Source organism: Nelumbo lutea, chromosome 3, assembly GCF_056320005.1.
Source record: "Nelumbo lutea isolate HS-2025 chromosome 3, American lotus-T2T, whole genome shotgun sequence".
Classification (NCBI taxonomy): Eukaryota; Viridiplantae; Streptophyta; class Magnoliopsida; order Proteales; family Nelumbonaceae; genus Nelumbo; species Nelumbo lutea.
This window is the reverse complement of record NC_142686.1, coordinates 59,227,317-59,299,405: the sequence shown is the minus strand read 5'-3', so window position 1 is coordinate 59,299,405 and position 72,089 is coordinate 59,227,317. Positions and strand designations below refer to the sequence as shown.

The 72,089-nt window shown below is 34.3% G+C and overlaps 2 protein-coding genes across 2 annotated transcripts; one reads left to right on the top strand and one right to left on the bottom strand.

The window, feature by feature from the left end:
• The first annotated feature begins 21,648 nt into the window (after positions 1 to 21,648).
• Positions 21,649 to 27,364, top strand: LOC148865193 (putative pectate lyase 8). Its single transcript, XM_088979677.1, has 7 exons — positions 21,649 to 21,964; positions 22,452 to 22,505; positions 23,615 to 23,674; positions 25,706 to 26,348; positions 26,447 to 26,550; positions 26,643 to 26,781; positions 26,911 to 27,364. The coding sequence occupies exons 1-7, from the start codon at positions 21,864 to 21,866 to the stop codon at positions 27,130 to 27,132; spliced, it is 1,323 nt and encodes a 440-aa protein (XP_088835803.1). The 5' UTR covers positions 21,649 to 21,863; the 3' UTR covers positions 27,133 to 27,364.
• Positions 27,365 to 61,557: 34,193 nt separating this feature from the next.
• Positions 61,558 to 64,037, bottom strand: LOC148865192 (putative kinase-like protein TMKL1). Its single transcript, XM_088975875.1, has 2 exons — positions 62,582 to 64,037; positions 61,558 to 62,353 (listed from the first exon to the last, which is right to left on the bottom strand). Exons 1-2 carry the CDS (start codon positions 63,945 to 63,947, stop codon positions 61,713 to 61,715), a joined length of 2,007 nt encoding a protein of 668 aa, XP_088832001.1. The 5' UTR covers positions 63,948 to 64,037; the 3' UTR covers positions 61,558 to 61,712.
• Positions 64,038 to 72,089: the final 8,052 nt, after the last annotated feature.

Below are 72,089 nucleotides of genomic sequence, written 5' to 3'. Positions count from 1 at the left end.
AGACAGACATGACTCAATTTCATAGTGATGAATCAATTGCCAAATCTAAGGAGAAGATTACTGAAGGGAAGGTCGACGATGGTGATTCTTGCAAAGATTGTGACTTTGCAGTTGTCTCAATCCAGCCATTTATGCTTGAGAAGGAGGAATCACGGGTCCCAAAATCAGATCTGCTTATATTTGCTACTTAAAAATTAGATCCGCCCATATCTGAAGTCACCACAAATTTCTGCTACCTCTCGCCTAAGTTCCATGTTGGTTTTTCTCTTCAATGGAGCTTTCCCCCGGATTTCCACGAGTGTGATGCCAAAGGAGCCCGTTGTCGATGGGATTCATTAAATAAAACTTTCATGTGTACAAATGCAAGCAATATTATCGAATAGGAGTTTAAACATAATGGTATGTTAATGAAGACAACTTTCTCAATTCTATTTGTCTTTTTTTTTTTCAAATAATGTCTTTATTGTTTAGATCATATTTGTTCAATGGGCTTTTTTATTGTTTACACATGATGACGATGACGATGATGATGATGATCGTCAGAGTAGCGATCTGCTTCATTTTCCTCAAAGTTTTCATTGGTTGAGTTTTATTTTGAAAATTTGAAGAATGGTGTTGGGAAAATTCAACATTTCACTTTTTCCATCAGTGCTTAATGATGATGTCAGTTGTTAGAAAACTTGGGGTACTTTAAAACAATATGTAAATAGTAAGGGTAGAGTTACACAATTTCCTAAACCTTTAAATTTTCATAAATCCTCATTGCTCTTTAGTAGGACTACGCATAAACACTTTAGAATGTTCATGGCAAAATTATTGGGTGTTAAACTGATGAAAGGTGCTAAATTCTATGTTGACCACCCACCTCCTTTGTATTTATCTTTGGGGAGGTGATCTTATTTTGTTGTTGATAAATTCAAAGTCAAAACTTAAAAATTTCAATGTGTTATCACATGCAAGGACATATATGGTGCTTGTGAAATCAACTCTCACCTCTATTTTCCTATATTTTATGTCTACGCACCTATTGCTATTTCCTTTGTTAGGAGTTGAACAAGGTGTCTACGGACCATTGGTGGAGTTTCTACAAAGATAGTAAACCTCACATTTATTTGAAGGCATAGGGTGGGTTTTCCTTTTTGCTAAGGATACTAAGGAGTTGGGTATTTGAAAGGCTAATTGATTGATGCAATTTTTCTCTCTCTCTCTTTTTTTTTTTTTTGTGTTAGTCTAGCATTTTTTATTTATGCCCAATGCTTCATGTGTAAAAGATTCTTTGAGGCAAATACTTTTACAATTGACAATTTTCGTCTATTAGGGTGCTAGGTCAAGGGATATTCACTCAGCTTGTGTGAGGGAGAAGAAACCATTGATTATCTGTTACTCAATTGCCCTTTAGTAATGGTCGTATTTTGGCTCACTAATAACCATCTGGGTTGAGTTCGCTTGTTATAAATTGCTGGATTGATGAATCGATAATTAGATGAAGGCTAAGGCTCAAGGGCAATTACTAACTAGTCATCTCTTTACCCAAGCTCACATGAAGGCTCTACTGAGATATTGTCAAGATGAATGTAGTGGTGCAAATGATGTTGAAAGCCTTGCTCTTCAATTTGCATGGTGGAAATATCCATCTGTCTCCACTTTTAAACTCAATGTGGATTACTTCTATTCATCTATTTATGCCTCTATTGGCTTGGTGCTTTGTGACCATTGTGGAATGTGCTTATGACACACTCTAGAGTGTTTCTTGAGTGTTTTCTATTAGATGTTGAACCTTAAGATTTCCTATCTAGTAATGAATGGGTGGTGGGTAGGGGTGCTCATGGTTTGGTTAAACAAACCATGGGTCTATTTTTCAAATCGAATCAGTACTATTGTGTTTTATGGAAAATCGTGAACTGAAGTCATTCAGTTAACCAGTTGATCACGCTTTTCTACCTGTTCAGTTCGTCAATTTTTTAGTTTTTTGATATTTATAATATATATTATAAATAAATATATAAATATATAATAAAAATACTAGAAATATATTATACTATAAATAATATATAATATATTATATACTATAAATGTATATATTTATGTATAGTGCATATATATTCATTTATAATATATAAATAATATAAAATGTATATGAAAAACATACACACACACTATTTTGTTTGGTTAACTGTTGGTTTTTTGTATTGATTAACTGAAACTAAACCAGTACCTTCGGTTTTTCAAAAATGTCAAAACGACTGATTTAGTTAATTAGAATTTTTTATTCAATTTCATCGGATCAATTCACTTTTTCGGTGTTTGATGAACACCCCTGGTAGTGGAGTACAATTTTACTCGATTGTTGAACTTGGTACAACTCAAGTGGATAAGTTGTTAATTGTAGTGTTTTAGAAAACAATGTAAAGGTTGATTTGTTTTTCCTCTTGTTCATGGATCAATGGTTCAACCTTTCAGATTAAACAAGTTGACCCTTTACATCATATGTATGTATGTAGTATTCTGCATATATACATGTAATATATATATGTGTGTGTGTTTTATTTTAGTCCAATTCTTAAGGTCAAACAAGGTTTTTTTGGAAAAATAAGTGGACCACGGCTCCTACAGCTCCTCGCATTGCATAAATTGCAAAATGTTACTCAAAATCCAAAAAAAAAGAAATTGTCAAAAACTTACCATGAGTTTTTACCATTTCTCTTAAACTCACCACAACTTTTCAAAATGTCTGAAACTCACCATAAGTTGTTAATTGTAGTGTTTTAGAAAACAATGTAAAGGTTGATTTGTTTTTCCTCTTGTTCATGGATCAATGGTTCAACCTTTCAGATTAAACAAGTTGACCCTTTACATCATATGTATGTATGTAGTATTCTGCATATATACATGTAATATATATATGTGTGTGTGTTTTATTTTAGTCCAATTCTTAAGGTCAAACAAGGTTTTTTTGGAAAAATAAGTGGACCACGGCTCCTACAGCTCCTCGCATTGCATAAATTGCAAAATGTTACTCAAAATCCAAAAAAAAAAGAAATTGTCAAAAACTCACCATGAGTTTTTACCATTTCTCTTAAACTCACCACAACTTTTCAAAATGTCTGAAACTCACCATGTTAGTAAATTTTTACTTTTCAAAACTCACCTTCCGTTAGTGCACCGTTAATGTTTCTTAACAGAGGTGTCATGTCAGCATAAATAACAATTTTTATGACCAAATCACCCTTGAATGTGAGTTAGAGGAAAAAAGGGTCTTTTTTATTTTTCAATTTTCTTTTTTTTTTTTTACATTTTTAGTGTTTTGTTATAATTTCTGTTTTTTTACATTTTTCTATTTTCTAGCATTTATAAAATTTCCTGTATTTTTTTGTTACTTATTTGCAATTTTTGTATTTTTCTATAATTTTTGGTGTTTTTTCTACAACTTTTATTTCTGATTTTTTTTTTTCAATTTCTCTAGTTTCTATAATTTAAAAATAATTTTTTATTTTGTGTGAAATTTTTAAATTTTTTTTTGTAATTTCTGTGTTTTTATGTATTTTATATTTGAAAATATTTTTTGAACTTTTTCCTTATTCTCATGTCTAAATATTAAAATATATGTATATATTTTATATTTTTCTATGAAGGTTAAAATGGTAATATATTAACAGCCATTAGTCTCTTTAAAGTCAAGTTAATGACATGGTGAGTTTTAGACATTTTGAAAAGTTGTGGTGAGTTTAAGAGGAATGCTGAAAACTCATGGTGAGTTTTTGACAATTTCCCAACAAAAAAAAAGATCACTCCAATATGGTCACTAAGTGCAAAGTTTTAGGTTCCATAAGTTTTCTTGTAATTTATACTAGTCAAGACCCATGTGATGCACAAGCTTTATTTATAAGCAAGATTGAAGAAGGTGCTCTATGACATTTCTAATTAAGTGGTGCCCATCTAAGTTCAATTCAAGTATTATTTTTTAGGCCACATCTAGTTTGTTAAATCACTATCTAAGTTGCACTTTAGTTAGATTGGCCAATTTCATATTCTCTAGATAAATTTATATTATTTTTTTGAAAAAAGATTTATTAATTTTTATTGGTTTATTATTATTTTTGTATTAATTTTAGGTAAAATTATAAAAAAAAATCATCCACTTATAACAATTTTATAAACCACATTTGTATTTTGATCCTAACAAAGGCCTTCCATATAGTTTTGAAGAAATATGCAAATACCTCCTTTCTCTTTACTTTTTCGTAACAAAGACATTAAAGTTACCAAAATAGCCTTATCATTGTTAATGCATTATCATACACAATTTAGAGTTTCAACTTTACTCTCCACTAATTTATTTTGCTAGCCAACTTTTAAAGAGTAATCCTCCTTACTCTTCTTGGACAAAGTAAAGTAAAAAGGCTAAATCAAAGTAAAATTAATGCATTACATCAATATTTTTTATTTGGAATGCTGATGAAAAGAAGATATTTGCACCTTTTTTCCAAAACAATAGGGGAAGTTTTTGTTAAGGCCAAAATATTTTGGAGTTTAATAGAATAGTTAGAAAAACCCAAATAGGTTTTTATAATTTTCCTTATTTTTAAATGGAATTTAAATTGATTTTAAAATAAATTAAACTATATTTAAAATTAATAATGTTTTATTAATTTTTTAAAATATAAAAATTAGATTTAATTAAGCATATCAAGTTTTTATTAAATTTAATAACCATATTAAGTTTTTACTTTTCAGAGAAACTTAAATTGATTTAAAATTATTAAAAAATAATTATAAAACTAATAATTTTTAGATAATTTTGTATTAGTTGTATATTAATTTTAAATTGACATTAGTTTTTTATTTATTTTATTCCTTCTATTAATTAAATTCTTTTTATTATATTAATAAAAATATTTTTATCAATAACTGTAATTAATAATTATTATTTTTTATTTAAGTAACTTACTAAACTAATTTTATTATGGTTAATTAATTTTTATTATTCTCAAATGGAATATAAATGGTTTATAATTGTAAATGGAGAAGATTATTTACTGTAATAATATATTAATTAATACCTCCATTTTAATTTAATTAATCTCTTTTAAAATTACAGTTTAGTGTAAATATATCTAATACATATAAAAATATAGTTAAATTAAAATGGATATAGATCTAAATAAAGTTAATGAATTTTATGCAATTTAATGAAGTAATGGAGATGAGAGAATTAGTGGCATGAATTATTGAAGGAGAGAGTTAATGACATAATTAATGAGGAAAGATTATTAAAAGAGTGAATGGGAAAGAGGATATATATATATATATATATATATATAGAGAGAGAGAGAGAGAGAGAGAGAGAGAGAGAGAGAGAGAGAGAGAGTTGTGGTGAGTTAATGAGGAGTGTAAGAAAATTAAAAAAAAAAAGAAAAAAGAAAATAGATAAGTGCCTTTGTGAATAAACCAGAGAAAAGATAAATATCTTTGAGAAGAAACATGAAAGTAGGAATTGGCCAGCTTGGCATATTCAGTTTTAATATATAGATATAGATCCTACGACCCAGGTCAAGTGGATCAAAGATTTTGTAGTTCAACCACTTGGGTTAGTGGTTCATTAATGAAGTCTAAGTCAATAGTTCAAAATAATCTTATAATTTGCTAAAACAATCTTATAATTTTCAACCTATTTACTTAATTGGTCTTTCACTAAGAAGTATTTATTTTGCCATTTGAAAACAATAATATGATCACTGAAACTGAGGGAAAAATGTTAAAGGGCATGGCCCATGATTATTTATTCCAAAAATATCCTTAACACTTCTTTGCATGGAAAACTAAAATGATGAAAGAGCCCAATAGAGTGGTTGCCCGTGTCTTACTAGGCACAAAAATAGTATTCTTATTTTTATTTTCTTTTGATTAAATTTATTCAAATAGACATTAGGGTCAACATTGTCATTTTGCATTGTTATCTAATGGAAGGTTGATTAAATAAATCGAATGCAAACTATAGGTAGGGCTGTTCATAAGAAGACCCAACCCGACCAAACCAACCAACCCGGGCTGATCCAACCCGAGTCGGCCGGATTTTCTTCTGCACCGGTCGGTTTCAGGTTGTAAAAAATCATAAACCGATGGTTAGGGTCAGTTTCGGTTTTCACATATGAAAACCGAAACCGACCCAAACCGAACTGACTTAGTAGTTAGTAGTTAGTAGTTAGTTCCTAGTTAGTAGTTACAACCTACTTAGTTCCTATTTAACTAAGTTGTCTCTATCCTACTTATAACCTAACTTAATATCTAGTCTTTTAGTTAGGAATGACATTAATAGTAAGTATTGTAAGACAACTAGACAAGGAATTTTTTTTAGAAAAGTTTAGAGAAAAGAATCAAAGGATCCTAGTTTTTATGGTCCTTTACACCAAATAGGCAACTAATTACAATTAGAATTAGGTGTCCTTTTTTACTTAGATTATAAGGTTTCTTGAAATATACAAATTTTAGTCTTATCTCTCTAATACAGTTTGACTTTCTATTTTCTTGATAACTTCTATTCTAACTTGGTCAGCCCCCTACCAATTTCAGTTTTCTTTCTCTAATAGAATTAGGTGTCCTTTTCTACATCAAATTTCAGTCTTCTTTCTCCAATCTACCAATTTATTACCATGGTTGAACTTGGAGCCGAAACTGACCCAAACCGACCCAACCCGACTCAAATCGACCAGGTCGGTTTTGATTTCAATTTCAGATAACCCGACCAGGTCGAGTCGGTTGGAAAAATCTCAATAAACCGATCCAACCCGACCCATGAACAGCCCTAACTATAGAGAGTGTTTTAGTAAATGACCCCCCCCCCCCCAAAAAAAAAGAAAAAAAAAAAAAACCAATTGTGTTAATGTAAGCAAAAAAATAAACTTGTGGTTTGAACTAATGGGAACCATATCTCAAACAAACTGAACAAGGAGTGGAGGGGAAGTTTGACCAGGTTGATTGAACCTGCCAGTGGATTATCCTAGATCAACTGGTCCACCAATGAATCAGTTCAATTAGAAGCAAAGATCAATGGAAAGTAATTCCAAGTGGTACAACTACAACAACAAAACTATTAACAAAATCATGTTTTAATGCACCACTTATTGTAACCCTCTTATACTAGTAAAGCTAACTGCTCTGATATGGGTTTTGGGTAATATTATGATTATGATAATTACATTTGCTTACCATGCCAAGCTAAGTGCAAATATAATAATAGCAAATTTATTAGGCAATGAATTTGAGGAAGACTTGATCAGTAATGGACCCAAAGCTCTTCATGTGTTTGACAAGTCACCTTATCTTCATGTGGAAATTTCAAACTAATCAAACTAGAGCCCCACTTGAGGTCTTATTTTAATTATGACTGGAAATTAAAATGTGGCATTGAAAGGAATAGAGTATTATAAGCATTATAGCATTCAAAATTGCGTGAACTAAGGTACCAAACACATGGCGAATCTGAAGACTCACCTACCGGATTAATGAGTAATGACCCAAATACAATAGACAGCATCAACTACCTACGTGGCTGAGAGAGAGGAACTCTTGAAGGGAATAAGCATATATACTCTGTTAAGGATAAGCTAGAGAAATAGTTTCTTAGGAGTTATTTTCTCAATGATTTTAGTTTAATTTATAAAGGATCAGTTTCTTTTTATTTCTGCTAGTATACATTGAGAGAGAGAGAGATATGAACTCTTGAAAAGAATATATATATAAACATATTCTGTTAAGGATAAGCTAGAAAAATAATAGAATAAGTAGTTCATTTTTTTTCAGTGGTTTTAGTGTAATTTATATAAAGGATCAGGACCATCAGGTTTCTTTTTATTTCTTCTAGTATACATCGAGTGTTTAAGTCTATCTAGGCGAGATTTTGCCTATCTAATTGGCCTCTAAAAGTAAGTAAATCACACAAACTATTGTTTATTATCCAACCAACATGTGTAAATGATTGGGGTTCTTAGTAACTACTTAGGGGATAGATTCCTTCTCCTTCAAGATATGAGAATTTGGGTTTTATGAGATTACAAAATAAATAATTATTCTGATATCATATGGGGAACAGGATAGATAGATAGGTCCCTCCAAGTAAACTCATTCTGAAATTCATTTTTTGGGTGTAATAATTAACAATAATTAATAAAAGAAAAATGGTTAAAGCTTGAGCCCCTTAGACACAATTAGGGATGTAAATGGATCAGATCATATTCAAATTAGAGTATATTCGAATCCGATCTGACATTGTTAAGAGCTGATCTCATCCAAAGATTTGATCGGATCTCATAAGTGGATTTGAATTTGAATGCAATGAAGAAGTAGGATTTTCATATCTGATTTAATATGATTTATTTTTTTAATTAATAAATTATTAAAAGAAAAATAAAATATAATAATTAAAAAAACAAAAACAAAAAATGCAAGCATCTTTTCAACTATTTTCATCATTTATATACATATTTTCCATAAAAAATTAATTAATATAACAAATTTACAAAAAATGCAATATAAATAATATATTTATAAACAAATAGATAAATAACATACATGCGTTATATACACACACACATATATATGTATATATATATATATATATATATATATATATATCGAATTAGATATGGGTGATTTGAATCCGATCCAATTTCTGATCGGATCCTATTTCTTGATCAGACCCGATCCGAATTCAACAAAATAGGATCGGATCTTGGATCAGATCGCATCAGAATCCGATCCATTTGCACTCCTAGCCACAGTTTGGTTGCAGTGCATATGGGATCGTAAATAAGTGGAGTGCAAAATCTGGTTTATTTTGCAGATTTGACTATGTCTTATTTATTTGTAAGAATTAAAATGATGTCCCCACTTTATATTAGAGAGAACTGAGGTAGGTGGAAGGTGGGAGATGAAAAACTTGCAATGCCATTGAGTAAAAATGAGACAAATACCAATTTTGCATTAGGTAAGAGTGCAATCACAATTACAAACAAACAAATGCAAAATTGAACCTGGTGCAAAATATTTTAAGCAATGAAAGAAGGAAGAAATAGAGAGAGACTTATCAATGGTTGATAACTACAATGATGACAATGGTAGCAGCAGCAGCAGTAGGTACCCTTTCGCTCTCTGTTATTTTTCCCACCATTATATCTCACTCATAATACAGACACACACACCCCATTATTTTTCCCACCATTAATCTCTACTAAAATTACAGTTTAGTGAAATTGAACTGAGCCAAGCTGAATTTTGGCATATCATGGCTCAATTTGGCTAAAATACTCTTATATTTGAGTCCAGGTTAAATTTAAAAATCAATTAGCATAAACTAAATTGAATCTAATCGGATTCGAATCTAAACTATTCGATTAAAGCTCAATTCGATTGCACCCCTATTTGATGAGTCAGATGATATTATTATTTTTCCTCATCTAACCCATTCAACCCAAACAGTCAAACCGAAATATAGAACACAGCAGCTTTCCAATTTGATTTTTAAAAACCAACCAAACGTGATTTTCATTGGTGGTCTAAGGCAGTAAAGAGTAAAATGGCTTCTTTATTTAATTTTTGTTTTATGACTAAGAGAATGAACTGATTAATAATGGTTACTTCCACGTATGCTTGAATTGCCGCCAAAGAAAACCCTAATCATGGTAGATCAGCACCAATAGGATGTGTTTCGGGGTCTTATTCAAAAAGGTCTTATCTAAAAACTAGTAAATATGGCAATTTCAGATAATAGTAATGCACATACGGTCGTCTTTGATGATGATCTACCATGATTAGGGTTCTCCGTTCTCTTTTGCGGCTATACAACCGCATGTCGAAAGAACTATTAGTTATTAACCAGTTAGTCGGAAAACAAAACTAAAATAAAGAAGGCATTTTACTCATAACTGTCTTAGGCTTATCAACATTACTTTTAGCTAGTTTTGATCATCAAAAATAATAATACTATCTGAGCCATCGATTAGGATCAATTCAACTTCATTCAGTGCTGATAGAGTTCAAATCAAACTTGAACTTGAATATAGGAGCATTTTAGTAGAAAATTTATGGTAGATCAAGCCTTATGATATTCGATTTTTAGCCTTTTACCTTTATTTATTCCTAATTTTCTAACCCTTTTCAACACTACAATCTTTACCAATTAGAAGTGATCCTAAGAAGAATGAAGTAGCAAAAAGTAAAATGACATGTTTATTTCATTATTTAATTTTTCTTACTAAGAGAATGAGCAAAGTAAAATGCCAGGAAGCCCCACCAAAAGGAACCCTAATCATTATAGTACTATCACCATTAGGATTGTGTGTCTTTGAAAGCATTATTTTTAAAATGGTCTCTTTTGAATACTAGTAACTGTGTATGTGCTTTTACATTCGGCAGGCAATTTCAAGTAATAATAATTTCACTGTCCCTGTCAAAATTGTATAGCTTGATCTAAAGATTAGCATTGCATGACTTACCCATATGAATTTTTATTATTAAGCTATAGAAGATAAGATTCTAATCAATGTGATTTTGAAAAGTATGTGATAGTATAGAGTAGAATTCCTATTCCTTCTTTATTTCATTTTTTCTTACCAGGAGGATGAATTGACTTAATCTTACTAGGAGAACGAATTGAGTTAATAATGGTTCCTCCCATTGATGCCTGAAAGACCCACTAAAGATAAACCTAATCATGGCAGCAGCATTTCAAACAGGACTACATATGTTTGGAGGTCTTACTCAAAAAGGTCATTTGCTTTCTAATTGCTAATTCCATATAATAATAGTAATAATAAGGTCTTTTTCTTTATCAAAAATGCATAGCTTGATCTAAAGATTAATATTGTCTGGCTTACCGACTCATATGATATATTTTTTTTAGCATTTTAGCTGTATTTATCATAATCTTTTCTAGCCTTTTCCAATACTTACAAGCTTTACTGGTTAAAAGTGGTTTTAAGAAGTGTAAGGTACTGTAGAGTAAAATGCTTGCTTTATTTCTTTTTCTTTTTAATTTTTTTCGCATTTTTTTCAATATTTACAAACTTTACTGGTTAAAAGTGGTTTTAAGAAGTGTGAGGTAGTGTAGACTAAGAGTTCAAATCAGCCCCCCACAAGACTGCACCCCAAAACGTCCCACAGCACATTCCCGCCATGTATTGAGAACATCACCCAATGATGACATCATCATTTCTAGTACTATCATCAAGAGATATTCGCAATACATGGTGGGGATGCGTGTGGGATGTTGTGGGGTGCAGTCTTGTGGGGGGCTGATTTGATCTGGTAGAGTGGAATGTTGTTTTTATTTTTATTTTTATTTTAGTTTTTTCCATGCTAAGAGAATGAACTGAGTACAACACCTGGAAAGATCCAACAAAGAGAACCCTGATCATGCCAGCAACACTATTGCCAACAAGATTTCATTTTTTCTTATAGACTCTAACAGGATTGCATCTGTTAATTTAAAGGCCTTATTTTTAAAATGATCTCTAGATACTCATAAATGTGCATGTGCTTTAATAATAATTGCAAATAATAATAATGATAATTTCATTGCTTGTTCTAAAGATTAATGTTTTTTGGCTTACTTGTATGAATTTTTATAATTGATCTATAAAAAAAAAAAGATTTTAGTGATCAATCAAATTTATAATTTAATGAAAAAACATGAGCCAAATTTCTATATATAATTTCGTTTTTAGTACTTCAGGGGCTTTCTTTTTCTGGATTTTGAGAGGGGGGGAGGGGGGGGGAGTTGGTTAATGGGATTTTGATTCCCATTGACCAAAAATCCCATGTTCTTTTTTCAAATTTACGTGGGGACCAGGGAAAGTGATACCCATCTCCTAGTGGGTAAATAACTTTCCCACCTTGAGGGAATGTTGACAACACTTGAATGGGACAAAAATGCCCCTTGTAATAATGGATTTCTATGACTGGTCATTGTCTTGTTTGCATGGGAAATAAAAGAACATGGATAAATGCACTTACCCGGATAAGTGTTTCCCAAGAAAGACATTACCCGGGTAAGTAACTTACCAAAAAGCGAACAAGGCCTTCATCTTAATATATTCTTAATTTTCCACACTTTAATGGTTGCAAACTTTACCAACTAAATGCAATTTCCAAAAGTACAAACTTTACCAAATAAAATGCCTTCTTTATCTTATTTTTCTTATGTTTTTTCTTCTTACTAGAAGAATGAATTGAGTTAGTAACAGTTCCCCCCCACAGATGCCTAGAGGACCCCAAAGAGAACCCTAATCATGATAGCAGCATTGCCAACAAGATTGCATATTTTTTTTATTGTCAATAACGGGATTGTATGTGTTTAGAAGCCTTAATTTCAAAAGGGTCTCCTCTAGATAAATGTGCATAAGCTTTACATTTGACAATTTCAAAAAATAATAATTTCATTGTTCTTATCAAAACTGTGTAACTTATTGTAAGGCCTTGTTCACTTTTCTGGAAGTTACTTACCTGGGCACGTAAGTGCATTTACACATGTTCTTTTATTTTCCAGGTAAATAAGTAAATAAAAAGTCATCCAAGTGTTGGCAACTTCCCCTACCTGCGAGATGGGTAATCATATTCATGGAAAACAAATTTTCTATGAACCCCACATTAATCTGGAAAAGAACATAAGTATCATGGTTGACAGGAACCAAAATCCCATTGACCAACTTTCTCCCTTCTCAAAGTTATAATTTAATGACAAAAAATGAATCAAATATCTTAATTTACATTTATTTTTAGCATTTCAACTTAATATATTCTTAATTTTTCCACAATTTTCAACAAACTTTACCAGCAAAATATGATTTGCAAAAGTATGGGGTAGTACAAAGTAAAATGCCTTCTTTATTTCATTTTTCTTATGTTTTATTTTTACAAGGAGAATGATTTGATTTAATAAGGGTTCCTCCAAATAAATACCAAGAATACCTACCAAAAGGAACCCTAATAATGACAACATCATCACCAACAATATTGCATGTGTTTGGAGGCCTTGTTCAAAAAATGCCCCTTCTAAATACTAGTAAGAGTTCATGTGTTTTACATTTGACTATTCAAAATAATAATAATAATAATAATAATAATAATAATAATAATAATAATAATAATAATAATAATAAGAATAAGAATAAGAATAAGAAGAAGAAGAAGAAGAAGAAGAAGAAGAAGAAGAATTTTATTATCCTTATCGAAATTATATGGCTTGATCTAAATGTTAATAATATATAGTTTATAACTAAGTTATAAAATATATGATTTTGGAGGTGTTTGGTATAGTGGCATTGTGTTGCTCTTGCGGTTTAGGTTGATTAATACAAATTTGTGTGAAAGAGATTTTTCTACTTGAAATGTTTTGAAAACTTTTAAGTTGATCAGTCAAATTGCTATTTCTACCTAAAACGCCAAATTTGATTATTCTCATATATGCATTTTTCTAGTTGAAATGACACTCATATATGATTTAATAATACATTCCTCACAAATTTGTATTGGTCAACCCAAAATGCAACAACATCACAATGCCACTGTACCAAACACCCCTTTTATTGTCTAATTCAAGTTATAATTTGATAACAAAGAAAGAAATGGATCAAATAACTCCATTTTGTTTTACTTTTAGCTATATTTACTCATAATTTTTCTACCCTTTGCCTCTCATAGATTCCTAGAAGGCCCACCATAGAGAACCCTAATCATGCCAGCATCAGCGCCAATAAGACTGCATGTGTTATATATGTGCTTTGAAGGCCTTAATCAAAAGGCTCTCTTCTCGGTACTATTACTAAAAATGTACATATGTTTTGCATTTAACAATTTCAGATAATAATAATAATAATAATAATAATTTCTTTTTCCTATCAAAACTGAATAACTTGATCTAAATATTAATGCTGTATGCATGGATTACTTAAATGAATTTTTATAATTAAGCTATAAAAAATATATTACTGATTAATCCAAGTTATAATTTAATGGCAAAAAATAAATAAAGTCCTTAGGTTTGTTGTTTTATGCATTTCATAAATGAAACCAAAATCTAATAGCTCCACCAACCACCCTCTTTGAACATGAATCTATATTTAGATGATCACTTATCTTAAATGGTTTAATCTTTCTAGTATATCATATATAGATAGCATAATAATCTTTCTAGTAACTAAATCTTGAATAACATTTAATACAGGTTTACAATGAAGTTAGGCTATGTTTAGTTTGTAAAATTCCTTAATAATCTTCCCTAAACTCTCTATTTCTCTCTTAATTTCCATCAAACCAAACACCACCTCAGGGATTTCAACAGCATACTGATTTGTAGTGATTTATTCACTTACACTTACCAACTTGGGCTTCAAGAAACACATCAATATCAATAGTAGGAAAGAAATAAAGTAGGGAATATAATGCATCTCAATAAAACAAAATGTATGGTAAAACAATGGAGGATTTGCACCGGAAGAAGAAAAGCTAGAACATAGAATAATAAATCCATTGTTTGGTAGAAACACATTTGATTTGCATATGGTGCACCAGTATGTAGCTTTCTACTTGTTGATTACATTCAAAGAGCACCATTGACAATGGGTGAATTACAAACCTTTACAAGTTGTGAAAGTTTGACCACAACCGCACTGGTTAGGTCAATAGCAACTATTTCATGGGTTAAGTCCAACTATTTCATGGGTTAGTCTATTACAACCTAATAGAGGGTATGACCAGCAGTAAGACATGAAGATCATCAAGGTGATATTTGCTTACTTTGACTAATCTAACTCGAAATTGACACGCATTACAAGATTATTTTATTTTCTTTTCAATTTTAGACGTCTTTATCATTTTTTTAATAGTTTGCTGATTTTCGGTACGATAATGATTTTAATGAATAAAAATTAAGAATGCATTTTCCTTATTTGATCAATTTACCTAATACCCATGACATAATGCATGCATTTCCTTTCTCGTGGGTTGTTTTCTACACCCAGGCTAATAAGGTTGGAAGGTGACCAATCTGAAAGAAACTGATAGAGCCGACCCACATGATGTGCATCTAACAATCTCTTTGTGTCCCTTGACTGAGGTAATGACCATTGGACCAACCATTTTTCTGCTAAAATTAGGTTAGACAATAAGACATTTAGTATGCTTTCATTTCCCATCTCTCTCAATCTCATAGAGAGAGAGAAGGCTAATTTAAATTGTAATTTTGTGGTTCTCAGTGAGATAAAAATGGTGTTAAGTATGATGGGTCCTACTTATTAGATTCGTCAAAAGAGTTGAGAAAAGGGAGGCACCTTTCTTTAACTCCTCCATTCTCTCCCTAACAACCCAACAGCCTCTCTGTCTCTCTCTCTCTCTTTCCACTCACACAGCAATTTCTGTTGGGATTGCACCATTTGCATTAACAAATAAGACTCCTAATATAAGGAAGACGGGTCAAAAACTTAAAAATAGAAAAAGACCGTCAATTACTCCGGAAGCAAAGACTGACCGTCCAATCGGTCCCCTTAATGAGCGCTAAATGCCCATCTCTCTCTCTCTCTCTGTCTCTCTCTCAGTCGGAGAGTCGTCGGAGGGAGCCACCGCTCTTCGGTCAAATTCCTGTTTATCTCCGCTCCCGCTAAATTTGGCCGCGGACTGGCCATATTAAGAGAAAGTTGGTCGGACACAAACCCTAAACCAAGAATGCGCTAATGGTAAACGAGGGAATGTTACAGTGTAGGAGGATCCAAATTTAGATCTCAGGTGTGATGTCGCTGTCCTCCGACATCTGAAGCACATGCGACAGTTGGCACTCCCCCTAATTATTTTCTTTACATCTGGCACAATAGTAATGACTCTATGCAGCATGGTAAAACTCTTTCCGGTTACATGTCGTTGGCTGATCATTGTTCCATATGAACGGGTTAGATGAAATCCCTAGAAGCTAGAAAATAAAATGGTGGGTCCGGGTTTTCAAGAAAGAAATGGATGGTCAAGATTGCCAACATGCCATTTCCAGCTATCTTATCTCTGTTGTTAGATGGTGGGACCGGGGATACGCAAAAAATGGCATGAAATGGAGCGGGTGGGGTCCGTGATATACCACATGCTCTTTTCCCTGTACCTGTGTGCCGTAGGATCGGATATCCACAAGATCCACATTCTAACTTATTCCGGATCTGACTGAGTGTAATGCAGCCAGCAACTATCTAGGTTAGATACAATTTTCCAATCTTCTTGTATTTCATTATAATATCCGAATGGGTATCTAAATAAACGGGTCATGTGTCCCTAATGAGATCCAATTTAGTTGGTTCCGCCCACAGAGATGCTACATTGGTTGTTTTGTCTTGTGTTGGGAAGGCAATTTTTACCCTACTCAGTGGGTATCCTTGCTGTTAGGGTGGTTTTTATTCTTGAAGGATGAGTTTCGGGGCAGGAGTAGATTTTGAGATTCTACAATCCATAATGGTACGATAAAGTATGGTATTAGCTAAGTCTAATTCGTGTATTGTTGGAAAGAATTTTATGTGAAGGATAAGTGATGGTTTGTGTTTTTAGTTTTATATATTTTAATTAAATAATTGGAATTTTGTTATTTTTTGTATTTAACAAAAAATAATAAGAAATTAAATGTAACTTTTAAATCCAATCCACTCTATCCTTGAATGCAAAGAAAATAGAGTAATGAAGAATTTTGCACTTTCATAAACCAATTTGAATTTGAATTTTCAAAATCCAATTGACTGAATTTTGAGAGAAATACAGGTCAGGAGGTTTAGAGAAACGAAAAGAATCTTAAATTTACAAAACCCTCCCTAAACTGGCACAGTTGCCGCATGAATGGGTTTGCCGGGTTAGTGCATTTGGTGCATATCTGTATTCCAATAAAACATGGGTGGAATAAATGTGTTGTTAATGGACATGGAGGTTGTTATTTGTTAGATGTCTGGGCGTTACAGTGAGCTAATGCCTATAAGGCACATCCCTCAATAAGCACTCAATAAATTTATGACATGTCCGATGAAATACGCCCACCGATCCATACTACGTTTCACACTTCACATGATTTAAGTCAAATTTCTTTAGGTTGCGTTTGGAATCGGTGTAAATCAAAATTTTCAGGTTGTATTTGAAATTAGTGTAAATCAAGAATGATGTAAAAGTTTATATCGATTCGATTTTATTCACGTTTGAAAGGAAAGTGTAGTCATTATCAACATGAAACTTTACTCCGGTTCAATTTTATATACATTTGGATGGGGTGGTTTAAAACCTATCAAATGTAAAGTTTTATAGCGATTATCAATGTAAATACTACATTGATTTTATCGATGTAAAATTTTACACCCTTCACCTATTGCGTTTTTCAAAAAGCAACATTCGCTTTTACAATTTAGTGTAAAATGTCATTGATGTACTTTTACACCAATGATGTTTTACACTGATTCTAAACGCAGCCTTAAGAAATTTATTTTATCACTAAGGTTGCATTTGAAAATAATGCAAATGGTGTGTAAATCCCGGTTCAAGATAAATTTGCACTCTGATTCACTTTTGTCTATTTGGCAATATTACATTTATGCATTGACAAATGACAGATCAATGCATATTTACATTGATAATAAGATGCAAAAGTACATCAATAAAAAAAGAAGTAAATTTACATTCAAATGGGTTTTTCATAAAAATAGAATATGCTTTATTGGAATTCGTGTTTATATCCATTGCAGCTAAAAATCTATTTGGTAAGAAGGTAAATTTGTCAATGCAAAACTAACCTAACTTTTTTTTAATAATAAACATAAAGGGCTACACAAACTAATAGAACTTTGCATATATATACCATTTTACACTCTACATATTTATATTCACACTTATTTACATCGTTTCCAAATGCAGCCTAACGTGGGGTGGTATTATCGTTGGGTAAAAAACACAGCACGGTCATGCCTTTCAATGGACACATATTCACTCCTATCATGATCCGATCCACCGTGTGATTTTTATATAAAAATCCTAAATTTTAAACCCTAAGCCTAATATTAAACTTTAAAACCTAAAATATAAACCCTAAACGAGGTAGGAGTCAATAATTTCTCCCTTTTAACCATCTGATTAGATTAAAACAATATTTTTAAGCTTTTTTTTTAATCCAAGGAGATTAAACTTAATAACTTAGGTTGCATTGGATAAACTTGGAAAAATTATGCATTTATTATTAAATTGTTTTTAAAAATAATTCCTACTGAACACGCTCATTTATATCTCCCACTGTCCCACAGCGCAAAGCTTAAAATACAAAATCTTATCCAAACAGAGCCCCTTCTGTATCGGGTGTAAAACTGCTCAGCTCATTCTTAGATGGGTCGGGTGCTCCGGATCCAATGCCTAATCCATTGTGTTACATACCCAAGAGTTTGCCACATACTACACCAGTCCGATTATGAAGCTTAAACAGATCCCACATGAATTCCACCCGAAAATATTGAATATTATTGTATAAAACAAAAAATCCAGACGGATCATATGATGCATCTGATATGGATATTTACTCACCGTCCAATTCTCTACAGTACGGCTAAGATCACTTGAATATATGATCTGATTTTTGGACTGCCCTATGTCTTCTACCCGGGACGGGACCCGTCAATCTGGGTCTCAATCTTCTGTACATTAAAGAAACAGGCATCCGTGAAGCAATGTAAGCCCCATATCAGAAGCCGATCCAACTTTGGTCAGAAATACTTAATAAAACAAAATCAAGAAAGTAAGAATTCTGAAGCCATTGCACTGTGCTTTTGCTTTAAGTATTTCCAGAATTAAGCAACAAAGTAGATAACAAGACAAGGAAGCTCATCAAATCAGCTTTTTCTTTCTTTTTCCCAACCCATGCATTTTCTTCCATAATGAGCCAAAGGGAAGGTGGATATTACTTTTTTACTTATTTGCTTTCGGTCTTTTGACCCCAAACTTACATGACTACATGTTAGTTATAAAACATTTTTATATTTTTCCATTATTAACTAACAATATTTCTTTGGATCGGGTCTACCCGATAGAATCAAATCAACCAAACTGATTATATGAGTCTCAATTATAATTGGGCCGGACCTATTTTTACTGTTCCAAACTGATTACATAATTAATAATGGCTTCCTAGTTTTCATGTAAATTTTGTTTATATTTTATGTCTGAGAAGGGTAATTTTTGGTTAAAAAACATTTGTTTCATCAACACTTAAACAATATAATATTTAATGGCATTTTTATTAATATTAATCCGGTCCATTTAGGTCAGATCCGATTGTCTCAATTAATAATTGGTTGTCTACCCTATCCCAAACAAGACCGGCCCAATTGACAACTCTACCTGTCACAGATAAATTGTATGAAAAACTGCAGGAAATCCGAAGTCAGTTCTGGAGATGGTGACTGCACTTTTCTTTGATGCATTTCATTAGTGAAGTAATGAATAGATAAGCATCTCTGATTCTCTGATCTTTCATTATGAATGAAAGGAAATTGGAATAAATTCTTTGTACATAGAAAGAGAAATGAAATGATAGGTGATGTCCATTTGGTATGCTGCATGTGATAATAGATTGAGACTGCTCCACTGAAATGCTCTACTTCCTGGACTAAATTCACCCTAAAATCTGTATCGAATGGATATCCTTCGAAATCCAATTCAACTGTTTGGCATTTGGAGATCAATACATGTTCAAGAAGATGGAAATTCTGGTCGTATTCAGAGATTATGATGAAGAGACCATCTCATCAACAATAAGGTGAGTTTTTGGTCCGGGGGAAGCGATGCGGATGGCCGGGTTCCATTGAACCATTTCAATGGATCTCCATGTGCAGCATTGTTATGGTAGGGAACATACAGAGTATATCCATACCCCAACTTGTTATCTTATCTGGCTTGGGTCTAATCCAAATTACTTATGTGATGAAATGACCTGTACAAATAGTGTTCGCATTTTGGGTTGTTTTACAACAAAAAAAAAATGTTAGAATTGGAGGGGGTGGTGACCGCAATTTTTATTAATTCGAATAATTTAAGGTCTATTAGAGAGTCGATTGGCCTGAAATATAAATAGACAATCGGTTTTAAAAAGCAATTGAGGTCCTGTTTGGTTCACGGGAATAGAGGTCTGGAATTTGAATTGGAATGGGCTATTTCGATTCCAACTGTTTGATTGGGCGGAATTAGAATCTCATTCTCATTCTTACTGGAATGACATTCTCTCATTTGAGAGAATGACCATTCTCTGTCCCTTCTTTGGGAATGAAATCCCATTCCTACTGATTTTAATTTCCATTCCCATTCCTGTCTGAATCAAACAGAATATAAGAATAGACTATTCCGATTCCAATTCCAGAGGATTTTAATTCTGATTCCCGATTATGAACCAAACGGACCCTTAAATTATATGGCTTATGATATCATGCAACAATGTGGCCTACAAAATCTGGCTTTGTTTCAAAGGGGAAGAAAGAGCACAAGTAAACCCTAACCCAATCCGTGCGGTTTTTCTCATATTGGCGTGTAGCCAAAGACTGTAAATTGTTGATTAGGTGGGTTCCATGATTCCATCTTAATCTTCCAACATGAAGAAAAGGAAACAAAAACGGTTTCTTAGCAGAAACAATGGAAAGAAAGGGAGGATTGATTGATTCAAGAATCCACACCGTTTTTTCAAGGGACCCACCCACCCGGCCCGGAGGCTCTATTGTGATACGATCCATTGACCCTTTTTGCCTTTTGTTCAATTATACACGGAAACTCGACAATCGATTTGAATTGATGAATGGGGACCAGCTTGAGCTGTCAATGAGTCGGGTTTGGTTTCGGGACAGAGTGTATCAGTACTAAATCAATCGGTCCAATAGCAGACCCATAATTGAAACCGATTATTAATCAGAGTAATTGAATTACCTATGATAACAACAATTTAAAACCTTGATTTGATAAAATAAACTTAACAAAAATGATATTAGAATAGAAACTGTTTATATTTTAACCAACAATTTGAGAATTAATTCCAACCCGATTATTAACCGGACAAAACCACATAACCTGAACCGTAATAAGTTTGATTGATTTGGTTCCTTTAGGTAGACCCGAACCATTGACAGACCTAGGACCAGCCTGAGTGGCACTAAGCCAGATAAATAGTCGGGTCGGGCCAAATACAGGCAAATTAGTTCTCAACCCGTTTTATGGTGCTTGGCGGAACACGGGAACAGGAGTAAATAAGTCGAAATCGTGTAGGAGTGGGACACGCGTGAAATCGTGTTATGATGGGAACCGCTTGGGTGTTGCATGGGAGCATAATCGTGTCTCCAAAAAAGGCAAGAAATAAGGAGCAGGAGGGAAATCCGTACAAACATCGGCAACATCCGGTGATGCAGATGATGACGTGGAAGATGTGTGGACCCAGCTAGAGATGGGCACGGGAGTGGCTGTGGCCGACAGCGTTTACACGTGGGAAGTTCGAAAGTCCGTTAGTGGCGGTTAAAGGGGGTTAAAACTGTTAGAATGGAGTTAATTAGCCTAACCATGGTAAAGGGGGTTGAATTAACGGAGTTAGGCCAACGTTTTCTATAAAAGGAGGTCTCAGTGAAGGTTTATTTGACTCGACTCTATTCGCTTATTGTGGCTTTCTTTCTCTCTCTATATCTGGGAAGAGAATCAATCAAGCGATCCAGACTCCAGAGTGAGAAAGACAAACAGAGAAGAGAGCGAACAGAGATTCAGAAGAGAGAGAGAGAGAGAGAGGGGGAGAGAGAGAGAGAGAGAGAGAGAGAGAGAGAGAGGGGGGTTGAGCTATCTCTGAGACAACAATGGCAGTTTCCCGGAGGTGGTTTTCGCTGTGTTTTGTGCTTCTGTTGTTGCTCGTTGGCGTAATGGCGGGAGTAGCGAAGGAGCAGGTTTCGGATTCGAGGTATAAGTTAATTGTGTTTCTAAAAGCCATTGAAGGTTGTGGAATGAGGAATTCTTAGTGAGAAACAGAGAAGTGTTGGGGAAGTTTGAGTTCTCTGCTTGTCCTATCTCTCTCTGTTCAAGGATTCAAGCTTCGGAAACGTTTAGACAATGAGGGATTGCTTTCCCTTTTTTTTTTTCTTTGATTTTAGTTTTTTCTTAATTCAAGCACGGACAATTTTGCTTCATTACGTGCTTTTGAATTATTTTCTCCCTGGTTCTTCCGGAAATGAGGATAAATTTTCAGGTGAAACAGAGTTTTAGAGGTTTCTTAACTTGATAGAGTGCCTCTCTTTGTCCTTTCAACTTCTGCTTCTGCATTCATGAAGATCCTACTCAACATTGCAGCGCTTTCATCATTTTTCTATTTTCTTCATTTTTTTTCTTAGAGTTTAACTAAATTTGTTTCTCGGAGCTCTAACTTCACAATGATTCGTTTCTCAATACAGGATTGAAGGCACGCAGCAGCTGCAGAGCTCGAAGAACTCATCAAAGGCGGACAGGTCAGTCAGACTAATCAGTGATTTCAGTTGCTCTTCTCGTTTGCTCACTTTTCCTTAATTGGTAGCGGATCTAAGCCTTCCGCTGTTCCGCATTGTCTCCTGGTGGATCTGGATAGTAAGGTATTCCTCCATGGATCCACCGAAACCTTGCGGCAATCTTAACCGTCGAGATCGAGATCCGAAAATCTGGATCGCTTGTTCTATCACGTTAGCTTCTTTCTCCCGAAGTCCCGAACCAGTCTTTTATTTTCAACTCTCCAGGTCGAGGATAAAAGCTCCCATTGGTTTTTCAGTTTTCATCAAACAATGACCCCAAGTTTCTAGACACATGACTGACACCAGTCTTTTTCACATTTCCTATACCATTCCCGAATATTGGTTCTTTATTCCTTTCCGATCGTTTTTCGTTTCTCAATTGAACGATCGCCTTAACGATCTGAGGAGGGAAATTTAGTTATTTTGTAAGAACTCCGGCCTCCGACGAGTCGCCTGCTTCTGAGTCTCTCTCTCTCTCTCTCTCTCTCTCTCTCTCTCTCTCTCTCTCTCTCTCTCTTATACGTTTTTACGGTTTTACCGGGATTGCTTTCGAACAATTCCGTATGCAGAAGATACGGGTATTTGTGTTATTAACCATCCGTACGTAATTTAACAATGTCTTTACTGAAAATTAAAAAAACCGAATTTGTTTTATTGCAAAGAACTCTGATTGGCGGATTTGTTGTTAATTTATGGGAAAATTTTCAACTCCGAGTCAGAGATCTTGAATGGGAACTTGCCAATTTGACAGACCCACTGAAAGGAATGGGCCAACTTTTTCACTTTTTCCTTGATGACAGAAAGGAAAAGGGCAGAAATTTGATTACATTCGCCCATTTAGTCCACCTGAGTACGTGACTGTTCATTCTAGTGGGATCAGAGATGGCAAAAAAATAAAAAAAAAATAAAAAAAATCATCAAAAGTCTGATCAGACTGTTCTTATTGTTTGTCCGGCGAAGTCTGATTTAACTTAAACTGTTCGAAGGGATTGTTTGCCTGCCTATTACGATTTAATTCCGGTCTCTTCCATTTTATGGGTTTCTAACTCTTGGATGGATAACGGGGCTTTCAGGTTGGAGCAGGCTGAACACGCAGTCGACAATCCAGAGGAGGTAGCTGCTATGGTGGATATGTGAGTTTTCAATTTATTCTCTCTCTCTGAATCGACATTATACATGGATTCAGCTGTTAATCTTATTAAATTGCAACCGCAATTAATTTCACATATTACTTCTGTATGGGCATCACCATGACTTCTAGTTACGTGGGAGTAGGCGCAGGTCAGAAAAACTCACTTCTTTTTTAGCTAGGCAAATAACACTCACATGACATGCACGTTACAACAGAACGAAGCCACATGGCCCTAACTCATCAATAACAAAAATAAAGACTACCCATCTCGCAATAAATCAACTAGTTTTACTTTAATTATTTCCGGCCCCCACCCTCCTCTTTTTGTTTATCCTATCATTTATTATGCTATAGCTGATTTGGAGGAGAAATAGTTTATTTTCGCTCCTTGAATTAAGACGCTCCTGGTAGACACGTAATCATGTTGACGAAAATTGAAACCTTAACACGTGTCCTTCATTGAGATACCCTGAAGGACGCTTGCCTGCAGAAAATAGTCAAACTTCAACCCCAAGTCTCTTAAGTCTTTTGTATTTTCAACAGCGATGAGAAGTATAGACAAGTTGGAGAAAAAGTGAACATATTCAATTTCTTTTTTTACTTCTCAATTTCTCTCTTTCATACTTCATGTTTCATCTTCGTTTTTTTTTTTTCTAGGGCTATGACTCTTTTTCTCTCTAATTTTCTAACCAAAACCAAAAACAGCCTAAGTTTCTTCCCGGTAGTGCTAGGCTCCTAGCTCATTCCATTCTCCATAACCGTTAATGTGTTGGTGAAAGTCCGCTTGGTTTTGGAGCCTGAGGAATCAAACAGCAATCACATCTCCGGATTCTGACTCATCTAGCGTTTCCCTCCTCTTTATTTTACAGTCTCCCTACTGGCCTTTGCCGTGAGATCCGCGCGTATCACGCATTAAATTTTTTACATGTCACCTTTTCCCTTATCCATAAGACTATTTAACCTCTGTAAATACTCCAATGAAGTTTTTTCTTTACTTCGACTGTGTATAAAATGGGAGTATATATCTAATAAAGGAATCCAACAAAGATGATGGTTGTTTAATTCGGTCTTGATGACAAGGAAGATTGGGACTCTTGCTGATCTCTCACCGGAGACCCTCGTGGCTGCATAGATTCTTCAAATCAGATCTTTTGCTGGGACCCATTAATCAATAAATCAACTAATTCATGCTTAGTCGAATACAAGTGTAATGCAAAGAAGTATTCAATTCAATTCTATAATCCTTTTCGTGACAAACTTGCTGCGTTGGTTGTTTTGGAAGTACATGTTTTCTGGTTCTTTCTGCTTCTACCCCGCATTTCTTCCAACTTGCGAGTTCGATCCGTTGTATTCAACAGGAACACTTCGTCCTTGTCCCCTCAGATGCCGGATTCTTAAGGGGATTGATTTGGGCACATCCCATTTTTTGATAAAAGGGGTAGCATTGGTAAGGTACATGCTTTTAGAAAGACAAAAACAGAGTGTTTTGACTTTTATAATTACTCACACAGGATGTCCCAGTTTATTGAAAAAAAAATTGGATGTGCCAAAATCACTCTCCATTTCTTCCTTCAAATTCCATTTGGTTGCCACAAATATGTTTGTAGACTGGTACTTCCACCGACACACTGGTGAGGTAATTCACCACCTCTATATTTATTTAATTTAGCTTATTCTAGAGTAGAGACTAAACTCTAATAGAAAGTGTAGAAACGAAGAATAGAAAACAAAATATTAGGTAGAAATAGAAAAACAGAGAGAATTTCCGTACCCATCCGTCCCTGTCCTCAGCATTGATGCACATGCGCACCTCATAATGGATTTGCACATGGATGCATTCCAATAACTTTCAACTTCCAATTTCGGCCTACAGTGCAGAGAGGAATCTCTTGTATTACTCTTGACAGTGGCTTCTCAAACAGAAATCAATTCATGGGATTCTTCCATCTTAATCGCTTCGTTTCAAGATGATTGAGTAACATTTGTGATGATAATGATGATTAATTAATTAACAATGTTTTTTACTGTACAGGAGCATACGTAACAGCACAGCAAGGAGGAACTTAGGCTTCCTGTCGTGTGGCACGGGCAATCCCATCGATGACTGCTGGCGTTGCGACCCAATGTGGCACCTTAGACGAAAGCGCCTTGCCGACTGTGGTATTGGCTTTGGACGCAATGCTATCGGTGGTCGTGATGGCCGCTTCTATGTAGTCACTGACCCTGGTGATGATGACCCCGTCAACCCTCGCCCTGGCACTCTCCGTCATGCTGTCATCCAGGACGAGCCCCTTTGGATCGTCTTCAAGCGTGACATGGTTATCACTCTTAAGCAGGAGCTCATCATGAACAGCTTCAAGACCATCGATGGCCGTGGTGTCAATGTCCACATCGCCAATGGGGCATGCATCACCATCCAGTTCATCACCAATGTCATCATCCATGGCATCCACATCCACGACTGCAAGCCCACCGGAAATGCCATGGTCCGGAGTTCCCCATCTCACTACGGGTGGAGGACAATGGCCGACGGCGATGCCGTCTCCATATTCGGATCCAGCCACATCTGGGTTGACCACAATTCTCTTTCCAACTGCGCGGATGGCCTTGTTGATGCTATCATGGGCTCGACTGCCATCACTATTTCCAACAATTACTTCACCCACCACAATGAGGTATATTATGCTTCTTATTTTCTAGACTGTAGGGTTGGATTAATTGGACTACTTGGAATTGTTGGACGGTATTTAACATCGAGTATAACGTGAAACAGGTGATGCTTTTAGGTCATAGTGATTCTTACACGAGAGACAAAATGATGCAAGTCACCATCGCTTACAACCATTTTGGAGAAGGCCTCATTCAGAGGATGCCTAGGTAAAGATAATGTGGCCTTAAAGCCTCATCAAACAAACTGCTCTGGATCTCAGCCAATTTGTTTTCTGATAATTGTACTGTTACAATGGCAGGTGTAGACATGGGTACTTCCATGTTGTGAACAATGACTACACTCATTGGGAAATGTATGCCATTGGAGGAAGTGCAAATCCCACCATCAACAGCCAGGGAAACCGATACCTTGCCCCGACCAACCCTTTTGCCAAGGAGGTACTATTGTTAATTACTGATATTCGTCTCTGCTTCTGTTTTCCTCTGTATGTCCATATCTGGATTTAATGGAATCCAATTTGATATGCTCAATGCTGATCGTTAATGGTGGTGAATTTACACGGCCAGGTGACAAAGAGGGTGAGTACAGACTCCGGAGTGTGGAAAAACTGGAACTGGAGATCCGAGGGAGACTTGCTTCTGAATGGAGCCTACTTCACCCCATCCGGAGCTGGAGCCTCCGCCAGTTATTCTAGGGCTTCAAGCCTGGGCGCAAAGTCCTCTTCCATGGTGGCTTCCATTACTTCCGGTGCTGGTGCTCTGTCCTGCCGCAAGGGTTCCCGGTGCTAGCATCAATCAATTTGAATGTCAAAAAAATCAAAAAAAGGGAAAATAAAAAAAATTAAAATAGTCAAATTTCTTTTTTTTTTTTTTTTAACTATGATAGCATCCTACATTGTACTACCCTTTAATTCTGGTCCCTCTCCTTCTCTGTATCTTTTCGTACATGGCAAGTGTACATTTTTTTACACGTCATTATGTTGTATTGTTACACCGATATCAATTATTCCTTGTTATTCCACTTTGTCTGTTGTGCCCCCTTGTTCAACCTCGGCTTGCTTCAACTGAGGAGAAAATTTCCAACCTTGGAGCGGGTGCGGAAGAGTTGTTCAATTCTCCCTCTATTTCTCATTCTTATCTTCCTATCTCTCTGTCGCCACTCTCCTCCGTTCAATCCGTCCTCTCGGTCCCTTCTCCCATCTCTCAGTTTCAACGTCCTGTCACTCTGTCTCTATGTGGTGTCTCTTCTTCTGATTTTGTGATTCTTTTCTTAAAAAAAAAAAAAAAATACAAGCATATTATTTATGTTTGATCGAGTACTGGAAACTTTCTTACAGATAATGCAGAGCAGCAAAGATTCTCTACTTTTGTACCAATGGATAGCCTTTTGCTTCATTCTCTCAGTCTTTTGTTTTACTGTGGATATTCTGTGAGTGAGAGAGAGAGACAGAGACAGAGAGAGTAGCAAACCAAAAGGATAGAGGAGCCTAGCGGCAGGCCTCCATATGTGCATAAAAGACATCGGCAAAGTTCCAATTCCAGGCAAAGGACTTGAGCCAGCCAATGAAACCAAGGGGCTGTTTGATAACATTGATTGAAGTGGCTCATTTCAATGACTTATTGCCTTTTCTTTTATTAAACGGCCGAGGCTGAAGTTAGGGTTATTATTATGCCTTGAAACAAAACAGCTAGTCATTCAGTTCAGCAACTTAAACGATCCAGCCTGCCCCTATATAGAATAATAGAAATGGTTAACAACCAATGTTAACTTTCTAGAGACACATTACTGATCCTAAAACTATTCAACAGATTAGGAGGAACCCTCCGGGTATCGGTGGGGCGGAGTTAGGAAATTTTCATGAGAGGCCAAAACGTAAGTGGGATTGGGGATGGGGGGAATAAATATTGATGATCATAGGGGGTCAACCCATTGAGGTGGAGAGTGGGGAAGGGGAAATTTACATGGAATGGGGGGTTATGGCTAAAAGTGTAAAACGGGCTGTGTTGTGCCATCCTACGTGTGTTAGTGTCACCCTCTGCAGGGATAATTTAGGGGTTGGTTCGACAAGTCCCATTGTCTAAGCCCGTATGGACCTATGCCGTTCCATGTCGTGTTGTAGGCCTGGGTTGGGTGGGCGCCTAGGCCGTGTCAGGCTGGGCCATAGGCCAAGCCTTGGGCATGGACCGAATCGGGCTAGATTAATTTTTTTATATATTTTTGATTTTTTTCTTTACTAAGTAAAACTAAAATATTTAACTTTCATTTTGGAACTATTTGGAAAAAAAAATAAGAAATCTAATAAAGAAATAAGAAAAAATATTTAACCAAATAAGAAGTCAAAGAGAGAAAGACTCAAAGTGAATAACAAATTGAAAGAAAAATAGGATTGTTATTTCATTTAAATTTGAATGATACAAAGCATACAATGGTTGGAAGAATGTAATACGAAAATTGGAAAATGGAACAAATTAATAAAATATAAAAAAATACAATATAGTTACAAATTGAAAATAAAAAGGTACATTATTAAAAAACCAAATAAATTATATAAAATTAAAAAAAAAATACAATAATTTAAAAATGTTATACAACTATTGAGTATACGAAAAATATTGACTTCATCATTTTTTTTCTGTTGTTCTTGACTTTGATCATCTGCTTCAGATGAAATATCAGGTGTAGTGTCATGCCCTCCTTTGTCTTGTAATCTATCTTCAGCATCCAACCAATCATTAAAACAAATGCACATCTCTAAACTTTCATCATTCATATAGCTTTTCTTGTCGTCCAACACCTACACTAAAACAAGACTCTAGTGGAACTATAGACACCGGAGGGGTTACTAGATCACATGCCATGGCGGTGAGAACTTGATAATTTTTTACATGTTCAATCTACCATGCTAAAATATCAAAATTATTTGTTCCCTCTAAGGTGAAGGAAGAATCACCTAAAGTAGAAAAATTTGCTTGCAAATAAAAATTAAGTTCAATAAATGTACTTGTTGTTAAGGTAGTGGATTTCTACCTCTTACTTATTAAATTAAAAAGTTTTTCTATTCCACTACTAAACTCAAGTTCAGAAGTGGAAGATGCAATTGTGCAAGTTGTAGAATTTTTATTATTCTCTGTTACTTCAGATTCATATAAACTATACATTTCAAATAATAAACTATTAATTTCTTTTTTTTTTCATTTTCAATTTCAATATTCATATTTTGACAATATTAAGTAAAATATATAAAGCATCTTTCCTAATCCTAGGATCTAATATTGTAGCTAAGTAATAAAGAGGAGAAATGTTCTCCCCATATTTTTTATATTTATTTTTCATTATTTCAATAATACTATTAAATTATGGATTATTTCTATATTTTGCAAAACAATCACTAATTATCATTAATTGATAAGTTAAATTACAACTAGTTAGATAATAAATGCTCAATAATTCATTAGTTGCATCCTAATTTTTTTTAAAAAAATCCCTAATACAAGTTGTCATTTCCCATTCCTCCTCAAATATAATATTAATAGGCATTTTTGCATTATAAAAATCGCTAAGAATTTGTCTATGAGAAATACAACTTTCTAACATAGTATATGTAGAATTTCATCTATATTTAATATCTAATATAAAATATTTATATTTTAAACCATAATTTTGACATAAATATTTAAATTCTTGTTTATCTTGCTCTAGAACTTTTAATATATATAATACAATTTCTAATTTTAGAAATATGAGTAAATATAATATTTAAAGCATCCTAAATACATAAATGTAAGATATGCATAATTTACCATTTAAACATGGTTTTAATTGAGATTTTAAACATTTATTGTTGATATTACTAGCATTATCAAAACTAGTAGAAAATAATTTATTATCAATTCCATAAGCATGTAAAGTATTTAAAATACTTGTAGCAATAGCTGGGCGAGTATGTGGCCATTCAATACTAGTAAAACTTAAAATTCTGTCATTTAAAAACAAATTTCGTCAATAAAATGATTGGTAACACAAATATAACTTATGTTAAATTTCAAAGTCTAAATATCAAAAGTAATTGCAACTTTAGAATTAAGGTTTGATAACATATAAATTAAATTTTATTTATATGAATAAAAATTTTTTAAAGCATCTAATCTAATAGTATTCTTAGAAACTTTTTTAAATTGTGGATTTACAAAATTATGTAACCATTTTTTAAGTTTAGTATCTTCAGCTAATAAAAATGGTTGTTCAACATGTACAATGTATTTGCAAATTCTTGCCTTATTTTTTTCTTGAGAATATTTAAAAGTACCAAAACCCTCCTGCCCAATTTGTGTTTGTGTTGTTTCTCTCCCTTCTTCTTCTTCTTCATTCTTCTCATGGATGAGCAAATGTCTTCCCAAATGGCCAATACCACCATTGCTACAATAGCTAAAGTTTTTCCTACATTTTTGACAAATATCTCATTTTCCCTTCCCTTGAACCTCTTATACTTGAAATATTTTTTTCAAACAAGGCTAATCAACTTAGTGGCCTTCTTTTTTCCCCCTAGTTTCAGTACTAGGAGTGGAAGTTCCATCAATATAAATAGCATCCATATTGGTGCTAATACTACCATGTTGCGACTGAATATTGTCAACATTGAACATGTTGAGGAATTGGTTTCAGGAAGAGTTGACCATTTTTTTAATTCTAAAAAAATAAAAATCAATTTAATTGCACTTACCCAGATTGTCGGTTTGGAATCCCATCTTGATTTCAATGGTTGAAGACTTTCAACTCCAAGAGTCCAAGCCTTCCAAATTGCTAATTTGAGATAATTGAGTTGTTGAGCAAGCGTTCTTGTTGAAACTCCAATAGAATTGAGAATTGGAGAATCAGATAATGTATGAGAGATTGAGAGATTGAGACTTGAGAGAGTATGAAAACTAGATAAGAGGTTAAGAGAATTGTTGAATTGTTGTGATGAGAATGGTGGAGGAAATAACTATTTATAGGAATTGAAAATAATTTAATTGCCCAAAATATCCTATAAACTAGTTGTTTTTAATTGTTGGGAGAGGTATTTTGGTTATTGTAAAGTTATTTATCACTTTATCTAAAATGCCCCCCCCCCAAACCAAAATTCATAAATACCCCCTATATAGCTGTTTATAGTTGTAGAGGGTATTTTTATAAATGAAAACCCCTCAAAAAGCTGAAACTAGCCGTTGAGCTGAGTGTGGCCGTGGCACAACAAGTTGTATCGTGCTATACCGACACGTGAAACTGAAACCCAGGCCCAGCATAGGCCGAACCATCGTATCGTATCGGGCCTGACACAGCCCACGTACCATCTTGCCATGCCGAATTGCAGGAGCACAACCCATTTACACCTCTAGTCATGGATCCCATGGGTCTCCTTGGCTCCATCCCTTGTCAATTCCCCCATCTGACTCTCCTTCCAAGCATTGCTCCGTGTGCCTGTGTCAACAAATTCCCCCCAAAGCAAGCAATCAACACGTTGTTGAGATATTAATGTTGTGCCTGTGTAAAAACAATTCCTCCCAAAACAAGCAATCAACATCTTCATGAGGAATGATGTAGCATTGGTATGAGCTGCTGCATGGCATACCAGGTAGAAGGAGAGATGATTATATTGGTGATTCACGGGCAAGATCATGACAATAACAATACCATGTTGCTTGCATGTGAGGTGGGGACTCTGTGCCATAATTGGCATGTGATGCACTCCTTACCTACATGACATGGGTCAATTTTTCTGTTCTCTCTTTGTCCAAAACTGGCCCACTGGGCCAATGACCCTATAGCTATAGCTGAGATGGTCACTTGGCTTTGGGGCTTTGGCTAGAACTGTCAAACTGTCAATGGGTTGGGTCTATGCAACAGAACCAAACCAACCAAATTGGTTATAATGGTTCGATCTGGTTCTCACTATTCCCAACGGATTATAAAATTAATGACATATAAAGGCCTTCTGGTTTTTTTGTAAATTTTGTTGTATTTTATGTGAAAAAGGTGAATTTCATGCATCGTACGTATACAATTGCATTGCCTGGATTCTTGATTCTAGCTTGTTAAGATGTTCCGTTCTAATTGTATCATCCTCAACAAATTAATGGTCCGTTGACATTTTAAGCGGAATAGGGATGACTAAGGTGGTATATGCTTAGAAGTTAGAATAGATAAGCTTCAGAAATCACAAGGGATTTGGGCCCCATTAATTTGTTTGGCACATTATCAAGTACCATTGGGTGGTACATATGCTGTCAAAACGTTGTCTGGCACTAGTCTCAGTGCCTCTTTTGATCCATCAGATTCCATCTTTCAATTACATCACAAGGTTCTAATGTCAGTAAGCTAAATAGGTTCAACTTTAACTTCAATCTACTAACATAAGCTTCTCTGTGCATGAATGCCTTCAGAAAGCCACTTGGGAGGATTTATTATGAACTTTGCATCAGCATGACAAGTACTTATCTATCTCAGTTGTATTAATGAAATGACAACATTGAGAAACATGAATGAACTAGTCAACTAGAGTGTGGCATTAATTGGTATAATGGTAAAATCTCGAGTGAGAATGCGGGTTTGAATTTCAGAACAGATATTTTGTGCAACAAAAAGTATCAAAGTTGAAGATGTTATTGAGTCTACCCCTCCCAAGACCCATATATCCTTCGGACCAACATTAGCTAATGGCCTTTTGTCTTTATTGAGTCTACCCCTCCCAACAGCAGTCTGTCTATAAATTTTTTCTTTTTTTTGAATTTTTTATTTTCTTATTCCATGTTACTTTTTAAACAATCAATAAAATGCCCTCCTTTCCCATACAAAATGACCTAAAATTTCTCTCTCTCTCTCTCTCTCTCTCTCTCGTTCCTAACTAAATTAATCTCATTTTCTCTTAAATTATCTCTAATTTATATTTATCTCCTAAACTAACAGGGACCCGTGCGATGCATAGGATTTGTTAAGTTAAAGATAAATAATAAAATCATGTAAGAGTATACAATTGTTTTATATAATAATTAATAATCATTTATACTTTATATACTACTTTTAATATTTTTTTACAATACAAAAATAACAATAATTAATTTTACACTGGTTGTTTATCAAACTTAGGGATAGTAATTTTTCTCATTTCCCCAATCCCCATGGGAATTCGCCCCGAATGGGGTGGGGAAGGGAATGATTTTCCCCCCACGGGAACGGATATAGGGAAATTTCCATCCCCGTCGGCGGGAACAGGAAGAGCACTCCCTACCCCACAGGGACCGATCCCCATCCCATGGGATTCCCGCTAATATATGTATATATACATATACGTTTATCTATGTATATATGTATACATATGTCTATATGTTAATATTTTTAAAAATATGGTTTAATAGTTTGAATCTTTTCTAATAGGATTGTAAATTTTAATTATTTTATATTTATTTTTTGAATAAAATAAAAAACAAAAATATAATGGTTGACATTATAAAGAATCATGGGGAGTGGGGATCCCCGTGGAGACGGGGATGCAAAGAGGCTCCTCGTCCGCACACTGCCCCATTGCCATTCCTAATGAAACTAACCAACACGATTTCTAGTATTTCCAATTGGCTTTCGTTACAATTTCCTAACCCGAATGGGTTAGATTAGCTTCGCTTTGGCCATTTGTAAATTGACTAAAATCGAATGACCCGATCATAAATATATATTAATATTTTATATTTTAAGTATATTTTTTTAATACAGGAAAGTGGGAAATTTTCAATATTTACTAAGCTAAAATATTTTATATCATAAACTTATTTTTTAATAATGCCATTGTAATTTTTTAAATTTAAATTTATTTTTTTAAGTTTAAATCTTTTAAATTGACCAACTAAACCGATATAACCCTTATAACCAACTCCCCAACCTGACCAAGTCAATTTGGTTGGTCAAACAACTTACAAATAAATTAATCCAACCCATTAACAATAGTTTAATCTCCAATAATTATTAAAATTTTATAGAAAAAATACACAATAAATTAAAGGGTAAATTTCTTATACTACCCTTATGGTTTAACTAATTGACTAAGTGTACCCTTACTGTTTGGAAATTGACTAACGCTACCCCTACTATTTTTGAAAATTGACTAACTCTACCCCTGTCGTTAGCATCCGTTAATGTTCCGTTAAAATACACACAGGACACCACGTAACGTATAATTTTTTTTAAACCCAATACTGCCATCATCCCTCTTCAACCTTCTCTTCTTTGACAACTACACCACCGATAGCAACATCAACATCACCGCCGGTTCAACACTGAAAAGAAAACTAAAAACATAGTAAGGTTGTATGGTGTGTTAATCACCTGCGTCGAGGCCTCTCTCCCGCAACCAACACATAAACTGAGGTTTAAACCCTTCAGACAGCCTTTTTTCAAGAACTCAATAGACGAGCTCCACTTCCTTATGGATTATTTCTCATAACCTAGATGTCTTTGTCCGACGAACCACACTCCAGTAGGCCTTGTAACATGTCTTTGGTCTCGGTGTCCAACTGAAAACTTCTCTTCTCATTCTCATGCACATGCTCCTCATCTTCTTTGTTTAGCCCAAACATTACTTCTAAGCCAAAAATTAAAGGCTGTCATCCAGAAAGAGAAGTTTCGAAAGAAGTTCAAAATTCTGGCGAAGTCTTTTTGACAACTATCCCTCGAAAACCCGAAACGAGGCTGAAGGATCTCATATTATTAATAATTTTATATTTTACAAAATTCATCACGAAATGCTATTCAAATAATAAAAAATTGACACTAAAAAATAAAATATTATTTAAGTATTTCAATTACTAAATATCTTAAAAAACAAAATATTTAAAAATAGTTTAATATTTTATAAAATTATTAATGAAATTATGTAATCATAGTATAAATTATAATTTTATGCATTATTAAATTCAATAAATAATTAATATTTTAAATTTCAATAATGATATTATTTAAATAAATAAATAATATTGAAAATAACAAATTTCACTTATATCAATTAATAATTCTATAAAATAACTTTCAAAAAATAATAATTATTAATAATAATTTTAAAATCTTAATCTATATTTATATATACTAAAATTAATATTTATTGTATTTTTAGTAGTTATTTATTATTTTTTTGTGACCAACCCGATCAACTTGACCTAACCATATTGGATCAGTTTCGCTTTGAACATTTGTAAATCGATCAAAATTAGATGACTTGACCATTAATATATATTAACATTTTATTTTTTAAATATAATTTTTAATATAAAAAAGTGGTAAATTTTCCATATTTCTTAGTCTAAAATATTTTATATCATAAATTTAATTTTTAAATTTATTTTTTAACAATTGCATTGTAATTTTTAAAATTTAAATTTAGTTTTCAAGTTTAAATCTTTTGAACCAACTAATCAAACAAAAAATCGACGCAAACTTATACAACTTGAGTGGGTCAGTTTTCACAAATGGTCAATCAGTTTCGACTGACCAAGTCAATTTGGTTGGCAAAACAACCTATAACAATAATTTAATCTCCAATAATTGTTGAAAATGTATAACAAAAATACACAATTATTGAAAAATACATTGATGATGAAAAAATACAATAAGTACCAAAAATATTTTAAATTATACAATAAATAGTATAATCACAAATAATAGTATAATCTCTAATAAATATTAATCAAAAAGTTATATAAAATATAAAATAAGGACAATAAGTATAATAAATAAAATTTAAAATTATCAATAATAGTAGTTTAATCTCTAATAATTATTGAAAGTTTTTTGATAAATAACAAAACAAAAATAAATTTATACATAATTCTTGAAAATTAATTTATCGCAAAAACAATAAAATATTACTGAAGTACAATAAATATTAGTATTAGAATATATAATTATATAATAAATATATATTAAGAGTTTAAAATTATTATTAATAAATATTAATTTTTGTGAAAGTTATTTTCTCAAATTATTAATTGATATAAGTGAAATTATTACTTACAATATTATGTAAAAATATTAAATTATTATTAATTTCAATATTATGTTATAATTATTTTTCTACTTTTCATATTTTTTAAATTTATTACATAACCTCTTTATTTTAACAAATTTAGAATCTAGTTATGTTAAATATTTTGTTATTTAAAATATTTAGTTACTTAACTACTAAAATAATATGTACAATATTTAAAATTTTAAAAATTAATTATTTATTTAATTTAATAATCCATAAAATTATAATTTATACTATTATTGCCAAATTTTATTATTAATTTTGTAAAGTATTGAATTATTATTAATTTTAATATTATGCTATAATTATTTTTCTACTTTTAAGAAAATTTTTAAATTTATTATTTATTTTCGTTATTTTAACTATTTAAAATCTAGTTATGTTAAATATTTAGTTATTTAAATTTTTAAATAATATTTAAAATATTTAATCTTTTTTTTTATTGACTGAAATTAATAATACACTAAATTATAATTTATACTATTAATACATAATTTCATTGTTAGGTTTGTAAGATATTAAATTATTATTAATTTCAATAATATGTTATACTTATTTTCCCACTTTTATGAAATTTTTAAATTTATTACATATTTTCCTTATTTTAACTATTTAAAATCTAGTTATGTTAAATATTTATTTAAACATTTAAATAATATGTAAAAGATTTAATATTTTTGTTATTTGAATTTTATTTATTTAAAGCTATTACATCTTACTAAATGTTTTGTTATATAGTTATTTATATATTTGTAATATTTGTTATTTACAATATTTATTTATTGAAATATTTAGATAAGATTTTATTTTTTAATGTTAAGTTTTTATAATTTGAATAACATTTAAATTGATAATTTGGAAAAACAGATTTTAAATTGTTAGTACATAATTTCGTGATATATTTTCTAAAAATATAAAATTATTTTTTTATGTTTTTAATAAATATTTTAAAGTTATTATATAATTTTGTTAGAATATTTAAATAATTCTTAATTTTTTTAATCCAAAATTTTTTGGATAGATATAGATAAAAAGTTGGGGAGAGGATAAATAGGAATTAGAGGTCATTTAGGTTAGGAGAGAAACTCTCTATCTAATTAGAGATAATTTTTTAGATAATTAGAAATTAGAGATAATTTAGAAGATAAATAAGAATTTTTTACCTCTTTGTTTTAATATATATATAATACACAAATATGTTTTATTTTTTCACATTAAATAATTTAATTTATATTATATATGGGACTTTTGGCTTTGGTAGCCCACAAACTTTATTAAAAACCCACATTTGACCCTAAAGAATTAAAATGGCCAATTTGGACCTTAGACTAAGTTGGAAAGGCCAGCATTAGGCAAACACACATGATGTTCATTGATAAATCTGTTAAACAATGAATAAAATAATAATAAATAATTATGAAATTACATTGTTCAAGTAAAATAATCCGGAAAGTTACAAGTGAAACCTACTTGAAATTTCCATTTTATTCATATGTGACCAAGAATAAAAAAAATTGTTTAATAATTAATTAATAAAAATAACAATTATAGGTGGGTTTGACTTAAGAAAAATAAATAAAAATTACAAGGGGGTCCCACTTACAATTTCTTCTTGTTGAATCTCGCATGTGACTAAAAAAAAAAGGTGGATGAAGAATCTTGAACTTTTACTTCTTCTTCCTTTTGGTGTTGTAGAAGCCAGAACAAGACCATTTGTAATTTTTCAAGATTCATGAGCAAGCCCCTCTGGTTTGAACATATTTAATGATTATTTTCAAGATTCATGAGCAAGGCCACCTATAACTTTTTCTAATTTTTTATTAAGTGAACATTATCTATAATTATTCTTTTTTATTAATTAATTATTAAATAAAAATTGATTTTTATTATTTTATTCATTATTTAATGGATATCTCAATGACATCTATAATGGTGCATTTTCCCTTTTAACTTTTCAGTCAAAAGTAGCTTTTTGGCAAAGTTCGAGGGTTGTTAAAGCCATATATGGAAAAAGTATATTGTTCTCAAAAGTTAACTATTCTTATATAAATGAAAACAAAGTTTTCATTCTAAAAATTAGAAATGTAGGACAACACTCACCATTTTTAGTGTTGAATGAATAAGCATTGTTCCACATTGGAAAATTATTAGAATGAAGGCCTACATAAGGATAAACAACTTATCTATAGTAGATCAAACACTTCCTTTAAGTTTTGGAAAAGCTTATCATTTTCAATAAAGCGCGTAATAAGTAAATTATAGAGTATTTGCATTTAATTAAGTAATCAATCACCTGCTAGGTAAATTTATCTAAATGGTATACATAAAAAAAAAAAGAGAGATAATTATATCAAACTCATTAATGAATAACAAAAAGAAAATCGATTCAATTACAATAATGTATATAAAAAAATAAACTTAAAACTAATTATAACATTGAATCATCTCCACTCTATTGTTACCAAACTTATAAAATAAAAATCATAAAAGCATTACTTTGTAAATTGTTCAATGAAATATTTAATTAAAGGAAAAATTCCATATTAATACCCTGTACTTTGGGCCTAATGCCACTTTTGTCCCTGAAGTTTAAAATGCAACAATTCAATACTCGAACTTTCAAAACATAACAATCCAATACATATTGCTAACTAGTTAACTAGTCATTAAGTGGCATTTGAAAAAAACACAAATTCCCTTCGAGTGTCATCTAATTTTCTTTATCAAATATCCAAACATTGACAAAAAATTAACAATATTAAATCTTTGCCTCCTCTATTCAAGAAAGTTAGGGTCACTAGAATGCCCACTCAAATGTGACCCTAACTTCAATGGAAAAGGCAAAGATTTGGGACTGTTAATTTTTTGTCAACATTTAGATGGTTGATAAAGAAAATTAAATAACACTTAAAGGGCATTTGTATCTTTTTTCAAATGCCACTTAATAGCTAGTTAACTACAAGTACTGGACCGTCACGTTTTAAAAGTTTGGGTACTAAATTGTCCCATTTTAAAGTTTAGGGACCAAGGTAACACTAAGCCCAAAGTATAGGGTACTAATCAAGAATTTTCCCTTAATTAAATTATAACTTAATATATAATAAATTTTACAAACAATAATCTTAAGTCATTTTTCCTTACTAATACTAGAATTAAAAGACATTTATGATTTTTTTTAGTAGTAATAGTGTATATTGCGTCATTTCTCATATGTTAATCAAGTAAAATTGAAATTTAGTATTGAATAAAGAGAATTTAATGTTACTTTTATTATACCTAACTTACGTGTTTGCCAATGATGATTGTGAATTCTTTATTTATATAATAGATAAAAGAATTATATAAATAAATATGTTCCCATGATATTAAACTTATTAGAACTATCTTTTTATTAAAATTTTAATAACATATAAGTTAATAATACCTACTATTGATCTTATAAAAAAAATTTAAATGATAAAAAAGTGTAAATCACATAAAAAATTACTCTAATAACATTTATGATAAATATAAATGTTTAGAAGAGTATTATTTTTATAATATATTTCATTCAAAAAACAACATATCATAATATGCTTATGAACACATTTTTCTTTGTGTATTATACAATTTTATCAAATGGGACAAACTTATACAGTAACATTCTATACAATTATCTATGCTACGTATAATCTTTGTATTCTTAGTATATCTTTAGTGGCAATTAAATGTATATCAATTTGAGTTATGGTATATTTAGAAAAAACATAATAAATGATTAATATATTAAAAATGATATTAAATTTTGTAAAAAAAGTATCTTGAATATTACAATTAGATGAAATATTATTATGTTAATGCAATAAAATGTTCAAAAAATTGATACATAACATTTAAATTATAAATCATGATATTTCTTATAAAAGGTCTTAGAACAATATGTCAATGGTCTATAAAACAAAAACAATTATACCAAAAGAATACATGTATTATTCTTTAATACTTTAAATAAAGCATCTAAACATTTTAAATTTTTTAAAATATCAAAGTTAGAGTAATAAATTTTAAAAGATAATATTAATTATAAATATGAAATGTTAACACTAGATAATAATTACAAACGATCAATATTAATTATAAAATTATACGATGCCTTCTCTTTAAGGTAATTTAAACAAATTTTAATAGTGGTGAAAGTAATATAGATGCATGTGTATAATAAAAAATATCATCTATCACTATAAAATCACATGCTGAGCACCACCCAATGAAATGAACTTGCATCTATATTTTTTACACCTCCCACCAACAATCTATAACATTGAAAGTAAAAGATCTAAAAAAGCCTGCAAAGTTGAAATATTGCAGCATAAAAAAAAAATTATCCAATTTATGTTGAAACAAACCCAATGAAAATGAATGCATTTATTCGATATTAGTTTTGACCAATGTGAGAAACCCATCTCAATTTTGACCAATGTGGCAATGAAAAATTACAAGAAAATATCAGTTCATCCAATAATATTTAAAAATTAAGAAATCACAATTTGCAAATGAGGATTCATTAAAAATCAAGAGAATTAACACAAGATTAAAGGAACCATGCTAAAACATTGATTTGATCATATCTAATAATGTGGGATTTAACATCGAAGGGTGTAGACAATTGCCTACCTTTCCTAGAAGGAGCTCAACAAAATCGCAACCAGCTGACTAGATATCAATGGATGTGTATCTAGTTGCACTAAATATATGTTTAGGAACCCTGTAGTAGCAAGAGCAAAATACTTGTTTTCAGCCTAGTAAAGAATGAAAAGAAGATGGGGTAGAGCCTTGTTTCATCCGTGGGGAAGAAGAAAGAAAAAATACGGAGTTCTGTTGACAACTTCTGAGTCGAAGGTATTACCCCAATAACCCCTCCTTATTGGAATCACAAATAGTTTTGCCAGAATAATGTGCCACGAATAGCAGTTTCTGTAACTGAGGACTGAGATCCATCCACTAAATACGGAGCTCTGTTGACAACTTCTGAGTCGAAGGTATTACCCCAATAACCCCTCCTTATTGGAATCACAAACAGTTTTGCCAAAATAATGTGCCACAAATAGCAGTTTCTGTCACTGAGGAAGGTCGTTACTGTCACTAAGGCAACAAGGACCCACTTCTGATCTAAGCTTCTGATCTTTCCTTCCTTAACCAGTCGCCCTAGCTTAGTCACAACGGCCACCACCACGGCCTCTCCGCAGCTATGATTGCCTCTAGCTCCACAGCCAAAGCCCCAACCAAAACCTCTTATTTTAAGGTTCAACTATTTTTTAGCTACAAAGGAAAAGATGAAGAAGATGGGCCGAGCTAGATATGGATTGTTGGAACCACGAACATGGCAACTGCAACTATCACTGACCAACCGACTAGGGAGAGATACAGAGAGAGAGAACTAAGAGAGAGGAATCAAAGAGGGAGTGGCTTACTCAACAAGAGAGAAAAGGGAGGGGCAGGGGAGAGGTAGGAAGGGGAGCATGGGAAACATCAAGAAGAAGAAATTGGAGAAAATGGGAGAAGTGAAACTCAAATGCGTGTCTCATGCGATGGATACATGCATGAGCTCCTTGCACGTGAAACGATTAATCTACTCGCATGAGTAGATTCCATTTAGCGCAAGGAGAAAAGACACGTTCCGTAATAAGTATATATAGATAATTATTTATAACATATATATTTTATTATATATTCTATTACATTTATACACATATTATATTTACTATATTTATACATTTATTTATTTGTATATATATATATATAATTATATATAGAAATTATATTGTAAAAAATAAATAATATAAAAACATAAAAGGTAATAAAAAATAATAAAAGAATAAAAATTAGGGAGAATGACGGTTCAACCCAACATTAGAATTCTTAGATCCAAAGTACAGTTGGGGTAGGTGCTAGCTCAGAATTGATGCCAATTTACAAGTGGGCATTGGTGTATAGCATGGGGGTATTTGACATTTTAAACTTTTATAGGTCTATAGTGGAATTCATAATTCTGTAGTGAGTTGCAACATACTTTTTTGTAAAAATTATTAAAAATTGGTAAAATGATATTGTAGGTACATGGTGGTCACTTAGACCATCAGAGCAAGATGTTAAACCAGTCTAATATGAATGTCTGCGATGAATCCACAACCCAATGAGCTTTAAACCCACGCATACTTGCGATGAATGTAAAGATGTTACAGAACCATGATCGGCACAAACTCATCGCAGACTTGAAGCAAATAAAAGAAACACTTGCGTCATCAAATAATGCATGTGATGGAACACCCCATACATAGCCTAACCACCTCACTCACAGATATATGATAAAAAAATAAACAAATGGCTAATGCAATATGATATATTATATATTATATTGTATATTATTTAATTATATATATGTATGTATTGTATATGTGAAATTATATATAAATTATATTGCCAAAGAGAGTAATAAAATAAAAAGTAAAAATGTAACAATAAAAAAATAAAATAATAAAAGATATTAAAAATTGGTAATTTAAGATATGGTAGAAATAATGTAAAATAAATAAATGGTTAACCTAATGAACATAAAAGTAGTAAAAAGAACTTCATAAAAAACATAATATTAAAATAAATAAATGATAAAATTAAATATAGAAAATGGGAGGAATATATTTTATATATAATTACATATGTACATATACAAAATATACTATCCTTTGGCATGGTGAACTCACAAAATATATTTTATTTATGCAAAAAAATTATAATAGTTTCTTTATTGTTGATATATTTTGATTGAATTAAATTTATTTGTGTAAATTCTAGTAGTTTTTTTTGTTGTGGATAAAGTCTTATTTGTTTAAATAATTATTATTTGTGCAAATCGTATTACTCTCTCTCTCTCTCTATAATTGTAATAGTGCTATTGTGTGCTTTTTTTGTTTTTTCAATATTTAAAACAATGGTGTAAACAAATTATGTTTCATTAATAGTTAATGTCATTTTAGATTGTATTGTGGTTCACTACCATGCAACATGATATCAGCTTTGTCATATATTTTAATTACAAATATTGGTAGTAGAGGCTAAAATTTTGTTATTGTGACTATTAAAAATCAATTTTTTACAAATTAAAATCCATGCCCAAACAAGGAAGTTCACTTAGTGGACATTGGTATACTATGGAGCTACTTATGGGTTGAGATGAGCAGATATACAAAATTTTTCGAATGAGAGTATGTGCATTTAGGCATTTGTACGGTCATTTTCTATTAATAGGTTAGGTATAGAATAGTTGTAACATTATTGTTGAAAAGAAGATAGTAATGTTTCTTTCATATATTTGTCAAAATCAATGGTTTTACATAATAAAACATTGTTTTCAGCATTCCAGGGATACCATGCACTTTGTATTCCATGAGGTATTGGATGACATGATGGCTTTTGCAAGTAACACTCACAAAATGAATTGAAGCATGATTCAATTCATTTTTTAATAATATCGTAACTATGTACTAACAGGGTGGCCCCTGCATTGCAGGAGCTAAGGAGTGTAGAAAAAAAAGTTCTTAAAATGTGTGAGATTTTTATACCCCCTGGAGTTTATCGTGATAAATACTCCTTATAGTAGTTAACTCTGACATTGGTAAGGGGTGTCATGACAATTTATAAACACAAGCGGTGTATTGATACAAAAGTATTTGTTACATCTGCACCCTGTTTACTCATTACCTAGCCATTTCACCAACTAGCCTATTTGCTGATCTACAAGTCCAAATGAATTTTGCATTTACTTCATCTACCAGCTTCCTAAGCTCCTTCAACTGATACCAATATTGTTATGGGACTTGCTTGTTTTGATGCAGCCATTGCATAACCACCCTTGAATCCTTCTCCACTATCATTGTGACATCTCTCAAATTTGGAGACTTTGCCATTATTAGACCATATAGTACTTCTGGCAGTTCTGCCCTTATTGAGTTTTCCATCCATATACGATCCAAACATATTGCCATGATAATCCTAGTATAATCTATGATAGACCCACCTATACCATATTCCCCTGGATTCTCCAAACTGTATACATCTAACTTAAATGAAGCATTAGAAAATTACACTTGAAGAAATAAAGGGATAGAACCATGTTCACTAAGTGAGAGAAAGGGAGAAGAAATATTTTTGATTGGTGAAGGATAATGAAACATTAGAAAATTAAAAAAAATAATAACAAAGGCAGGGACTTGGTCCTGTCTTAGAATTTTTTTTAAAGCTGCAAAAGTACATAAATTGGTTGGTTAGGTGTGTCAAACTGGTGCTATTAAATTAAAACTATGAGGATAATCAAGGCACTAAAAAGAGAAGTAGAGGCTTCTTTCAGATGGATTAGTAGATCGGCAAATGGATCACTTGCTAAACAAGGGGTTTGTAGGGGCCATTTGGGTTAGTTTGTAAAATTAAGATGTAAGGGGTTCTGGCTCGTTGGGAGTTGAAAACCTTTACCTTTAAATACAATTTTATTAAATTTCATTTGGTAATATATAACTCAACAATCATGTCATAAGTGGGCATAATATAAAACACACAAAGTAGGCAATATGTTACATGCCATCGAAAACATCAAAAGAAACTTATGTGACAAACCATAAGTATATTGATCTATCTTCAACAAATAAATTCAATAAGACCAAGGAAGCAAAAGCATGTACACTCATTTTGTTGAAGAAAACAAAGAGAGCAGGTTCAAAGATAGAACTAACAAGAAGGATGAAAAAAATCAAATTAGAAGTTTGCTAGTAATCGATAATCAGTATCAGTGTTTAAAAATAATAAGGTGCAAGAAAAGCACATGAACTGTAAGTGCCCAAGGGGCAAGGTGAGGCACACTACACCCCTTACCAAAGCAAGACACAAATCTCTACAAAATTCAAAAAAAAAATAAAAACAAATACATAAAAAATGTAAATCTTAAAATATTGTAGAGCAAGAGCTAAACACCTGAGTTGCATCAATACTGTCATGGTGAAATTGGCATATCTTTCCAAGAGTTGAGACATCATTATCGTAGGCCATTACAATATCCATATGAAGTGCATTAGGATGCCTTATCACAAAATTTAACCTTGAAAGAGCCCCTGCAAGAAGCAGAAAACAAAATAGATCAAAACATAACAAAAAAAAATCAACAATTCCTTGAAGATACACAAGCAACATACCTCTAACAAGAAATGTAAACACAAAGCCACCAAATTTGGCACAAACACCTACTCTATAAATGGCACACTAACAGAAAAAGGATCTTCATTCCTATCATAATTAGCTACCCATGCCGAAGCTAGTATTCCATTTCAGAAGTCTATAACAATGCAAGGAATTAGAATCCCAAACAACTAAGCTAAAAATCTGAATAATAGTAACAAACGTAAGTCTATAACAATGCAAGGAATTAGAATCCCAAACAACTAAGCTAAAAATCTGAATAATAGTAACAAAGGTAACCTAATTCTGTAGATTCTATAAATGTTCAACATGGACCCCATCTCTTAAAATAAAGCCTTCTCTTTTATTTTGAAAATGCCAATAAGAAGCAAAAAATCAAACTAAAACCTCAAACTAGTCATTAGCCAAGATTTTCTTTCTGAATCAAGGACCAAATTTTACACTCTTAGCTTGCTGGAAATAGCAAAAACTATATCTTCTTTGATTGGTAAGCAGATATGCACTATAATTTCATAACATACCATGAAAAGATAACATTCATCCTAAGTTCAATCTACATGGTAGTTAATTACTTTTTATTAAATGGATAACCGAAACTTCACAAAATATATACAAATGGTTCCAAATCATCTGCATCTTAGATATCTAGGTATAAAATAATCGATAAGAAAAAATCATTCAGCAATTTACAGGATGAAATAACACATTTGTATCTACAACAGTTAACTTCATCACAGGATATGACTTTCACAGAATAACATTAAAGAAAATTAAAGGTTAAAATTAAGAGTCCTCACTGCAGTAAGGCCTCCACTGCCTGGAAAGCTCTCTATCAGTGGAAGTGCCTCACTAGATGGAAGCAAGCCTTTCTTTTCAACCCACAAGCGAGCAGCATCAACAAGATTACTACTACTCCCTCTTTGGCCCTCCTTTGATACAATATCTGCTTTGTTACCAACAACTATATATGGGACAGGAAGACCACCAAGGCCACCAGATCCAAGAGAAATCGAGAACGTTCCAGTGGCTGCAACCTAAACTACCCACTTCTGTAAGCTTGTTTTTGTCCTTTTATGGTAGAGATTATGAACAAAAATAACACCTAAAATGAATCACAACCAAAAGAAAATAGCAATTTAATCATTTTTACTACATTGAACAATGCAGAGGTCCAAATTGCAACATGCACTAAAAAAATGGCAGATCGCTTATGTTAGAACTTGAAAACCTATTAACTAAATAAAGGCATGCTCATATTAGAAGTTGATAATAGGAAAAATACATCACATTGCATGTGTTAAAGTGATACATGTGGGAGTTCTAGATCCATCACATTCAAACAACCCAAACAATTAATAGAATACCATGCTCATTCTTTGAGAATGGTAGCAAGAATCAATATTTACAAGAAATATAAGCCCATCCAAAATGGCAACTCCATGATCAGACCTACAAAATAACAAATAAATAATTAAAAGAAAATGATATAAATAATTAGTTAATAAACTTTGGAGCACTTGTACAAATTGAGGTTGCATTAAAGCATTACCAGAGTTTAAGAAGAGAGACATAGATGGAAGTTGGTCGGAGCTCTTGACTCCATGTGGGAGTTACAACCCAAACAAATAACAAAATACCATGCTCATTCTTTGAGAATGATAGCAGGAATCAACATTTACAAGAAAGATAAGCTCATCCAAAATGGCATCTCCATGAAAAGTCCTACAAAATAACAAATAAATAATTAAGAGAAAATGATATAAATAATTAGTTAAGAAACTTTGGAGCACTTGTTCAAATTGAAATTGCATTAAAGCATTAGTAGAGTTTAAGAAGAGAGACATAGACGAGAGTTGGTCAGTCCTCTCAACTCCATGTGGGAGTTGGGGAACATCTTGAGGGAAGTTGAGGTCCACAACCTGAAGCAATGAAGAGTCTGTGTCAACATGGGATTGATGGATAAGGGAAGAAATTTTTAGGGTGGTGAAGATAGTAAGGGAGATGTGGTAGAGGAGGAGGCAAGAAAATGCCCTGAAGCTCTCAACAAAAAATAAAGTGAGAAACGGAGCCACCAAGGCTGATGAAAAATAAAATGCCCTATCAGTCACCCTTTTGGTAGTGAACGTGTGTGAGAGTTACAGCTTTGAGTGGAGAAGTTGCCATGGTGCCGGATCTCTGATCAGATGGACATGGTTTCCTGTATCCTCTCATCCTCTCAAAATACAGGAAATCGTCAAACCTCCAAGATCCTAACGAGGCAACGAAAGCCTTTTAGCCAAATCAAATCATAGAAGAATCCCAGTAACACCGAAAGTGAGAAAGAGAGAAAGAGACGAGACGAAAAGAAGAGAGACAAGAGAGAAAAGAGTGAGAGAGAAAGGGAGGCAAGTAGCGGGAAGATAGAGAGTATCGAAGAGGGGAAGAGAGGAAAGAGAAAGAATTATGGACACATGCTCTGTCATGCAATGAATTAATTTTTTCACTCGGACACATAACTTTCATGTAATGATCACTTAGACATGATTGGATTGTTCTCATGTAGGACTCTAAATCTACTCGCACGAGTACCCATAACAATAAGATTCCAAATAGCAAAAGGGGAAAGCACTCATTTCGCTTTAATATATATATATATATATATATATATATATATAGAGAGAGAGAGAGAGAGAGAGAGAGATAGATAGATAGATAGTACACTCATACACAGTTGTCCCACTAGATGAGTTAATACCATATAGAGCTCGAGATGTGAAGCAATGTTACAAGAATGTTCTAACAATTTACGACTTTAATATGATATTTACACCTATCATGATTGGGTAAAAGGGGGTTGCATATGATGCAAGAATTTTGAGGACCGTTGTAATTAAGTCAGATAATCACTTTTTGTTCCAATTTCTCAACAACCATTTAATTCAAGTCTTTAAAGACAATAACACTAATAAATCATTTACACATATTAAACTTTACAATATTGTAACACTTATTTGCAAATAAGTATAACTTGTGTAATATTTATATATATCATACCTCGTTTAGAGAGGGGACTACGTATGATGCAAGGATTTTGATGATTGTTGTAATTTAATCACATCACCACTTTCCATTCCTACCACTTGGTAACCATTTAATTCAAGTTTTTCAAAATTAACACTTATAAATCCTTCTCACATATTAAACTTGACAATATTATAACACTTATTATAAAAAAATACTACCTATGTGATCAGATATTGTTGTAATTTAATCACATCACCACTTTCCATTCCTACCACTTGGTAACCATTTAATTCAAGTTTTTCAAAATTAACACTTATAAATCCTTCTCACATATTAAACTTGACAATATTATAACACTTATTATAAAAAAATACTACCTATGTGATCAGATATTTCTACAGACTCGTTATTTCATGCCTCTATACATGAACAATGATATTAAATATCAAATTTCTATTGTAAATAGACGAGAAATAAGAAGAAGAGGTTTAACCAAGCTCATACAAAATTACGCAATATAATTAAGCATTCAAAGCCTTAAAGCATAATTTCAAATTTTAAAGCTAAAGGTGTCATTTTCCTTTCCAATTTAACGAGATATGATTATTTCATGTTTTGCCCTCTATAACTATTTAAAGAAGAAGAGTATCAGGGATAGATTGTTCACAAAATATGAAGGCAATAGTATAGGAGGGAACGAAGATTAAGAATCAATTAGTGAAAAAGTTAATGACGACATTGACATTGAGATTAAATCAATTAAGGATTGTAAATTTTTGTTTTTTAATTATGTAAGCATATTAATGATCAGATGATACATTAGATAATATGGTGCACTAATATTATATGACATTGTGCCATCATTGTGGATATTGATATTGAACATTGATAAAACTATGATGTAGTTATTCTTTTTAAAAAACTATCATTTCTTTTGTATTGATTATCCTAAATTGATTAATATTTATGTTATAATATTTGACATATTGTGCATCGTTCTATTCTTTATGGAGATAGGATTACGTTTTGTTTTAGTTTTTATTTGATGTTAAAAGTTATTTGCTCTATTATATTATTATTTATTCATTACAATGGTACCCATTCTATTATGTAAGTGTAGTAGAATTCTTCTTGGTAACAACACATGGTAGGCATAGCCTCTTTATGAGGAAACACCAATATGATTATATGATGCGCAGTAATAGATATGAATGACTTTGATTGAAATAGTCAATGATGCATTTAAAACAAATATTGAATAAATTCATAGAATGACTTAAGAATATAGGCTTATCTTGCAATAACATTTATTTTATTAGAAATTGTATCACATTTATAAATATTATATATCTTATAAACTACATTTTTTTTAAACAAGAGCATTCGCATGTTTCTGCATTCCACGAATTAATGTGAATTATACTTATTTAAAATAGTTTAGTAAGTAGTTCTTAGATAAACTCTTTACACATAACAAATTGCAATTAATTATGACTCTTTTTCCTAATTTTTATATATGCATTTTTAAAACAACCAATACTAAATTAATTACTAATGAAATAGTCAATTTGTTACAATTATTTGAAAAATGGTAACATTATAGTAATATTGTCGTAATAATTAATATTATAATATAACAATTTAATATTACAATATTAATAATATAATACTCTAAGGTAAATTAATTAATTATAATATTTCTTATCATCTTATAACTAACAATTATTTGTATTAATTACTATTGAGAATTGTTATATTAGTATGAACACAACTATGGATAAAGAGGAATAAGGAAGACTCCGTTGGGGAATGGGACTCTATCCCAAATACCTCGGCAGCTAACTTCATCCCGACAACCCCAGAAGCCCAATCTGACTAGGATACGGATCTTCGACTATAAAAATGTACTCCATGCTCGAGGTAAGGGATCCCTAACTTCTAATGCCCATACTACTAATTAGCTCGGACCAGCATCCCTATAGCTCGGCACAGCCATCCATCACATCCTACTAACTTGAGTGTCGGAGTACCTACACGGGGATAACTCCTCAGGCCTTTGACTCCTTTCTTGATCACAAGTCTTGAAGCGCGGCCTAGTCCTTGTAGCTCGGCCCCGTCCTGTTAGCAAGGGCTATCTGGTTAATGTCCTCAATTCGTTCACAACCTCGGATTGAGCAGCATCAGATTGGCGTTGTTTGCCTCCTGTGAGCCCGACAACCACACACACTGCCGCACTACATAGCCACCCTACACCACCATGCTACACAGCCACGTCCAAGCGTGAGAAGCAAGACACAGTAAGGTGGTTTGCCTCCTGTGAGCCCGACAACCACACACACTGCCGCACTACATAGCCACCCTACACCACCATGCTACACAGCCACGCTACATAGCTGCACTACACAATCGCGCTACAAAACCGCACTACACCGCCGCGCTACACCGCTACGCTACGCAGTTGCACTACATAGTCGTGCTACATAGCCACACTACACCGTCACGCTACACGGCCGACTAACCGACGCATGCACGACACATTGCACTGAATCAACTAAATCAGTTGACCTACCAACGGGCACGGCACGGAGCTCGGCAATGTATCACTGACTAAGAAAACTAACTCATTTGACCTATAACGGCCCGAGCCCTTAACACATTGCTAGTAGCTAGCTCGGCAGCGTATAGCCGAACATCTGACTCGGCTGATCAATGGCCAGAGCCCAAATCGGAGAAGATCGCTCCTGCCTTCGAGGCCAGAGGGTAGTCATCGTACTCTGTACTTCAGTGACAAAACGTCGCAAAGCCAGCTGAACAACGGCTGACCCACGAAGGGCCCCAAAGGCTTCCAAGACTAGAAACTAAGTGTCCCAAAGATGAGACCTCAAAATGTACTCCGACCCCACTAGTCAGAGACTGAAGATCTCGGTCAACCCTAGACCTCAGCCAAGGTAAGGCCGAGGAACCAACTCGTATGTATGCACACAAGTTCAGATCAAAACAATTTCATTAAGTTAAGCCATCAATACAGTAGGTAAAAGCTCGGCATACTGAGCTATCAAAGAAGAAAAAGACAAATGAAAACAAAATTCTAAGAGCAACCCACAGCTATTCAATTCTCGGTAGGGTAATCGACAGCAATGCCGACCAAGGGAAGCCGCACTACACTTAGGTCGAGCAATCAATCAAAGAATAGAGAGCATCCTCGATGCAACATCAAGGGAGCTCGGCCCAACGGCTCAACACCTTCCTTGACACAAAGGCAGACTCCGAATCTCATAACCTTCCTCGGTTGGGCATCGAAGAGGTGCAGACTCCGAAGCTTGGCACCTTCCTCGGCACTATGCTACTGAGCATCGGAGAGACCTAGACTTCGAAGCTCGGCACCTGTGCAGCGCTATCAAGCCTCGCAGAGGCACAAACCCCGAAGCTCAACACCTTCCTTGGCACTGTGCTACCAAGCATCGGAGAGACCCAGACTTCGAAGCTCGGCACCTTCTTCGGTGCAGCGCTATCGAGCCTCGGAGAGACCCAAACTTTGAAGCTCGGTACCTTCCTCAATGAAGCATCAAAGAGGTGCAGACTCCGAAGCTCGACACCTTCCTCGGCATTGCGCTACCAAGCCTCGGAGAGGCATAGACTCTGAAGCTTAGCACCTTCCTCGGTGCAGCGCTACCGAGCCTCGAAGAGACCTAAACTTTGAAGCCCGGAACCTTCCTTGGCACGACGCTACCTGGCTTCGAAAAGGTGCATACTACGAAGCTTGGCACCTTCCTCGGCACTACGCTACCGAGCCTCAGAGAGACCCAGACTTCGAAGCTCAGAACCTTCCTCAATGCGATGCTACTTGGCTTCGAAGAGGCACAGACTCCAAAGCTCGACACCTTCCTCAGCACTACCTTATGGAGCCTCGAAGAGACCTAGACTTCGAAACTCGGCACCTTCCTCGGTGGGCACCAAAGAGGCGTAGACTCCGAAGCTTGAAACCTTCCTCGGCGCAACGCTACCAATTCTCGAAGAGGCGCAGACTCCGAAGCTTAGCACCTTCCTCAATGCAATGCTACAAAGCCTCGGAGAGACCTAGACTTCGAAGCTCAATACCTTCCTCGACACAGTTCTACCAAGCCTCAGAGAGTCGCAGACTCCGAAGCTCGGCACCTTCCTCAGCACTATGCTACCGAGCCTCAGAGAGACCCAGACTTCGAAGCTCGACACCTTCCTCAGCACAGTGCTACCGAGCCTCAAAGAGGCACAAACTCCGAAGCTCAGCACCTTCCTCGGCACTGCACTACCGAGCCTCGAAGAAACCCAGACTTCGAAGCTCAGAACCTTCCTCAACGCGACACTACCTGGCTTCGGAGAGGCGTAAACTCTGAAGCTTAGCACCTTCCTCGGCATTGCGCTACCAAGCCTCGGAGAGACCTAGACTTCGAAACTCAACACCTTCCTCGACGGGGCACCAAAGAGGTGTATACTCCGAAGCTCGAAACCTTCCTCGGCACAACGCTACCGAGCCTCGGTGAGGCATAGTCTTTGAAGCTTAGCACCTTCCTCGACGCAGCGCTACAAAGCCTCGGAGAGACCCAAACTTCGAAGCTCAGCTTCGAAGCTCAGCACCTTCCTCGGCGCAGCGCCACCGAGCCTCAGAGAGGCGCAGACTCCGAATCTTGGCACTTTACTACCTAGCATTGGAGAGACCCAGACTTCAAAGCTTGGCACCTTCCTCAGCATGATGCTACCTAGCTTTAAAGAAGCGCAGATTTCAAAGCTTGGCACCCTCCTCAGACTGCGCTACCGAGCCTCGGAGAGACCCAGACTTCGAAGCTCAACACCTTCCTCGGTGGGGCATCGGAGAGGCGCGGACTCCGAAGCTCAGCACTTGCGAGGACCTCAGCTTCAAAGATCGACAAGCCACAACCGAACATCACAACAAGGTCGACACCTGTAGGCCCTCGAACATCACAACAGCTCGACACCTAGGGGCCCTCAGCTCTGGAGCTCGGCAAGTCATAGTCGAGCATCGCAATGGCCTCAATTCCATAGCTCGGCACCCCCAAGGGCCCCATCTCTGTAGCTCGGCGCCCCGTGGCCAAGCATTACAACCTTAATTCCAAAGCTCGGCCTTCGATCGACAACAAAAAGCCTTTCCTCGGCATATGGCCAAGCTAAGCCCCAACTTCGGAAGCTCGGCACACCATGGCTAAGAATCACCACGACACAAAAGCTCGACTTCTACTTGGAATCAAAGTTGTTTCTCGGCTCCACCAGGAGGACAGACCTGGAAGCTCAGTTCGACACCTCGACACAACACTTTGGACCAGGCACTCCCCCTCCTCAGCTTCAGAACTAGGGGAGTGGTGTTCGGATTCCGAAGTTAGAGCTCTTAGAGTTTTGTAGCCAACGATGGGAAGATTCTGCCACGTTCCATATTGCCCAGTTCCCAAGATTGCGACAGGCATCGAGGAACACCAAAGAAGCCAGACGCCCATATAGACATCAACTTGAAGTTCTTCAGCCGAATAACGAATTGGACTACTACATTCCTCAACTTCAGAACTGGGGGAGTGGTGTTCGGGTTATGGCTGAGTTGGCCCTGCAAGACACGTGGCCGCCCAGTTATCACCCGGTCATGTTGGCATAGTGGCCTCCCATCTTCTCCTTTCAGCCACATCAACTACACGTCATGTGGATGAGCACAACTACAGATAAAGAGGAATAAGGAAGACTCCACTGGGGAATGGGACTCTATCCCAAATGCCTCGATGGGTAACCTCATCCCGACAACCCCAGAAGCCCAATCCAACCAGGACACAGATGTTCGGCTATAAAAAAGTACTCCATGCTCGAGGTAAGGGATCCCCAACTCCTAACACCCATACTACTAATTAGCTCGGACAAGCATCCCTATAGCTCGGCCCGGCCATCCATCACATCCTGCTGACTTGAGTGTCGGAGCACCAACCCGGGATAATTCCTTAGGCCTCTGACTCCTTTCTTGATCACAGGTCTTGAAGCGCAGCCTCGTCCTTATAGCTCGACCCCTTCCTGTTAACAAAGACTATCTAGTTGTTGTTATCAATTCATACACAACTTTAGATTGAGCAGCATCAATTGTTTATATCCAATGAGACAAAGGTGGATAAAAGAAAAGTCACCGTTCATTTATTTGGGTCTACAGAAAAATCCATTTAATCCGAAATTGAATCCTAAGCTTAATTCTAGTTCCGGTGATGGTTTTTCCATTACACAAGTTCTGCAAACGCCGTTGTATTTTCCAAGAACCAACTCTCCCTCTTACAACCATGAAACAAGGGAATCTTGATATTTTGGTGAGTGCAGGTCTATACAACCTCATATTTTGTTGATTGCAAGATATGTGGGATCGAAGGCACAGGATTAGGCTGAAGTTCGGTAGGGTTAGGGCTTTAAAGGTGGGGCTGGTGGTATTGGTAATAAGGAGTGCTGCTGTAATCTCCTTGTTGCACCTCCAAAGTCAGGATCTCCTCTTTGCTCAAAGATAGATTGGTGGAGATTGAGAGCTGTTCAAGGTTTTGGTTTGGTAGATTTGAGATGCAGAACAACTCTGGTTCGTCTTGACCTATTGCATTTCACTGTTTGTGGGAGAGGGAGAGAAAGACGACGAAAATATATTTGAGAGATACAACTGGAATATAATGTCGGTTCTATAGACTGGGAAACGATGAGAGGAGGAAGAAATTTGAAATAAAAACGGGGTTTTTAATTGGGGGTATTTTAATCCAAAAATAAACAAAACCTCTCCCCTCACTATTTTGATTATTTTTTGAAAATGTATCTAATTTTGTTAAATGACCAAACTTCATTATTTTTTATGTAAAAAAGCCAATTATTAATTATTTAATTAATATTTTGAATTTATTATTATTCATATTTTATTTTATTAAAACCTATGACTTAATTAATAATTTTAATATTTAAATATTTCTTTGTCATCCTTTCCCTTTCTTTTCCTACCTTTTTCATACAGCCTTACTTAGCATGGCACCGATCTGACCCACTCCGAATGGAGCGGATTTTCCCCTACCTTAAATGGACACAGGTCGAGTTTGGGGATTTTTCTCTTTACCCCAAATTGGGGATGGGGCGGGGATGGGGTCTACATATAATCCTCGAACCCACTCTAAGCCCAGTGGTAAATTACACTATTACCCCTTATAATTTGTAAGTTCTGACTTTTGGTTTCCAGACTTGAGACTTGGACATTTCCCCCCTACTCTAAACTCCAAAAGCCAAAACCCCCCCAAAAGAAGCGGCCAAATCCCGTCCCAGCTTCCCTTCCCTTCATCCCTTTTTCTTCCTCTTCGACCAGCATGCAAACACTAGTCGGCGATGGACCAGCTCCATCTTAATCTCAGTTGTTCGAAGTTGAAGAGTTGAGTGAATGAATGATTTACTAGTTTTACCATGATATGATGATACCACCGCAAACTTTGTCTCTGTACTGCTATGCACAGCAGACTTTGCCTCTGTTAATAACTAGGCCATAGTTTGGAGAAATAGCAGGTTTAGGAGTAAGAGATGTGGGTGGTGGAAAGAGATTTACTGATTTTATTAACCTGTCTAATGGGAACAACTGGTAGTTGTTGGCTGTTGCATTCTATCATTTCTTCTTAATTGTTTGATGTCAGAATGGTTATTTCTTCTCAATTGTTTGAAACTATCAACAAATTTTAGTGCATCTTCAATTTCAAGTTTATTTTCAAAAGTCCATATTGTCCACATCACATCATAGCATGAATCCAAATAATGGACTCATCTTTGCTTAACCCCTTAAGGGTCCAACTCATCTTTGTTGTCTATATGAACTACAAAACATACAAAACCTGGATTTTAATAGTATTAAAAAGAATAGTAGCATATTAAAACCCAATACACTAATTGAAACTAACAACTCTTTTAGATGAATTATATAATTTATATTATATAGAAGAAGAGAAAGTAATATACAAAAAAGGTTGTGGGTGGGGATATATCGGGGATTCCTCGTCCCTAGGTTCAGTAGTTGTGGGGCAGGGATATGTCCGGGATTCTCCAGGCCCAACCGGGCCTGGGTGGGGGTTGAATTCTTGCCCTGATACCGGGGATGCAGCGGGAAAGGGTTAGGGGATTTTATCCACAGGGATAGGGAAGGAGTGTCCCACCCCGTTTCCATTCCTATCCTTACTTCCTTCTAAAATATTGCCCTCTCCTAAAGTATCTCTTAAACTATATTGTGTTTCTAATGATACTATCCAATGTTTCCTTATAAATCTCTCTCTCTCTCTCTCTCTCCCCATGTATGTGTGAGGCTAAGTGCAAATTGAGTAGGCCTAGGCCCAGAACGAAAAATAAATAAAAATAAAAAATCTCAATTTTTTTGGCCAAGCCTATCCCGAGAACAAAAAATTCAAGCCCATCCTGTGTAAAATTGTGGACTAGGTCAGTCCAAGTTACACTCCTAATAAGAAAAAGCTTTTATTGTTTGGAAAAAATAGCTTCAGCTTTCTGCGCGCATGGCTTGTTACCCCACTCAGTTAGTTCTTTACCTGTCTTGCAACCACTTTTTAAGTTTTACCGCACAGCCAAAGTTTTTCCTAGCGAATGTAAAGAGTTTTGTTTGCTAATAAACAAACAACTGCCACATCAATAAAAATGTATTATTTTTGCTAACATACCAGTTGTTTTATTGGATAAATTTATGATGCCAAAAAGGTATCATTTTAGAAATGCATTGATCAATCCAGTGTTTTCAAAACCAATTCAAATCGGATGGTAGGACCGAAAAAATGCGAATCGGTCACCTGACCAGTTCTGTTTGACCCCAAAACCACTTTTTGACCAAAATTTGTTGATTTAGTTAGTAAATCGTTGACTCGGACAATGGTTTATGATCATTTTTTGTCTTTTTAATTTTTTATTTTTTGTCAAAATGGGCCATCCACTTAGACGGATGGTCAGACCATTCGACCCGGGAATCGGTCACCTAAAGTGATTCCCTATCCAGTCCGGTTTTAAAAACCTTGTATCAATCAAAACCCCCCCGTGGATTCTTATTAATACCACCTGATTAGTTACCACTTTTATAATACCAATTGCTTGATTATAAGTTTTTCCAATATCGTAGTCAAACACCTCCTAAGTGGGTCAGGTCTGGTTTACAGAAATGTTAAGTTTGGGTTAAGGATTACGGTAACCTAGCCAATAGAAACTAACTTCCTATTAGTCCAAATTTAGAAAGGTTTAGGTTAGTAAGTTTCAGTCTTAATGGTTAATTATAGTGCCATTAACAAATGCACTTTTCTGGCCCAAACATATATGCTTAAAATGAATTCGGATTGCATCCTCAAAATCTTCCTCACTGGCTCACAATCCTTACAGCCATCCATTGGAAACATCTCTGTATTTATATGTTTTATTCATGAAAAGATATTTTCCATGTACGACTGCAAGGGTTGTGAGGACGGTGTGAGAATAAAATCCGAATTTGCCTAAAATGGGATAAATTCTCAAGCTCAAGCACAAACTCCAAGGAAAGCTCTAAGCTTGCACCAAAACCATGCAGCTAGCTTTCATGATTTCGGACAAGCTTAAAGCCTCAGATACAGTAGGGTTAGTTTCTCAGATTACTTGACCAACTCTTTGCTCCTAATTTCCTTTTATTTCCCTATCTTATGTGGTTGGAAACCATATATCCTAAGGTGCAGCTTGGATGGGTTGACTTGGATTGGTTAGGACCAATCCTAAAACTTAAGACCAGAGGTTTGGGCTCAAACACAAATTTACAAAATTGTGCCTAACCCAACACAACCCAGATTAGGTCCAAGCAGGCTTGGTCAGGCTTAGGTGAGTTGGTGATCAGGTTTGAATGTTTTCATAATGTGTTTCACATGTAGCACTTTTTATTGGGCTTTTTGGTCCAATTTAGAAGTAACATAGATTAAAAAGTAGAAAAACCTATGGTGCATCAACTGCACCATGCAACAAAAACGTAAAAGATACTTTATAAATATTAACAAATAAAAAATAACTAAATCATATAATCTTCAATGTAATTGGTTGAAATCTTTTATTTGACATGCAGGTGCACAAATTTCATTGATAAATTTATACATGTGTTACATGGTTAAAAAAGAATACTTATATATAAATAACTCGCTGTTTAGGTTAATCATAATATATAAAAACAATTGCATATACAGTGAAAGGCAGGCTCGGGTTGGGTTGGGCCAGACACGGACTACTTAAGGCCTCGATCTAAGCCCAATTAAATTTAGTTTAGACCCAAATTTTCTGACCCAAGTTCAAAACATAGCCCAAAAATTCAAGCCCGACCCATGAAAAAGCTCAAGTTCAGGTTGGGCCTCTCCAAATCATAGCCTAAATCAACGTGACTAGTACGAAATTGACAAATTATGAATGAACAAAAACTTGGGTATGAAACAGATTGTGTTTGAGAAGATCTGAGCAAATACAAGTTCAAATCTAGCTTATTGTGTCATCCATGAAAAAGCTCAAGTTCATGTTCAGTCTCATCCATGTCTAATCCGAATATTGATCAAATCTAGCTTATTGGATATGATTCCTTAAACTGATTATCCAAAGCTACTAAGGTTATGTTGGGCAAATAAGTGGTTTAAGAAATAAGTATTTATTTTAGAAGTATTTATTTGAATAAGTAGTTATTATTGTTTGGGGGTCCTTTTCAAACCACTTAAACTTATTTTAAGTACTTATTTGAGTTATACTGTTTGATGAACCACTTAACCAATAACTACTAATTTTTGCATATTAACCATTTCGATGAAATGACAATTCTAATGCTCACAACACATATGGTCTCACGTGACAGCATTTTATAAAATGCTGGAAAATAACCAGAAATTCATTCAGCTTATGCAACTTGGTAGAGGTGAAAGAATGATAGACTTAGCTAGTAATACCATTCTTGTTGATGTGATTGCAGCCATAGACAAGTTTGATTTGTCTTGGGTGCTTCGTGCATCTCAAGGGCCTTCCTATGTTGGATGAATCACTAATTAGATATGTCAATACTTTTAAGAATATAAGCTCATACATTTTAAAACTTGCTAAAAAACAAAAACATTCTTTATCCAAGTGATAGCTAAGCAATTCAATCATTTGAATCAAATTGATAAACCTATGAAGTCATAATTAGGTAATAAAATTTTTAAAATAAAATAAATATAGAAAATTACAAAAATGTAGAAAAATTAAACTTTATGATACTTTTATTAATCAAATTAAAAAATATGTGTAATAAAATTACTTTTATTGATAATGAAACATACTTTAGAATTGACCAAAAGTGAAATTATTTTTACTATTTGGCAAAGATCAATAGTTCAACTTTTAGGTCAAATGTATTAACATTTAATGTCAAATAAATAATAAAAATTAATGAAATATAAACATACATAAATGTTGCAAAAAATCATTCAGGCACATGTATAATATTAATTAATTATCATATTAAACAAAAAGTAAGTGTGACATATCGGAATTATTTTACTCAAAAATATAAAAAATATATAGAAAAAAATTGAATACATATATAATTCTACATTTACACTACTATTAAAAATATATATAAGATTGTGGAACTTTCTTTTTACTAAAATACTCATTTTTTAATTTATCTCTATTTAATTGTGAGGTTTAAATTGTAAATTGACTATTACTTTTCACCTCATTTAATTCCATCTATTTAAATCTTACATTTTTTTATAAATGAACAGAAAAAAAAAACCAAAAAAAAATAAAACATTACAAAAATAAGAATCTAATCAAGTAGGTAGACCTGTCAATGATACTTGAAACTTAACAACTTGATCCAATTATCACATATTTAGATAAGGTATTTATGTAACTAGATTTGGGTTTCACAACATGCATCCGATTAATAATAAAAAGCAAAAAATATATAAAAATAAAAAATAAAAATACATATTTATAGAAATTTTTGGATACATTATTACTATCATTATCATCATATAGAATTATCACATGCAAAGCATATGCATGCTTACTAGTAGTCACAAACGCTTATTTAAGTGCTTATTAGAGAAAAAGACTATCAAACGCCCAATATAAAATAAAAAATAAGCACTAGAAAAAGTAGGGTACCAAATGCAAATAAGTGCTTATTCAAATAAACACTTATTTTTTAACTTAGGCACTCCCAAACATGACCCAACAATCAAATCAAAAAGAGATCACTCTGCTGCATAGAATTTCAAACAAAAGGGTTTTGGTATTGTAACTCTTTTATTTGGGGGTCACAAGCTTCACAACTCACAAGATATAGTGACAGCAGATGTGAAATCCATGCAAGCTTATTTACCCATTTGTCACGGACTTTCCAAATAACTGGAGTGGACAAAAAACCAAGGCATTCCATGGTTTTCTGAGTTTTCAGAACATCAAGCCTTGGAAGCATTCCCTTGAGAATCCATAACTTGATCATGGTTTTGACGTTGTACTTGAATGGACAATTAATAAGCGTTGTCTTAATCTTGGATAAATGCAAATATATTGGGTCCAAAGCAATGTAAAACAAAGGAAGATTCAACAGATGAGAGCAAGAGACAAGTACCCAAGTTCATGTGTCTCAAGACTCTCGACAGGTTTAACAGCTCCCATTCACAGGCAAAAAGAAAACCCAAAAGCTTCCTTCATGTGGGAAGATTACAAATCGTACAGATAAGGCATCATGCTTTACAAGATCTACAAAATCATGATGCAGGATTGACAGAATGAACTTGAGACGCAAACACTTTCAGCTAATGGACCATCTCAGATGAAGCTGCATGCCAATTGAAATAGTTCTAACCATTTTGCCTGTAACTGCTATACCATTTTTTGCAAGGTGGGTTTGGAGCAAGAGGGCTTCTTCATTGTTAGGCACTTAGACAAGAACAAGTAGATTCATTAAGATTACAACATACTAATTCAAGGGGAAGTGCCATGAACTACAACAAGATTATTCACAAAATGTCATCAACAAGCACCCCTCATTGGAGAAGAGATCAAAGAAATCAAAATTTGTTGAAAAATAAAATCTTAAAAAGGAGTACCTATTTCACTCCTTGCTTCAGTTGGGCTGTACAATGCAGATCGATTCCTGGGTTTGCTCTCCTCCAATTGCTTAACAACTTCATCCATGGTAGGTCTGACAGAGGCCACTGGAGCACAGCAACCCATTGCGAGTTTCAGTGATTGAATCAAGCCATCCTCCATCGGACTCCGGATTCCCTTCAATACCTCTACATCGAAAACCTCCATTGTCGTCTCCTCCAGCACTGCCACCTTCACTAGTGATGGTAAGTCCACAAATTCCCCGGTTCGGATATCTTTACCAGGTTTCTTTCCTATCAAAATCTCCAACAGCAGTATACCAAATGCATATACATCTGTCCTTGAATTGCACTTTTTCATTCTCTGTAACTCTGGAGACTTGTATCCATCAATCTTTGCAGATGCCACTATTTCATCAGCAACAACATGCACCATCAATTTGTCTAGCCCAAACTCAGTTAGCCTGGCCACAAATAAATCATCCACTAGGACATTTTTGGCTCTCACATTCCCATGGATTATTGGCACTTCCATTCCTGTATGCAGATAAGCAAGTCCTCTAGCTATACCCAATGCAATTTTGTGCCTACGAGCCCAATTCAACATTGGCTTCCCAGCTCTGGTTTCTGATTTAGAGCAACAAATAGATTAATTAAACAAAACATAGGAAATTTCAGTTACATTTCTACAGTCCTAGAAGATTGGTTCTTGATTACATAAAATCTCATTGCCCATTAAGTGATCAGAAGAACTTCCATTCCCATGATCCCATCCATCAAATAACAAGGCCATTGAGATAAAACAATCAACAACATGTAAACAATGCAGAGGCGAGGAAAAGAACAAACACTTACCATGTAAAAGATCGTGGAGAGTCCTGTTGGGGAGATAGTCATATATGAGGAGCTTCTCCCCTCTCTGTCCCTGATAGAAAGCTCGGAGTGCAACAAGATTTTCATGGCGGACTCGGCCAAGCTGCTTAATCATGGGCAAACATGAAGCTCTATCCTTGCAACTACCTTCTCTCAACAGTCTCAGAGAAATGGTTCCTCCATCAGCAAGTTTCGCCTTGTAAACGGTTCCATAGCTGGTTTTCTCCATTACCTGACCAGTAGCATTCAGTACATCCTCCAATGTCAAATGCTCACCACCCTGAAACAGTAAAAGCTTACCTTCACAGCCACCACCACCACCATTCTCCTCATCTTCTCCTTCCTCTATCTCATTTTCATCTCCTCCCCTGCTCTTCCTCCTCTTCCCTTGTACGTAACCAATTAGTACTGAGGCCAAAACCACAGCACCGGCCATCAATCCAATCACAATACCAGCAATGGTGCCGGAGCTCAGACCAGAGCTTCCCCTGCACTTCGCCAGGGGAGACCCACAAAGCCCAGGATTGTTTCCTTCAAAAACCCTGAAATCAAACTTCGACTGTCGGAAAACCGGCAGAGCCCCAGTAAAATTATTATGAGAAAGGTTCAGTTTTTTAAGTTTTAAACGAGAAAGACTCTCCGGAATTGAACCAGAGAAGTGATTACTCCCAAGATCAAGCTCTTTCAACCTATGAAACCCAGTTATAAACTCCGGAAATTCCCCTGAAAAGCTGTTGTTGCCCAAATCCAAAACCCGTATGTTCCTGCAAGTCGAGTTGGGTAGTGCTGGTTGAGGAAGAGAACCCGAAAGATTATTACCATGCAACCGAAGCGAAACAAGTCTGTCACAGAGGTTCCAGATGGAAAGAGGCAGAGACCCATTTAAGAAATTGCCACTTAAATCAACATTGGAGAGTAAAGAGCTATAGCCAAGCTCAAGAGGGATGTTTCCTTTGAGCGAGTTGACACCAAGGTACAGACTCTGCAACGAGGAGAGCTCTCCGATTTCTCTTGGAATTTTACCGGAGAGACCAGCTCCTTGGAGCTGAAGAGAGACGAGCTGCAGAGTTGGGTCTCTGAATAGAGAAATGTTGTTCCGTTCAGGCGAAGATACGTCATCGCATTTAAGAGGGGTACCATTAGAGAAGACCCATTTGAGCCCTCTCCACTGACAGACAGGAATACCAGTGCTCCACGAAGATAGCAATATATTCTCTGCACCTCCCCTTAACGAAGGTTTGATCTTCCTCAGAACAATTTCCACGTCCGAAGAAGACCGAGAAAGTGTATTGAAGAAGCAGCAGAAGAAGAACATTATGCACAAAGAGTAAAGTTGCAAAGACGCCATGAATGTTCCAAAGAGATTGAAAAGGGAGAAGGTTGGGGGAGGACGCCAGTGAACCGTGACCGGGGAGAACTGAGAACTTTGAAGACTGAACTCACTGAAGCGAGCTCCGTTTTTTTCTTTTAAAAATAAAAAAAGCTGGAACTATGTTGACTGAGAAACTGAAAGTACTGTACAAAGAAAGCTACATATCCAATCAGAATTAAACACGTCATCGTCAAGATTGTTACTTAGATATCAATAGATGACGTGTTTATTTCTGATTGGATTTCGCAGTCTGTCGTACACGTCCCGTTTGTTGCACATCAGAACTATTCAACGGCTATGACTTTATTATATGAATATTAAGAATCCGGATCTGCCCCTCAGAGCGCTCCTGACACCCACCTTAAAAGCACGTATCCGCCGCACATCGGGATCATCTATCGTACTTGAATGTTGTTATTTATGTGAGATGTTCGGATGCTCCCAATACTCGGTAGAACGTGGCTGTGAGGTCGGTGTGAGAAGCATATCCCAATTCGAATATAAAACGGTTGAATTTATATTATTTTAATAGAAATCTAGTGATCCACCGGGCTGGGGTTGGGGTGATCATCAAAAACGGAAAAAAAAAAAAAACTTTAGAAAACAAACCGAATCAATAAACTTGAACCAAACATTCTGGTTGGACAAACCGGAGAGGTTTGATTTTGGTTTGCTATTTTTGAAAATCGAAAATGTTGGCAATTAATCAAAACTACCAGTATTTTTATTATATATTTATATATTTGTTTATAATATATATTAAAAATTAAAAAAAAAACGAATCGCTAAACCGAACCAATTAAAAACCAAACCAACCAACGATTTATTGATTGACTTCGATTTGATACTTTGATTTCGATTCACAATTTTTAAAAAATCGATGACACCGGTTCGGTTTGAAAAACACCGAACGGTGAGCTGTGAGCACCCTTACCAAGCCTACTATTTTCAAAAATCAAAATAAAGAAGAGATGAAAATCAACTGTGGTTCAAGCCTTCAAGGATCACCAAGATCTGTTATGGCCCCACCATTCGAACCGTGCACGTGTTTTTCAGAAACACACGAAGGATGCAATATGGTTCAACGTGGTGAGGGTGAGAGACAGAGAAAGTCCAGATGGGGGCCCACAAGTTGGTGGGCCAGACCGTTGGTTATGTCTGAATTCTGAAAGCCATCCGACGGTCTGAATATGATGAAAGAAGAGAAGGTACACTGCTAGGGGCGGTGAGTTTGTGAATGGTGACTGTGTCTTGTCTCCCAAACGCTGCACAAATTCAGAAACGGACTCAGATGCCCATTGGGTCAACAGATGGGCCTTCTCATTTTGCATTTTGCAAGAAAACACCAAGCATAGTTTTGGTATCCCGAGGCTAGCCTGGACCGGTCTGCTGGCTGGTCCGGGTCCTCCGGCCAGGCCGGTCTGTCTTGCTATTGGATTGGAGTGTTTGTTTAGGAGATATATTTCATTTTTTGCATTAAAATATTACTCTGAAGAATAATTATAATTATAGCAAGCAGCTCAACTGCATGAAACGTACCAAGTGTGGCCCACAAAATTTCGCATGTCTTTTCATGGACTCCACCTTGTATTTATTGTAAATTTGTAATATGGTGAAAACTCACCTGCCTATCGGTACTTGTTTATGGGCCTTTATGGCAACGTTGCAAGGCCTGGACCGGATTTAAACAGGAATCCCAATAGGATCACAGTTTTGCCAATGGGAAAATTGCGTATCTTGTACTTAGATTTAGTATCACTTTCACCTCTAAAATTTGAAACATACTAATTCAGCGTCTAAATTTTCAAAATGTACCAATTTAGGGCATACTGTTAATCAGTCGTCGGTACATCATGTGTGAATGAAAACTTTTTAAAATGTTAAAATTATCTTTCAAAATAAAACATTATTCATTCTCTTCTTTCTTTTCTATCTATCGGCATCAAGTCGAACAATAAACATTGGAATGTGTTCTCCATGAAATTGACCTGTTTGATGACAAGGGAGTTGATTTTGTGACATGCAACACTTGAACTAGAGACAATCTTGACTCTGCAGCTGAAGAAGCCATTCTTTGCTATAGGACCAATCTTCTCATCTGGTTTCACCAAGGGCATGGTCGCCAACAGCCTGTGGGCGAAGCCCGACTGTGCCAAGTGCTTGACACCGAGCCTTATGGGTCTGTCTTGTATGTCTTCTTCGCAAACCATCTAACAAGAAAACTTTATTTAATTTATCAAATTACTTGGTAGCAATAAACAAAATCAACCCACCTCAACAATTTCCTTCAAATTTACACACTAACCACTCTTCACTATAAGAGCCAAAAATCCATGCCTCTTTAATTTATATCTTTTTATATATAAGATTCTCTATTGAAATTTTTAAAATTACACAAAACAAATATAAGGAATCCTATATATTTTATCAATCACCCGATTTTTCGGGTCGACGATTCGATGGTTTGACCATTCGGTTCGAATAGGCGATTCGTTCTAACAACAAAAATTACAAGCAAAAAAATTATAGAATCATTCTGGCCACCAGTTTTTGGATCGATGGTTTGACCATCTGGTTTGAATGGACGGCTCGTTCTGACAACAAAAATTATAGGCAAAAAATTGAGTGTGTAAGGTCTATTAATCAGTATCATACGTGTTATGTCATTCGAGCGTGTGACATATGACCCAAAAACAAAACCATTCTGGCCATCGGTTTTCGGGTTGACGGTTTGACCGTAGTTCAAACGGACGGCCAGTTCTGATAACAAAAATTAAAAAAAATTTAAAAAAAAAAGACCAAAAACCATTGAACATGTCAACGATAGTTGGACTGTCCGGTTTGAACAGACACCCTATTCTAACAACAAAAATTACAACCAAAAAATTACAAAACCGTTCTAGCCACTGATTTTCAAGTCAACAGTTCAACCATCCAATTTGAACAGATGGCCCATTATGATAACAAAAATGACAAGCAAAAAATTGAGTGTGTGAGGTCCATTAAGCAGTATCATACGTGTTATGTCATTCAAGCGTGTGACTCATACGACTTGAAAACGGAACCATTCCGGCCACTAGTTTTTGGGTCGACGGTTCAACTGCCTAGTTCGAATGGACGGTCTGTTCTAACAACAAAAATTAAAAAATTAAAAAACAGCAAAAAAAACCATTGAACGGGTCGACGGTTCGACTGCTCGAGTAAATGGGTTGTTGACTGATTCAATGGTTTTTGGCCAGGGACTGGGATTGGGATAAAACAGAACTAGTTGCCTGGACGGTTCCCCATTAAAAAAATAAAAAATTGTGATTCGACCATCCAGTTCGAATAAACGGCCCGTTTTGACAACAAAAATTATAGGCAAAAAATTGAGGGTGTGAGGTCCATTAAGCAATATCATGTGTGTTATGTCATTCGAGCATGTGACTCATACGACCCAAAAATAGAACCATTCCAGCCATCAGCTTTTGGGTCGACGGTTCGAATGAACGGCTCGTTTTGACAACAAAAATTAAAAAACAGCCAAAAACCATTGAACGGGTCAACGAGTCAACAATTCGACCACCTAGGTCAATGGGTCATTGACCAATTCAACAATTTTTTGACAGGGATCGGGATTGGGATAAAATGGAACCAGTTGCCTAGACAGTACCCGAGCTGAAATGTTTGTCCATCCGAGTCAACGGCGGTTCAAAAGCCATGGTTTTTCATGCTTTTGGATTTTCACTATTCAAAGGTTTCTTCTACTATGGGTTTTATTTGAGCGTGTACAATATGTTCATTTTTTTCTATTTTTTGCTTTTTTTTTTTTTTGTGTTGACTTCTTCTTCAAGATCCTCCAAAACAGTCTAGGGTTTACCACCATTTTATTTCTTCCCTTTTGTTTTTTCTTTGGGTTTTCTTGTGCAATTTTTTTTTATTTTCTTACAAGACGATCTGCTTCGTCTCTTTCTTTGGTTGCATGTATGTTTAACTCCATCTTAAAGTGGAACTTTGGACTCGATTTTCTGATTTTTCTCCTTGGTTTTTCGAGTTTGGTGGATTTACCGCCAATTTTTTTCTATGTTTAAGGTCACTTTGGATTTATCCTTCAAGGTTTTGGAATCCCTTGCAATGTTTACTTATTGACATCTAGAAAAAATGACCTTGAAATGGAACCGTTTTGGCCATCGATTTTCAGGTTAATGGTTCGACCGTTCGGTTCGAACGGATGCCCCGTTCTGACAACAAAAGTTAAAAAATAAAAAGTAATTAAAAATAAAAAATGGCCAAAACCTGTTAAACGGGTCAATGGGTCGACGATTCAATGGCCCAGGTCAATGGGTCATTGACTGATTCAATGATTTTTGGCCAGGGACCAGGTTTGGGGTAAAATGGAACCGGTTGCCTAGACGGTTCCCAAGCCAAATAGTCCTACCGTCTGAGTCAACTAGGAGTTCTCGATGTGAAGCAAAGGACAACTATGAAGTAGAAATCAAAACTATCATTGTATGATCATGTTCTTTTATATGAGATGCTTTACTGAAGCAATATTTAAAAAATGAGCACATGATGATCTCTTTTAAGTCTTTATGTAAGTTTCAAGAGTTGAACACTTATAATTGCAAGTTTCTTATTAAGAAACCATTGTCTGTTTTAATGTAACAAATAGCAATGTTACAATTCTCGTAGGGGCCCCTCCGCTAGTATATATATTAATGCGAAATGAGCGGTCTTCCCTTTTTGCCAAATGGCAGTAATACTATTATCTATTACTCCCATTATTGATTATAATACTGTTATCTATTTATTTTAACCCAATTTTAATAATTACTGATTATTACAGCAATTTAATAAATATATAATTAGTGATTATAATTAATAATTACTGTTATTATAAATATTGTTAATAAATAGATATTTACTTTAATTTTGCTTTAAATTAAAATTATAAATACTATTAATAAATTTAGTAAATCGATTTTAATATTTATTGATTATTATAATAATTTAATAAATATATAATTAGTGATTATAATTAATAATTATTGTTATTATAAATATTGTTAATAAATAGATATTTACTTTATTTTTACTTTAAATTAAAATTATAAATATTGTTACTAATAAATACTGTTAATAAAATTAGTAATTATTTTTTTATTAAAAATAATTAAAAATGTTATTAAAAGTATTGTTATTGATTATTTAATAAAATATTATAATTACTGACTATTATTGATAAATACTATTAATTTAATTTAATTATGGTAATTATTAATTTAATGAATATTGTTAATAAATCCTATTCATAAATTTAATAATTATTGTTATATTAAAAATAACTAAATATTATTATTAAAACTATCATTACTGATTATTTAATAAAATATTATAATTACTTACTATGATTGATAAATGTTGTTAACAATTAAATACTTAATAAATAATGTTAACAAAAATCAGCAAAAACAATGTTTGTCTTTTTGCTTATTGAATTTCTTTGGTTTAAATTTTTGGGCTTTGTGCTTTAAAAATTTTTACATAATGTTAGTTAAAAATGCTATTTGCATTTAGCTTAATGAATTGCTTCAAGGTTCTAAATATCGACACGGGCCGATACACCTTGTGTTGGTGCTTTTTTTATGTTTCACTTCATATTGGGACCTACTTGATTTCTTGGGCCAAAAAAAATATATTCCAACAAATGCCCCCCAAGTTGGTGGTTGTTATTGTAATTGACAATGCAACCACTGACTTGTAAAGTTTATACTCTTGCGGGCTAGGAGTAGAGAATTTTCTCTTTTCTTGTGCCATCAGTAGTTCATACTCTAGGTCAAGAGTAGGATTTTTTTTTCTTGTTTTGGTAGTTCACAGTTTTTACCCATGCAAGGCAGGAGTTAGATAAATAATTTATTTTGTGACTACACCTTTATAGGTTGCCTACGTACCCTTAGAGGGATCAAGTCATAATGTAGTTCACAAAGTGATTTGTATTTGTGATTTAGGGCTTTGCAGACAGTTTAGGCTCTTATATAAAAGTGTTTAGTGGATAGTTTAGGCTCGTATCCAGAAGCACATTTTGAGTTGATTATTAGGTTAAACAGTTTATACTCATATTCGGGAGTTTTGCAACAAATTTTGAGTGGTTTTAAAATGACAATTAGTTTATACCCATATTCTTAGAGTTTTGCAAACAGTTTATGCTCATATTTAGGAGCACATTTGAGTTACTTTAAAAGTTGAATAGTTTATACTCATACTTAGGAGTCTTGCAAATGGTTTATGCTCGTATTTGAGAGCAAACTTTGAGTTACTTTGAAAGTTGAATAGTTTATACTCGTATGCAGAAGTCTTGTAGATAGTTTATACTCATATCCAAGAGCAAACTTTGAGTTATTTTGGAAGTTGAATAGTTTATAATTATACTCAAGAGTCTTGTAGACAACTTTATTCTCATGTCTGGGAGCAAACTTTGAATTATTTTGGAAATTAAATAGTTTATACTCATACTCAGGCGTCTTGTAGACAGTTTATGCTCGTATCTAAGAGCAAACTTTGAGTTATTTTGGAAGTTGAATAGTTTATACTCATGCTCTTGGAGTTCTATAGACAGTTTATGCTCATATTCAGGAGTACATTTTGAGTTATTTTGGAGTCTTGTAGACAATTTATGCTTGTATCCAAAAGCACATTTTGAGTTACTTTAGAAGTTGAATAGTTTATATTCATACTCAGGAGTCTTGTAGATAGTTTACACTCGTATCTGGGAGCATAGATAGTTTAGGCTCATATCCAGGAGTGAATTAAGTGATTTTTTAATAGATAGTTTAAGTTCGTATATGGGAGCATAGATAGTTTAGGCTCATATCTATGAGCGAATTGAGTGATTTTTTTAATAGATAATTTAAGCTCATATTTGGGAGCATAGATAGTTTAGTCTCATATGTAGGAGTGTATTGAGTGAGTTTTTTTTTTTCTAATAGATAGTTTAGGCCCGTATCTGAGAGCAAACTTTGACTCATTTTCTTTTCGTGTAACATGTGATTGTATGCACAACTGCACATCCTTTAGAAAATAATTCCTTTTGTATGTACTCTCGTAGAGTAATTAGAAGCCGAGGGACTTGTTTCAAAACTTCATTAGTTAACACTAGCAATGGTTGGGTAGCAGTGTTATTGCTTTGTCTTTTCTTACTTTCAAGGGGTTTTTGTGACCAAACCTTCATTTTAATTTTCTTTGATTGTCCACAAGGTAGAGTGGATTGGTGTGTCGCATGACTCTCCTTGCATGTAATGATAGCCTAGTCATCTTTTGAGGATGACACAGTGGACTAAAGTGAAGGAATTTCCTTGGGACTTAAGGCCTATGCTTATGCTCGATTTAGTACTGCCCCTAGTGTATGGCAACAAGTAGAATGGTCATTAGGGATTTGTGTTTTATTTAGTGATGCCCCCGGTATAAGTTCATAGATGACAGGACAATGAGGGCATTAGAGAACTTCATGTTCAAAAAATTCAAATGTAGCGGTTGTCATGTTGATGGTCGTTATGTCCTCACTTGGATCTAGTTCGATCACTCCTAACTCGGTTGATTGCATTATCTTGTCTTTGAAGACAAAATATATCTCAACTAGGTGGCTAATTACCTGATGGTAACAACAATACTTTGGATGATCAATTTTCCCTTCCTCTTCTGGGTCTAGGCATTTACTATCAGGAAGCTCTATAAGCTTTTCAGTTAGAAGGTCATCCAACATTTCTGGGACATTAGAGTTAGGAAATGGATACATCTTCGTTCCAATTCCTTAAGAGTGAGTTTTGGATTTTCTTTCTCTTGTTGAATATTTGATTTTATTTATTTCTTGCCTTTTTTCTTCCCGATAACCTTGAGAGGGGCTATTGAGATTGCTAGAATTTGCATCAACCTAGATAATTTCATCTCATTTTCACCATATTTCTTTTCTTCCGAAGGTATCCAAGCTAAGTTCCATGTTATGGGCGCGGGTGGCCAATTTATCAAATGTTCATGGTTTTATTCTCTTGAGGATGTAATGCAAACTCCAATGCATTTCTTGAATACAAGTATCAATAGCAGAAGCTTCTAAGAGCTTGTCTCGACAATTAAGGTAGAGGTTTC

Bases quoted from the DNA above. Each gene is read 5' to 3' on its own strand.
- LOC148865193 (XM_088979677.1), top strand. From the start codon at position 21,864: ATGGCAGTTTCCCGGAGGTGGTTTTCGCTGTGTTTTGTGCTTCTGTTG. The intron at 23,675-25,705 runs GTGAGTTTTCAA...TTTACTGTACAG, and splicing joins GTAGCTGCTATGGTGGATAT to GAGCATACGTAACAGCACAG. The intron at 26,551-26,642 runs GTAAAGATAATG...TTACAATGGCAG, and splicing joins CTCATTCAGAGGATGCCTAG to GTGTAGACATGGGTACTTCC.
- LOC148865192 (XM_088975875.1), bottom strand. From the start codon at position 63,947: ATGGCGTCTTTGCAACTTTACTCTTTGTGCATAATGTTCTTCTTCTGC. The intron at 62,354-62,581 runs GTAAGTGTTTGT...GCTCTAAATCAG, and splicing joins TCTCCACGATCTTTTACATG to AAACCAGAGCTGGGAAGCCA.